This window comes from Phascolarctos cinereus, unplaced genomic scaffold, assembly GCF_003287225.1.
Source record: "Phascolarctos cinereus isolate Bilbo 61053 unplaced genomic scaffold, phaCin_HiC Scaffold_726;HRSCAF=1367, whole genome shotgun sequence".
NCBI lineage: Eukaryota > Metazoa > Chordata > Mammalia > Diprotodontia > Phascolarctidae > Phascolarctos > Phascolarctos cinereus.
The window spans coordinates 74941027-75013115 of NW_027556098.1; the positions used below are offsets into that span (position 1 = coordinate 74941027).

A 72089-nucleotide genomic window follows, 5' to 3' on the forward strand; every position below is an offset into this window, starting at 1 on the left:
TCTAATGCAGGTTTTCATCACCTCCTGCCTGGATTATCTCGATAGCATGCTGGTGAGTCTACCTGCCTTACATCTCTCCCCTGTCTAATCCATTTTCCATTAAGCCTCTAAAATGATTTTCCTAAAATGTCTGATCATGTCACCCATCCATACTTAATAAATCGAAATAGCTTCCTATTGCCTCCAGGAACAAATATAAAATGCTATTTGGCATTCAAAGTGCTTCATAACTTAGCCCATACCTAACTTTCCAGTTCTCTAATACCGCATTTCCTGATATGCCCTCCTCCATCCAGTGACACTGGGCTTGTGGCTGTTCCACAAAAAAGCACTTTATATCTCAGCTTTGAGCATTTTCTCTGACTGACCCCCATTCCATGAATGTTCTCCCCACTCCCCTCCAATAACTGACCTCCCTGTCTTCCTTTAAGTCCCAATTGAAATTTCACAAAAGGCTTTCCTAGGCCTTTTTAATTCCAGTGCTTTCTCTCTTCTAATTATTTCTGGTTTACCCTACATATAGCTTGCTTTTTATATATTTGCTTGCAAGTTGTCTCCTCCATTAGATTTAAGGTCCTTAAGGGCAGGGACTGTCTTTTGCCTCTTTTTGTCCCCTAGCACTCAGCATAGTGGTTAGAACATAGTAGATACTTAATAAATATTAATTGAATTGAATTGAATCTACCTTTGCAGCTTACTTCTTATTGTTCCCTGTTACACATACTTTTTTCCAACTGTTTCCTGAACCTCACATTACATCTTTCATCTCCATATTTTGCAGGGCTATATACCATAAAAGGAATGTATAGATTTTTTTTCTACCTTTTTAGCTTCTTTAAGCCTTAACTCCAATGCTCCCTCCTGCATGAATGCATCTCTAATCCTACTAGGTACTTAGGCTCAAATTCTAGCTCTTTTATTTACTGCCTCTATGACCTTTGGTAAATTATATGGCCTCTCTGGACCTGAGTTATCTGTAAAATGGAGGACTTGGGACAGATGACCTCTCATCTCCCTTTCAGTTCTAAGTCTGTGATACTATGATGATACAATTGATTAAATGTAAATTTAGCTTTTGCTCTGAGATTACTACTAATATGATAGTAAAATGTTGGACTAGCCAAGAATAAATACAAACAACTTAATCATCACAATAGCTTTATTGAATGTTAATAATGACTATTTACCCTACTGTGCTTATCTTGAAGCAGTGGCTACACATTTTTTTTTTAAATTTAGTGTTACACTATCAATCAAGATCATGTTTATTTAAAACACATGAATCATTACAGTAAAAAATGTATTAAGTACGAAAATATGTGTAGTTCAGTTCATAATTAAGAAAATAAGCACTTTTCACACAGCCAAATGTATTTTAAACACATTATAACAGTAATGGTAATAGCAGGAGAGTGCAGTATTAAAAGCTTGACATCTTTGAAACTAAACAGACTGCCAATTTTAGATTTCTGCTGACTTCGTATCTATGTGTTGCAGAATATGATGTTAGCATACTAGAGTTTGTGGAAATGAACAAAAAAAGTCTGAATTTTATCACAGTGACTATAATACAGCCACAGAATGCTATGAATGGGATGGAGTAAAGGTAGAAGATGATATAAGGCATGGAAGATCAGGACATCCATGTTTTTAATTTTTATCAATAATTTGCTTGAAGACATGTTTGTCCAATGAGAAAATGTCTGTAAATGGGTCAAATGAGATAATGTCTGTAAAAGTATTTGGCACAGGGTATGGCTCATAGTAGGCACTTAATCAGTGCTTGTTCCCTTCTCTCCCAACACCATAACCAACTCAGTCTCTCTCTTTAATATTCAATGGGTTGCTCTCTACTGGCTTACTGGCACCTTCCCCATAACCAAGTTGGCCCTTATGCACAAATAAAACAAACAAAATCTCTCTTACTAGACCCTACCATCCCATTCCCCCCCTCCTTTTTGTTATATTCCTAGGGGAAAGAAAATCTAACTTAGTTATTTCTACTTCCTTTTCTCTTACTCATTTCTGAGTACCTTCCAATCTAGCATTTGACCTCATAATGCAACTGAAACTTCTCTCTCCAAAATGACCAATGATTTCTTTAAAAATGATAGCTTTTTTTTTGTTCATTACCTTCCCTTTTAAATATATTTGTATCCCTCCCCTACTTGGTAAGGCATCTCTTACAACAGAGAATATTTTTAAAAGTTCAGTAAAACCCACACACATTTTGAGTCTGAGAGTATTTATGAAGTCCTATACCCATAATCCTCCATTAACTTTTACAAAAGAAAAGGAGGGTGCATTTACTCAAATTTTCTCTAGAGCCAAGCATAATTACACAACCTGAAACTTCATGTTTGCAATCAATAACTGATCTTTCAGTTGCCAAATCCAATGACTTTTTCCTCAGCCCCTATGCTTCTTGACCATTCTCCTCTCCTGGTCCTCTATCCTATCAGAGTTTGTAACACAGTTCTCTCTCTCTTCTTCTTCTTTTTTTTTTTTTAACATATCTGCTTAGTTATTATTTTCCAATCTCCTTTTTTTTTAAATAATTTTTTTTAGGCAATTGGGGTTAAGTGACTTGCCCAGGGTCACACAACTAGTAAGTGTCAAGTGTTCCATCTGAAGCAAGATTTGAACTCAGGTCCTCCTGACTTCAGGGCCTGTGTTCTATCCACTGTACCACCTAGCAGCCTCCCTCCAATCTCCTTTACTGGATCATCATGAATTCCTTGCCCTCTAATTGTAGGAACACTTACTCATAAGGTTTTATTCTAGGACTTCTTCTTTTAAACATTCTCTTATAATATCTCATAGTTTCAAATATCATATCTGTGAACATAATTCTCATATCTCTATATCCAGCTCTATTCTTTTTTTCTTGAGTAAACTATAGCAGTCTATATGACCAGCTGCCTAATGGATGTTTCTAACTTGATATTCTGTAGGCATCTCAAATTGAACATACCTACGTAAGAACTCTACCTCCCTCTTTAGAGGTGTCTCAGTGGACAGAGCACTGGGCCAGGAGTCAAGAAGTCTTGAGGTCAAATCCATCCTTAGCCACTTAATAGCTCTACGACCCAAGACAAATCACATAACCTCTGTCTGCTTACTTCCTCAATTGTAAAATGAGGATCAAATGAGCTACTGTATTTAAAAGTGCTTAGTCTTCCCAAACCATCTAAAGGAACCATTTGCAATTAAATATTGCTTGGAATAAATCTTTGTAGGTCTTGGGACTATATCTTCTACTGAAGGATCATGACATCTGGTTGCACAGAGAAGGGATTGGTGGAATATTAAAAAATCTTACCTAGGTTCCTTTTTCGCATTACTGCCTATACTTTGGTCCATGGTAAATGGCTATGTTTAAGTCCTAGGAATACACTAGAAATAATAAAAGAATGGTCACTAGTACACATTTATTCCCATAATGCCATCTGGTATTTGTGAAAGGGAATTTTCTGCTGCTGTGGTGATTGTGGTGGATGGGATGATATAAAACTAATCTTACAGTCATACGCTTTAGTGATTCTCATAAATGACATTTTTTTTTGTTAAACACTCACTTCTGTCCTATCTATAAGCACAGAACCAAAAATAGAGGTCATTCCTGAAAAATACTTGCCTATGAATGCCTTCTTAAGACATGCCTATTTTTATTGATTGGCCTGAAGCCTGATGGTACCAAGATTTCTAAGAATCATAGCAAATACCAAAGAGGTAAAAGGTGTATTTGTTCATTGTTATAGCATTAAGCTGATGGAAATTTCTCTTGTTAGTTAAAGAATACACGAGGTATAGAAAGTGTGGAGCTGGCTATGGATTTAATATCTTAAGTGAATCCCTGACCCTCCTTCAAACACTCTATTTCCTCTTTTGCCAATCTTAATACTTGTATTTACTCTTTTGAATTTGTAGATGCCTGTATTTTAATTTTAGCACATAGCCATTCTATCTCAGAGAGCTGAAAATCTCTTAGAAAACTTGGTACAGGGTGTGGATAATAGGAGACAGGGAATTTGTAGAAAATTTTACATGGAAAGACAGATGAAAGGAAGACCATCTTAAACTGGTGAGTGCTATTTCCTTATTTTCCCTTATGTGCTATGTAACTAAACCATTGGGTAATTCATGTTGTGAAAAATTCAATTCAAGAAACATTTATTATGGACTAGTTACTTTGTTTCAGGCACTGTGCTAAAAATAAAATTGCTCAACTGTTCATCAAAAATCCTTGTGACTATCTAAGTTCCATCTTTAAGGGTGGTATGAACTGATTTTGTCTCATTCTTAGACAAAAGATTAAAATTAATTGAAAAAGGGGTTGCACTGATTTGGTTTGGTGACATAATCTTTTAACTCAGTAGAACCCGTTATGCAGGTAGTTCCTCAAAGAGTAAAGCTGCTCCAAAGGGAAATTGACTGGGCTGCACTCTGCCATTAGAGTCACAAGATACCTCATTTATTATTTTCTGTGACAAAGTAAAGTTCATTTTATTCCCCTGTTGTGACTTTTGACATTTCAATATTACCACCAGCCACAAGCCGTCATTGTCCATGTCAATATATGTGTAAATATATATACCTTGATGGAATGTAAGTTTCTTGAGGCAAAGGACTATTGGCTTTTTTGTCTATGCATCTCCAGCTCCTCACAGTGACTATCACATAAGTATGTGATAATTGCTCATTAATTATTTTAATATATGTGCTGGTATTACCTCTTTTTTTTACAAATGAGGAAATTATAACCAGTGTTATGCTACTAATCACAACCTGAATAGGATTTGATTGAAGATCTTCAATTTCAAAATTCTGTTGACATCAAATGCTCTATTACACCATGTTGCTTCACTCAAGATATATAAAAGAGGAAGCATTGTGTAGTAGATAGAGGGTTGGCCTCGGGCTCAGTAAAAGTTCAAGTACTGCTTGTGACATTTACAAGCTATGTGATCAGGTCTAATAAAGTCACTTTAGGTCTCAGTACTTCAAGCAACTTTCCCTTCTACTGTAAGTTACCAGTTAGTTGTTGAGCCTCGGTAGGGCTATAATTTCTATATTATGAGTTTCCTAGACTAATAAAATCACAGATCAAGGCCAAAAAGAATACACACACACACACACACACACACACACACACACACACACACACATACATCTATATTATATATATGTATACATATATTACATATATACATATATATGTAATTATTGTTAATAAAAGTTTAAAAACAATATCTCATGACTACTGAGGTGTATGTTTATTCCTTCACATATGGATATCCCAAATGTTTCCATTACTGTAGATCTTAAGAAACTAACAGAGTATCTTTCAAGTATGTATACCTTATAATAGCCAACTCTTCTTTCTGTTTTGTCTTCCCCTATTAGGAACTAAACACCTTCACAGTAGGAATTGTCTTGTTTTCTTTCTCCCTGGTTTTTAGCACAGTTCTAGGCACATAGTAACTACTTAATAAAAGCTGTGTGTACAGAGTGCATACATACACACATGTATGTCTGTTTATCTGTCTATCTATCTATCTATCTAGCTATCTTTGTATCTATGACATCACCCTAAATGCTTTTATGAGTGTGGTATTCTTTTAAGTCTGTAAGTACTGGCTAGTTTTTACTGATTTGGTAGAAGGAATATTTGAGCATTCTATTCAGGAGGTTAGAACTGTAAGGAACCTTTAGGATCATCTAGTTCAATCCCCTGAATTTACTTATGAGGAGGTTGAGGAGCAGACAGATGAAGTTGACTAATCAAAGATGATATTAGTAAATGGTGGAGCAACAGCTTAAATCCCAGTCTTCTCACTCCAAAGTCTGTTCTCTTCTCTAAACCATTATTTTTCTTTTTATATTATCTGATACAAAAATTGATACAGAACATTACCTAGAGATTTCAATAATCCTAGAGCCCCCTGTTTTGATTCTTTCAGTCAAGAATCTAATGTTAATTACTTGCCCCTCTTTGCCTGTGCTTGTAGCAAGAGTATGGACTCCCAGATTGGCTTACCATTTTCCTGTCTGGATAAAGAAGATTTTGCTCTTTGGTACTGAACTCTAGCAAAGCCTAAGGATATTGTGCTGCTACTGCCACCCTTTGCTGATAGCAGATAACCTGGATAGAAGTTGATTTTGCTCTTGACTTTGCTGTTCTGAGGTCATGGGGCATTCATCCAGCTTCTCTAAAATATGTGATTAAAAAAAAAAAGAAATTCTTAGAGTAGTATTTTAAATCTGAGATTTTCTGAAAAAAAGTTTATTTTTAAAGAACACAGCATCAAGTTTGAATTATAATGAATTCATCCTGTATATTATCCAACATTTCACTTGAAATAATTCATATTCTAGCCATTAATTATATAATGGCTAGAATATGAATTGTGTCAATTGAACTGAAACAAGGAGCAGTACTATAAAGAGGGGGTAATGATAAACAACACGTCATCATATAAGTAGGAGTTATCAACAGCAAAGCTGTAAAACATAGGTCAGTATTCAGACCTATTGTTGGAATCTTCATGAAAAAGACATAGGTAAGAAAAAGAATATTAATTTAATCAGCAAATAAGAAAATGTTAAGATAAGATCCAAACACTGGCAAAGGAAAAGAGATTATACTTAGGAACCTAAAAGCTTTTTGAACAGGGTTTTCTTTTCTATAATTGAACTGCAAATTCATAGCAACATAAATGGTACTATATTGTTTAAATGCATTCATTCCACCATTGACTGCTTATTATGTTTAGCACTGTATTGGGTGCCAATCTAAATAACAAGCTAAAATGAAATAAAAATATAGTACACATATGATGGGGTATCACAGCTTCCTTTCCTAGTTCATCAGAACCTTGGTCAATATTAGTAGGGAAAGTCCCAGCCATATATTTTTTTTAACAATGTAGATCAGTGAGATAACAACAACAAACAATAAAACAATGATACAACAACAATAAGAATTGATATGATATTCACATAACATTAAAATTTGCTAAGCAGTTTATGTTTGTTATCTCTTTTGATTTTTGTAACACTTTTATGATGTAAGCAATAGAGACGTAGGAGTGTGTGGAGTCTGGGAGCAGTGATTCTGCCCAGACTCTAGGCATCCTGTGACTACAAGTACCATAGCTCAGATACTTGATCATTGTAACACAAGTATTAAATTTTGGATGCCATATTTTAATATAGATCTTCCTTAATCTAATCTAATGGCACTATACTATTTAGTATACCACACTGTCTACTATGGTATTTTCCTGTCTTAGGGCAATTGCCTCTGTAATATGAGAAGAGTGGGCCAATCCTTGGCTTATCCTCTGTAATTTGACAAATTAAAGGAGACAATTTTTCAAATTGCCAAACTGGTAACTCAATTGCTAACAAATTTTAAAAATCTCTTCTGCTTGATTTTTGAAAAATTTAAATCCAGTGCTGGCCTGACTTGAACACCTCTAAAGGTAGATACCGCGAGCACATGTGACACAATAAGTCCCTGTTTTGACATTCCTGTTTTACCCAACACAAATACAGAATAAAGCCTCTGGACTCTAAGTTCTACATAGAGATATATCAAGGGGTCAGAACTACTAACACCAGGAATGAAGATGAAGGAAACCCAAGACCACTGTTGACATAGGAGCTTCTAGGAGCCGTGAGTCTGCTCTAATCTTCTAAAGACCATTTATTCCATTTATATTTACGCTATACAATTTCTTTGGTTTATCCATAACTAGCTGAGTTAGTCTAAATAATGGTCACCAAGATTTATTGTGGTTCTGTGGTTACTTACAGAGCTCTGTTCCAAATGAGTAGTTAGCAACAGCTGTCCTCTATTTCCTGGCTGTTCAATTCTACAGTCACCTACAGATTCCTTTGCTAGCAGGTAAGTCAGCCAGCTTTCTACACTTCAGTAGGGGAAGGGCATTGCTCTCTTATGTTTCTAAGGAAAGAAATATGTTTCCTAGGTGTAAGTTTTCCTTTGTCCTATATCCCTAGTCCTAGGGTTTACGGAGTGTTTGAGAAGAACTAGCACCTATGGTGTGAGGGCTGCCAAGCCCTTTTCAGGGCTGCTTATTCACCTTTGTTATCCACCTGCCACCCAACTGTCACTTGTAGCTTCAAGAAGCTGTAGCATGTGCAGTGGCTGCACCCTTGTAAACCATTTCAGCAGATGGGTTAACCAAGTTGAAGGAAACCAAAGGGCCTCAAACCTGTCAGTAAGTTGGGGGGGTATCTACCCAAGCACATGAAGACTTTCCCCAGCAGAATGAATGGATGAGAACAATTTGTTTCAATGACCATGAAAGCAACTGAAGCAGATATGGTGGAATGCTTAGAGCTCGGTCATCTGCTGCATTCTGGGCCATCACCAGTCATCTTGACTTTGGTCTCGTCACTGAATTCTGATAACTCTGGAAGAGAGAGTGAGGCAGATGACTTCGTGTAACTCTGTCTCCCTTAAATCCAATTTATGGGTGAGATGAAAGACTTCACCCATACCATTTTACCATTTTTACCTACCTTGAAGTCCTGTGATGATGGGCATGTGACAAAACAGCAGAGATAGAGATGTAGTCACAACCTTGCACACAGATAGCACAGGCAGTAGGGTTGTCTTCTCACTAGATTTAGGCAGCAGTGGGATTCAGCAGTCCCCTGGTTGTGTGATAAACCTTTTTAAAGGACTGCACTGCTTACCTCCTGACATGAGGAAGGGGCTAGAAAAAGTGCCTGGGAAATTGTCTGCTTCAACTAACCTAACCCTAGCCTGCTTATTGTAGCATTTGGGGATCTCACTCTGTGGCAGAAATACAAAAAAGTACGAAAACTGTTGAAAAGATGATTCCACTTACCACTGGTACATGGAATGTGTGCACACTTATGGGCAACATGAAATCCAGTAGACTTGAAAGGCAAACAGCTCTTAGTGTAAGAGCACTCAGCAGGTATTAACATCCAAATAGCAGTCCTGAGAGCAACAAGGCTAGCAAATGAAGGCCAGCTTAGCAAAGTTGGAGCTGACTACCTATTTTTCTGGAATGGCTGCAGTGATGAGGAGTGCTGTGAAACTGGCATAGGTTTGCAATCAAAACTAACTTAGTCAACGAGCTAGTATGCCTCCCAAAAGGAGTGAATAACAGGCTCATAGTAATGCAATTGCCACTTTCAGGAAAGCCCCACACCATTGTCATCAGAACATATACTCCTACCATGACAAACCCTGATGAGGTCAAAGAAAAATTTTATGAAGGCTGGAGATCTTCATCATCAATGTACAGAAAGAGGATAGGTTTATAATTCCGAGTGACTTTAATGTTAGAGTAGTCACAGACTATCAGACATGTTAGGAAGTCCAAGAATGGGAAGAATGGAGTCAGCAACAGCAACAGCAATAGTCCTTATTGCTGAAAATTTGTGCGTCTCATAATTTTCTCATCAACAACACTGTCTTCTAGTTACCCAAATGCAATAAAACATTGTGGATGCACTCTGGCAAACATTGGCATTTAACAAACTATATCAATTGTAAGAAGAAGATAGAGACACAATGTGAGAATGATGAAGGTGATGTGGGGCACATAGCGCTGGACTGATCATTGACTTATCCTCTACAAGCTAAACATTTGCATTAAAAAAGTGGTGGTACCAAGACAAGGCAATTATCAGAAGACTTAAGTCAGCAAATTAGAGAGCTTCTCCATGCGTGAACAGTTTCTTGCTAACTTGGAGGGAAAGCTGAGCCAACACACTACTGGCAACAATGGAGCAGAAAAGGAGTGGGCAGCTTTTAGAGATTTGGTGTACAATGTTGCATTTACTCATCTAGGCCAGAACACTCACTGATAGCAAAACTGTTTTAAGGGGGAAAAAATGGGGGAATTCAGAATGTGTCTAAATGAAAAAAAAAGTGAGAACTCTCTAACATTTATTAGCAGGACAATTCTTCTGTCTCTAAAAGGCATCACTTAACTCCATCAAAAGTAAAATACAAGAAAGCTTAGAGAGATGCAGGATTTTTGGCTCAGTAAGAAGACAGATGAAATTCAGTTTTATGCTGTTAGTAACAATCTAAAGTCTTTTTATGTTGCCCTGAAGGCCATTTATGAGCCAAATACTTATGGTCCATCTCAACTACTCTGTGCTGTTGGAGCCACACTGATTAGTGATAAGGCCATAATCCTGGATAGATGGGCTGAACAATTCCATAGTGTTCTTAACGCATTGTCATCAACAATGCTGAAGATACCAACCTCGGGTTGAAATCAATCCCTCTCTAGTCAAACTTCCAACTGAAGAAGAGGTTTTGAATGCCATTAGGCTCCTCTCATATGGCAAAGTACCTGTTGCTGGTTCTATTCCTGAGTAAGGGGTCCACTGCTCATATAAAAGTTGACTGAAATTTTCAGGGTTATATGGCAAGAGGAGGATATTCCCCAGGATTTCAAGGATGCCTCCATTGTCCATCTCTGTAAAAGTAAAGGAAACAGACTTTCCTGTGACAATCACAGGGTGGGCCTCTCAGTATTTGCTGGCAAGATTCTTGCCAGAGTCCTCCTTAATTGGCATATTCTTCACCTAGAAAATGGCTATCTGACCAAAAGCCAGTGTGGTTTCAGAAAAAGTTGAGGAATGGTCACTATGGTGTTTGCTGCCCAACAACTCCAGTAGAAATGTCAGGAGCAGAATGGAGGTCTGTACATAATGCTCATTGATCTGTCCAAGGCTATAACTATTATCAGTCATGAGGATTTGTGGAAGGTTGTGGCAAATTTTGGTTGCCCAGAGAAGTTCATCAGCATTGTATGTCAGTATCATCTTGGCAAACTTGCACGCATTCTGGATAATGGATGTTGTTCTTATGCTTTCTCAGTCACCAATGGAATGAAGCAGGATTGTATGTTTGCTCTTGTGCTTTTTACTAGGATGTTTTCGGAGATGTCAGATGACTTCAATGAGGACAAAAATGGCATCAAGGTCAGCTACTGCATTGATGGTAAATTATTTAACTTGAAAAGGCTCGTACATGACTTTTTGTTAGCAGATGATTGTGTACTCAGTGCAGCCTCTGAGACTGAGATGCAATGAAGTTTGTATTGATTCTCTGCTGCTTGCGCTAATTTTGGCCTGATAATTAATACCAAAAAAACAGAGGTTCTCCACTAGCCACTACCACATCATCTATATGTAGAACCATTGGTTACAGCAAATGGAGAAGGATGTAGAGAAGGTCACTTACCTGGGCAGAATACTTTCCAGGTATGTACACATTTTGCCAATTGCTCAACACAGAGAGCGTGTTTGCCATCTCATTGTCCTGTCAGACTGGAGTGCTACATACACATTGTAGATGTCATAACCACAAAGAGAAGCCAGTTTCTGAGTCAGCATTTACAAGGAGATAGGGTTGGGCTGGATCGTTTTTAATCACAACTTTCTAAATTAAATCTAATGCCTAATTTACTACTACCAGCCTACATTTTTTCTTTGACTTCTTCTCTTTCTGTGTTTGCCTAATGTCTGAAGTTTAAACTGCCAGGAACCACTTTCCCTCAAATTGCTGAGAATGTACTTGAGGAAGAGTTTGGCATAGTGGCACAGCCTGGATAATGAGCTGGAGCCATAATGACCTTTGTTGGAATCTCGCTTGTGATGCTCTCTGTGAGCCTCAGTCTCCTCATCTCTAAAATGGAGATGATAGTTCCCTTACAATCTACCTCATAGGGTTGTTGTGAGGCTCAAATAAACTAATATATGTAAAGCACTTTGTAAAAAAATAACAATGGCAACAAGAAAAAATGCATACATTGACAGAGCTACTTCAGTGTTTGGGAGGCTCTGAAAGAAAACATGGGAGAGAAGAGGTATTAGGCTGCCTACCAAACTGAAGGTCTGCAGAGCTGTTGTGCTTACCTCACGGTTGCATGTCTGTCAGACCTGGGCACTATACCAGCCACATGCCAGGAAACCAAATTGCTTCCATTTTTATTGTCTTAGGAAGATTAAGAAGATCACATGGCAAGATAAGGTACTGGACACGGAGGTGCTTTCTTGAGCTGAACTGCCAAGCATTTAAACTGTACTGCAGAAAGCACAATATGATGGATTGGCAATGTTGTTTGAATGCCAAACTTACATTTGCCTAAAAGACTATTTTACAGAGAACTAACACAAGGTAAGAGCTCACATGGAGGTCAGAAGAAGTGATACAAGGAAACTGTCAAGGTCTTTCTGAAGAACTTTGGAACTGATTGTGAGACATGGAAAACAATGGTACAGGACCACCCACCATAGTGTACCCTGATCAAAGAAGGTGTGATGCTCTATAAGCAAAGCAGAATTGTAGTCACTCAAAAGAAATGTGAGATGCACAAATTTAGAGACATCTTCCTTCAACAAATGTTCATATGGACTATTTGTGCCTGACTTGTGGTAAAGCCTTTTGAGCTCTTGTTGATCTGATCAGCTACAGTTGGACACGTTGTACCTTGACCCTGACATAGTGATGTCATTTTGGACCTCTTTGAACACACACACACACACACACCCCAACCATTTTCTTTGTGGCTGCTAAGATTCCCTTCACATTCTTGAAGAATGTTGCACCTGTTCTCTCCATTTTCTTTTTCTAATTCTAATAAAGCCTCCTTCTTGTTACAATGTTTCCTGGTACCTGTTGCCAGCTTTGTTTTGCTTTGTTTTTGTTTTGTTAATTCCTGACATGTGAAACATAGGAATCATTGGTTTGAATGAATCTGGAAAGGGTGAATATATATAAATATGTGTGTGTGTGTATACACACACATGTATGTATGTATGTATGCATGTATGTATACATACATATATGTGTATATATGTATGTATACATACATACTTACATATGTATGTGTGTGTCTATAAAATTAACAATTTGAACCTTTTTTTGTTAGTGTAAGATTCAAAAAAAACCCCACCAACCTCAGTCACCATGATTGACTCAGGAATATGTTAGCTACATTATTAGTTGGTGTAAATAATTTATGTATGGATTTTGCCAGACCAAAACAAAATGAAACCAAAAACGAAACCTATTCTATATTCAACAGCACATTATTGAAATAATGATGTGACACTGTTTGAATTTTTTGTTCATTCAACCAATACGAAGTTGCTCAATGAAATTTTGAGGAACCCATGGGTATATTTGGAAAATGGTGAGCACACTCTCCTATCTTTTACAACATTTTAGTATCACAGGCTTCACTACAAGAGTGATTCCTGTGGTAAATCAATGGTCACAATAGGAAAGGAAAGAGACTAAGTACAAAACTGACATAAACCTAATCAGATTTATTCAAAGATATTTCTTGAAGCTGATTGAGGCTACAGGGTTGGAGACTGAGTTATATAGATCTTAAGTTTCACATACAGTGGTGTCGGCTTTTACTAACTGTCTGTGTAACTGACTAAAGGGTCAGATTAGTTTGTGAGGATGAAGCAACAAATGCAGTCCTTTAGTTTTCCTTTTTTACACAACAAGCTCCTTTTCTGATGTTAATAATCTTCTTTCAGTTTTTTAGTTCCTAGAATAGGAATGTCTCATTAATGGAAATTCACAAAACTTTTGTTCCTAAAGTCATGAATGTAAAACTTTTTGAGGGGACTTTTTTATTTTTATCATCTAAAAACCCTTTCATCTCTAGAATGTCCACCTTCGTGCACCTCTGTCCTGATTAACTAGTTTTTCACGTGGCCTACTTCTTCAGGCTGGGCTAACTCCAGTTATGTCCATTGATTATGAGCTATTTCCCTGTCAGTTCATTTCAGTCTTCTTGGAGTGATGCTATCTTGATAGATGAGATCCTCAAATAGCCCATTATTTCAGGGCCTTCTGACTCCAGACATGTATCATCTTTCTCCTTGACTTCCTTGCCCATGTCCTCCTCAGATATCAAGCCCCTTGCATATTCTCTGTGATGCCTTCTTCTTATACTTTCCAGATCTGAAAACTTAATAAAATAAATATATGTGAATCTATTCACCTATAGTTCTACTCTACATCGCCATAAATTTCCAAAGCAGAGTACTCCACCATAGCCAGCACTTCTCTCTCTCTCTTTATATATATACATATATGTGTGTGTGTGTGTATGTATATATGTATAAATATGTATATATGTATGTGTGTGTGTATATATGTGTGTGTATATGTATGTATATATATGTATGTGTGTGTATATATATATATATATATATATATATATATATATATATATACACGCAAATTTTTTTCCTCTACCTCTATTAGAATGTAAGTTTCTTGTGGGCAAGGACTATCTTCCCTTTTGTATTTATATACACAGATAAAGAGTGCTTAGCATTTTAAAATCATTTAATAAACTGTTCATTGACTCATTGATTCATTCATGTTCCGATACTTGACACCTAGCACAGTGTCTAGCACATAGTAGTTACTTAATAAACGGTTGCTTAATTGCATTGAATTATTGCTTCAGCAAATAAATGAATATATAAATAGGTGAATAAAAAAAAGAAAGAATGAAAAAAAGATCCCTTAAGCAGATCTATTGATTGCAGACCTAATATTTGATTGACTGTACTTTTTACTCTTCAATGGATTGTTTTGATATCCTGTAGCTATAATTGCTATTTCCTCAGAAACAGTTTTTAGTGGCATTAGAGAATCTGCTTAAGGTTTCACCTTCCACAGAAGTAGCCTTGCTTCCAGAGAAACTCCTCTGGTACCAGCTCCAACTGAGTCTGCTTCAGAGATTTACATTACAAATTCTTGGCCTGAACCCATCTCCATGGGATGACTATTAGTGTTTCAGCAAATTCACTAGTTAATTGAGAGATCCACCAAGTAAGACCACTAACACAGCTGTGACTTCACTTTTTATTCACTTAACTTAGAGCTACAACATTAAGTAAATGAAGACTTTGTATCTAGAACTGTTTGAATTCGTAAGCAGTATCTTCTTATTACTTACTCAGTGTTTTATGGCATATTTTAGAAAACTAATGAAAGAATCAGGTGTACCTTTGCTTTAAGCTACTGCCAAGTTTTATGGGAGATTAAGTTAGAATTCCAGACCCTCAAACCAAAATTTGACCATATCTTTGTGTCACATATGGGTATATCTGCTGCATATTATCATATCACAGTGATCACTTTTATTCCTTTTATTTGTCAATTTTAGTAATTACCACTGGACAATTATAGCTGCAATGATCTCTGGCTTTCCTGTTTGCGAAGTTGGTCTAAGTTAGGGTTAGCAAATTGACAACCACAGAAAGAAACTCAAAATCTGTTATGATTTGAGATGCATTGGAATACCAGTACTCCTTTCCAATTTTTCCAGTGTTCCCATCCTTTCTCTAACAGTGGCTAGAGCTTAAAATTCCACCTTTAAAAGATATGTATATAGGAGTATGTATGAATGTGGATATATACCTGTATATGGATACGGATAAAATGCTGATAGTCATCAAAATACAAATATTTCACATTCAGATGGTAATATATCACACATATGTGTGTATATATCTTCCTTCCTTCCTTCCTTCCTTCCTTCTTTCCTTCCTTCCTTCCTTCCTTTTTTCTTTCTCTTTCTTTCTTTCTTTCTTTCTTTCTTTCTTTCTTTCTTTCTTTCTTTCTTTCTTTCTTTCTTTCTTTCTTTCTTTCTTTCTTTCTTTCTTTCTTTCTTTCTTTCTTTCTTTTTTCTTCCTTTCCTAAACCTGCCACCAATATAATTAGCCTTGGGGAATAAGGGACAGCCTGACTGCATATGAAAATATGAAAGAGAACTTGACTGATGCACCTCCAGCTTGGGCAAGATAGAGAGACTCAGCCTCAAAAAAACAAAACAAAAAAGTGAATCAGAGAATAAGTAAATAAATTAGGAAAGAAAATAAGATTATCCATTATTCCATCTTCCTCAAATTGATAATTCAAATATGAATTACTTCTTAGATTTATGATAATAGGCTCTTTTTCAGTAAATATTCATAATTATGCCTACAGGACAGTATAGCAATGCCATTAGAATTTCACCCACTCATCAATTCCAAGCTGATCTCTCCAGGTATATTGGGTCCTTCCCCTAGGCCTTCCATTCTTCTTGGAGAAAGTATATGTCCTGCAGGGGACCACATTGAAACTTGAGCACCCGGGCAGGTAGGTGGCACAGTGGATAGAGCACTGGCCCTGAAGTCAGAAGGACCTGAATTCAAATCTGGCCTCTGGACACTTACTAGCTGTGTGACCCTGGGCAAGTTACTTAACCCCAACTGCCTAAAAATTAAAAAAAAAAAAGAAAGAAACTTGAGCACCAACAGGTATTCTGTATCTACTTCTGGTTCTCTATGACTCATCATTCTATTGATCTCCTCATTGTTGAACCCAAATTCTATGGACATACTAAACAGGCCTCTTGGAACTTCTCTTCCTGTTTTGAAAATATAGAAGGCTCTTTTAGCTCTCTGGCAGGATACATGGGAATGTAATCCTCTAGGAAACATAAGCTATGAACACATGGCCTGCCTACATTAGCTTGCACCTGGGATGAGAACACTACACTTTTTATGTCTTATGTCCTGGGGTACAGTACTTTCTGAGAACTCAAGAATCTGGTAGCCATGTGGTAGAAGCAGCACAAACTACTGTCTGGAAGGGGGTAGCAGTAGTTTCACCTGCAGTAGAAGTGCCTGATTATAGGGAGCAGGTGTGCCTCTGTGGAACAGTTTGCTTACTTCCAGGAGAGAAGTTCTTAGCAGCAGGAATAGTACCAAAAGTGGAACTAGAGAAAAAGAGAAAGGCCAGGGAATAGGGAAAAAGAGACACAGAAAGACAAAGACAGACAGAGAGACAGAGATAGTATTAAGATCTTAGGCTTGTCCAAAAATGTGGCTTCATTTTCTTCTTAGGGACTGATTCTTACCAATGCCACAAGTCAGTAAGCATTTTTTAAGCACAGGCTGCATAAATCAAAATTTGTAATTAAGGTTGCCAGAAGAAATATCAACAATCTCAGATATACAGATGATACAACTCTGATGGCAAAAATGAAGACGAATTAAGAAGCTTTGTGATGAGGGTGAAAGTAAGAGATTGTAAAAGCTGGCTTGAAGCTTTAAAAAAAAAAAGACCATGGCAACTGGTCCCATCACTTCTGGCAAATAGAGGGAGAAGAAATAGAAGCAGTGTCAGATTTCATGTTCTTGGGCTCAAAGATCACTGTATATGGTGACTGCAGCTATGAAATTAAAAAGACTCTTGCTCATTGGAAGGAAAGCTATGGCAAATCTGGACAGCATACTAAAAAATAGAGACGTCACCTTGCCGACAAAACTCGAAATAGTCAAAGCTATGGTTTTTCCAGTAGCAATGCATGGCTGTGAGAGTTATGCTATAAGGAAAACTGAGCATTGCAGAATCGATGCTTTCAAATTGTGGTGTTGGAGAAGATTTTTGAGAGTTTCTTGTACAGTAAGGAAATCAAATGAAGAAATTAAGTGAGGCGGGGCAGCTAGGTGGCCCAGTGGATAGAGCGCTGGCCCTGGAGTTATGAGGAACTGAGTTGAAATGTGACCTCAGACACATAACACTTACTAGTTGTGTGACTCTGGGTAAGTCACTTAACCCCAATTGCCTAACCCCCCCCCAAAAAAAAAAAAGTGAGGCTATTCACAGGAAAATTGAATACTGAAGTTGGAGCTTAAATACTTTGGTCACATAATAAGAAGGTGGGACCTACTGGTCCTATTGAGAAAGACTGAAGGCAAAAGGAGAAAGGGATAGCAGAGGGTGAGATGAATAGATAATACCATAGAAGCAATGAACGTGAACTTGGACAGTCTTTGAGAGATAGGGGATGATAGAAGGGCCTGGAGTACTATGGTCCATGAAGAGTCAGACATAACTGAATGACTGAACAGTAGCCAAAACTATGTGCCAGGCACTGTGCTAAGGCCTGAGGATACAAAGAAAGGCCAAAGACAGTCCCTAACATTGAGGAGCTTGCTATTTAATATGGGAAAGAAAATGCAAATAACTGTGGTCAAACAAGCTATATATAGGATGAATAATCAATAGAAGGAAAATACTAGAATTTAGAGGAGTTGGGAAACAGTTCTTGTAGATTGTAAATCTTTAGCTGTGACTTGAAGGAACCCAGGGTGCTGAAGGTAGAACATTCAAGACACGAGTAATAGCCAGTGAAAATGCCCAGAACTGAAAGATGAAGTATCTTGTTCAAGGAACAGCAAGGAGGCCAGTGTCACTGGATAGAAGAATTTGTATAGGGGCTTGTAAGGTATAAGAAGACTGGAAAGAGAGAATAAGTTAGGTTATAAAGTATTTTTAAGTGTAAAATCCTCTTCTTAGGGAATTTTAAATATCCTGGGAGTCACTGGAGTTTATTGAGTAGAGGGGTGACATGGTTGTACCTGCATTTGAGGAAAATAATTTTGGTGGCTTAATGGAGGATGAATTGGAGTGAGGAGAGACTTAAGGGAGGCAGACCAACCTGCAGGCTATTTAATTAGTTCTTATGTGAGGGACGGCTGTACTAGAGGGTTTTTATAAGAATTGTTTGGATACATAGTTTAGGATCAAACTGACTTTAGAGCTAAAAAGTTTAGAAACTCAAGGGAAGAATCACAGTTATTTACTTAGCACATATGTATTTCTATCATAAGCAGATGAAATTAACTTAGAGATGAAGTAAACATGAATTAAAGTCTAAAGACAGGAATAAGTCTGAACTTTTTAAAGGATGGTAAGGAGACTGATCATATAAAGAGTGAAAAATCTGAGAAGAAAATATTGGATCAATAGTTTGGTCTTCAAAATTAAACTGAAGATTAGGGTTGTGACTGAATAGGTAATTGAGAACCATGGTGGCTTGACATAAAGTAATAATAATAATATTTATATAGTTACATAGCATTTTACAAATATTATTTTATTTTATTTTCACAACAATCCTGGGAAATAGGTGTCATTATTTTCCCCGTTTTACAAATGAGTAAACTGAGATGGATGGAGGTTAAGTGACTTGCCCAAAGTCGCACAGCTATTAATGTCTCAGGCAGAGTTATAACTCAGGTCTCCCTGACTTGAGGCCCAGTGTTCTATTCACTGCACAACTTAGCTGCTTCTTGCCTATAGTTGCATGTTTAAAATTTCAGTGGTGGCCTGAAGCAGATTAAAATGTAGTTCCTATCTGATTTTAATGCATTGATGTATTAATAAAAAACAGAAATACATAAATATGTATAGTTTTCTAAGTTGGTATGCAGCCTGAAAGGCTCCCTATCTACAACTTAGTAGTCTCCAGTCATATTTCAGTTTGATGCCAACGATGTAGAGAAAAGAGGAGGATGTGATGGAGACAGGTTATGTATCTTTCTATTACTAATGGAGGCCTAATGTCTGAGGCTGACTTTATATTCAGGTCTTCCTTACTCAAGGCCTAGTGTTCTATCCACTATACCACCCAGCTGTCTCTTGCCTAGTAGTAGCATTCATTTTTAAAGCCTCATCTTCTACCTTTTCTATTTTTCAGCTGTAAATAGATTGGAATTACAGAGCATTATAAATTTGCTGTTGAGAGGGGGAAGAAAATATAATGTGGTAGGTTTGGGTCTTCATAAGTTCTTTAGATCATATACCAATTCTCAAGTCTTGTCTTCCTAGCCCTCCTATGATTCCTCAGAGCAGAGGATAAAGATTATGCCTAGCCAGGGGTGGGGAAGCTGTGGCCCAGACACCACATGTGGCTTTCTAGGTCTTCAAGTGTGGCCCGTTGACTGAATCCAAACTTCACAGAAGAAATCCCCTTAATAAAAGGATTTATTCTGTAAAATGTGGGCCCAGACAAAAGGCCACACCCAAGGACCTAGAAGGCCACATGTGGGTTCCTTCCCCACCCCTGCCCTAGACTGATTTGCATCTCAAAACTAATTTCCTGAAAGGCCTAACCAGAAAATTTTAACCAGGAGAATGTCTGTAAGGAATATTGATTTAGAACTGGAAAAGAACTCAGAGATCCTATTGTCCCACTGCCTTATAGTACAGATTGGGAAACTAAGATCTAGAGAAGTAAAGTGTCTTGCCCAAGGATACCTAGCTATTAAGTTGGAGAGTTGAGATTTAAATTCAAGTATTCTAATTGCAGAGCCAATGCTCTTTCCTCTGTACCCTTGGCCCCTTGAGGATGATGACAAGGATGGTTAGAGGACGTAGTCTTGGATATAATGTGATGTATTTATTGCATCATATAAGTTTTGCTTTGTTAAGAATAACACATTGCTAGTTTCATCTAATAATATGATCATCTTCCAGAAAGTGGGTATTAATTATTACAAAGGCTAGGAGAAAAACAAAACAAAAACCAACTAGCATTATGTTCTCCCAGTTAGCCTTTCATAAAGATGCTTGTCTTTTTTTCTTCTCTTAAAATTAGGAACTATATTTAACAATACATCACACTGAACGAATTTAGAATAAAATCTTGAAAAAAGCCTCCAGTCTGTAAATACTTATTTCTTTTTCTTCCTGTATCACGGTGCTAGTGTAGTCATAACATTTGTTTTTTTCTCTTCCATTTTGATTTCCTAAACAATAGAGGATACATGACAATGAGATGACACAGATTCATTACTCGATGAGGATGTGCGCTTTCAAGGCATTGTCAAGTGGCGTGAGATTGATGACGCTGAAGTGCTTTGGTAGCTGATCATCTGGCAGTGGATGCTCTTCTTCAGTAATGAAAGACGGTGCTACCCATGGATCATACTTATCATGCCCTATCTGTTACTGTCAGTGATGAAGAAAAGATCGGTTCTGCTTCCAATACTTACATATTGTGTATTACTGCTGGAGATTAAGTAATGGCAAAACATTCTTGCTACTGGATGAGTGCCTTGATAATTAGCTAAGATATTTCTAAGATGCTATGATAGGAAACAGGGTTCTTGGCACCATCTAAAGCAATAATGTTCTTGGCACTGCACACGACTTGCATATTTCTACCCTGGTAAATGTTTTCCTGTTTCATAAATGTCTCTTTAGAGGAAAAGGCATCACGCATGTAACAAACTGATATTAAGTATAGTAGAAGATGTAACCAAGCCAATATAATTACATTTCATACTCTATAATCCTTGAAAATTAGGCATAATCATATTGATAGATTATTGACATGTACAATTAGATTTAATTCTCCAGGAAAAAAAAACAGAATATTAATGACAGGTTGCATAATTTTAAAATAGTACTATATATTTGTATTAGTGATTAAAATACTCTCAACTTAAAAAATGCTAACTAGAATTAATATTCAAAAGAAAATAGAAAAAGAGGATTGCTGATGAAGTTGTGAATCTCCATTTTTCATTTAAAGCAACAGTTCTCAAAAATTTTGGTCTCACACTCTTAAAAGTATTGAGAACCCCTGAAAGATCTTTGCTTATGTGATATTTACCATATTATAAATTAAAACATATTAGTATTATCATAAAATTTTGTTTTGGATTAATTGACCCACTAAAAGGTGCTCAGAGACCCTTGATGTCCATTAGGTAGGGAAGGAAAACAATGTTCAAAGCAAAAACATTTCCCCTAGAGGAAAAAAAGCTCTTGGATTGTGTCACTATAAAATCATTTATCTTTTTGGAGTAATGTTTCTGTTGATAGGGGTTCCACTGAAAGGAGTAGAGGAATTGGATATAGATAATTTCTTCAAGAGATTAGGCAAAGAAGTGGAGAACAGAAACGGAAGGATAGCTGAATATTTAGAATGATCACAAGAAGCTATTTCTTTTTAAATCACAGTAGTGATACCAGCATGTCCTCAAGCAGATAGGAATGGAAGAGTATTAATGGAGAGATCAAAGATGCACTCAAGAAAGGGGAACCAAGAAAGAAAGAAAGAGAGAGAAAGGAAGGAAGGAAGGAAGGAAGGAAGGAAGGAAGGAAGGAAGGAAGGAAGGAAGGAAGGAAGGAAGGAAGGAAGAAGAGGAACTACTGGAATAGTCATTGTAGGAGGTTACTAGGAGTGATGGTATTAACGACTCAAGTAGAGGAATTAGCCTTAAAAAAGGACAAGGGGTATTTCTTCTGTGACAAGAATGAAGGAATAAAAAGTGTATGTGATATTACCAGGAATTTGTAAGGCTTAAAAGATGACAATTTAAGGAACTTTATCAGACAGTATCAATCTGATCAATATAATAGCCAATTATTACTTGCAAAGACAGATATGAGGCATGCATCCCACCTCCTGGCAGAGAAACAATGCACTAGATATGCAGAAAGAAAAACACATTTACAGACATAACCAATATGTTTCTTCATTTTGCTTGATGATACTTATTGGTTACAAAGGAGAACTTAATATATTTATTTATTCATTATTTATTTATTTTGTTCAGTCAACAAGACATTCCTCCTCCATTTAAAATGAAAGAAAAACAAAACCCTTGTTACAAATATATTTAATTAAGCAAAACAAAGCAGCACATTGGCCATGTTCAAAAGCACACACACACAAAAAGATATGTGATAGACAATATTGTACACACACACACACATGCACACACACACAAAGGCAACTTTGAAATACTTAGTGCCCCTAATGATGTCATAAGAAATGACCAACTGTTATGATGAAATATGTTACCCATTTCCAGTTAGGGAGATGGAAGTTTCAGAGTGCAGAATATGACATAGATATGTGTGTATCTATAGATACAGAAATATGTAGATGTATCATATATTTTGTTACAAAATATCAATATAAGATACAACAAAATATGGTGTATTATATAATCAATTGTACTATACTTAATATATTAAAAGTATACTAGATTATATATTATGTTTTAGTTAATATATTCTTATGATTCCATAATATCAATATTATATTTATATATCATATTGTGTTTAATGTAGCATTTTATATTAATTATAAGACATATGGATAGATACAGATTATATATCACCTGCAATAGATATATCATTATATATCATTTAATAAATATAGATTATATAAGAGATATATCTGTTCTGAAACCTGATCCTTTCTAGTGATTCTGAACCTTCATAAGATGTCATGTAAACCCCATTATCAATTGTTCACCACCTGATTACTTATTACTATCCCCCTCATCTCTCCCACTCAAAGCTGCAACAAAATGCCACCCACTCCTTCTACTTTATCTTGTGGAATTTCTGTTCCAAAGGCAATAAACTTTCCTTCACTCTAAATCTTTTTCTCTCTCATTCCTTCCATCTTCTAGCTGTTACTGAAACTTCACTCCTTCGTGATGATACAGCCTCCCTGGTTACCCTTACCAGTACTGTCTACATTTTCACTCATTGCCCTCAGCTCACTGTTCAAATTACCAAAGTTAGAATGTTCCCACCCCTGCCATTGTCACCTTTAGGCTGATTCTTCTCCTACTTCCGGCATACAATAACTTTTCCTCCTGTAAAGTTCATGCTATTCATATCTACCATCCAATCAAAATCCAGGTAGCTGTTTCTGTTCATCCTTAGTTTTTGAAGACTACTATTGATATCACAGGGTGATGTCTTGACTTGCATGTGAATTGGATCTAAATAAGGCCTTGTTTGCTCATTCCTTTAAACTGTGTCAGACATTTAATAATCCCGTTTGATGTTTCCTTGACAAAGATACTGGAATGGGTTGACATTTCCTTCTCTAGATCATTTTACAGTTGAGGAAACTGAGGCAAACAGGTTTAAGTGACTTGCCCAGGGTCACATAGCTAGTAAGTTTCTGAGGCCAGATCTGAACTCATGAAGATGAGTCTTCCTGATTCCAGGTTTGATGCTTTATTCACTATATCACCTAACTGTTCATAATTGAGGCAGTGTTGTATAAAGTCAGCCTCACTCTCTTGTCTAGAGTCACTGAAGTCCAGTGGCAAGACTGGCAGTGGCCTGGGTTGCAGTGGATGACCTTGGTGTTTTTAATGTCTGACCAAGCTCTAATCTTTTCACAGCACCTACTTTAATTGATTAAATGGCTATTGGAAAAATGCTCTCAACCACCTATTTTGCTGGGGGAAGTCTTCACATGCTGGGGGTAGACATTGTCTTAACTCACTGATGGGTGTAAGGCCTGTCAGCCTCAGCTTGGTTTAGCTTGTCTGCCAAGACAATACTAGGGTGTGGCCATTGTGCATGCTACAGCTTCTTGGAAGCACAGATGAGAGTTGGGTGACAGCTGAACACCAAAGGTGGATGACTGACCCTGAAAAGGGCTTGTCAGGCCCTTATACCAGAGGTGCTAAATCTTCCTAAACACCCCATAGACCCAGTGAGTGACTAGGTCACTCACCTTTCTTTCACAGTGAGTTTGGCTTCTGGCTCACAATTTATTTTTTCTCCTTCCAAATCCATGTCCTCATTCTTGGGAACTTCAACAAACATGCTGACTCTCCCTCAACTCTCTAACTGCTTAGTTCCTCAACCTTCTTACTTTCATGAGCTACGCCTCCACCCACCTCTGTTATATACAAAGATGATCATTACCTTGATCTTGCCCACCCACAAATGGACCACCTCCATATTGAAGAATTTTGAAATCCTCGAATCTGACCATAATCTTTTGTTTGTTGGTTGGTCTTTTTCTTTCTTTTCTTTTCTTTTCTTTTTTTTTGTTACCATTCCCTTTGCCTTCCCTTAGCAAATTGTTCTTTGTCCATACAAGGACCTCTCAGTTTTCTCTCAAGTCATCAACCCTACATTAGTCACTCTCTCCTTTTGTCTCTATCTTGATCTCTTGGTGAATCATTTCAACTCTACATTATCCTTTTCTTTTGAGTCCCTAGCCCCCTTTTAATATTGTTGATTGTATCCTATCAAAGCCTTGTATCACTCCCAATAGCTATTACCTTTGTTCCTACACAACATACTGCTGAACAAATATTAAAAAAATTCATGTAATCATTTTGATTGGGTCCACTGCAAATTTATGTTACAGAACCTCAAATTGTCCCTCACTGTTACTACACAATGCTGCCATACCTCCCTTATCAATTCACTATACCCTTCTCCATAGTTTTTTCTGCACCTTATCATTCCTCTTCAAACTTGCCATCGCTCTCTCTCCTCCTACTCCTTTATCTGAGAAACTTTCCTCATATTTTGCAGAAAAAATGAGGCTGTTATCTATAATCTCCATTTTCTCTCCTCTTTCTCATCTTATATAATTCACATACCTTCTGCCACTATCTTCTACTTCACCTTTGTCTCACATAAAGAGGTGTATTTACTCCTTCCCAAGGATAACTTTTCTACCTGTACATGCAATCTCATTTCATACCATCTACTCCAACAAATTGTCCTCTCTGTCATCCTCACTCTCATTTATTTGCAATCTGTCCCTGTCTTCTGGCTTCTTCCTTGTTGCATAAAAACATGCCTATCTCTCTCTCATCCTCAAAAAACATCTCCTTTGATTGTTCCATTCCCACTAACTCTCATTCTGTATTTCTTCTGCCTTTTCTGGCTAAACTCCTTGAAAAGGCTTCCTCTTTTACCCTTATTTCATCTTAACTCCATACATATATAGTCTGGCTTCCAAACTCCTCATTCCATTGAAACTGCTCTCTCCAAAGTTCCCAATGATCTCTTAATTGCCGAATCCAATGTCCTTTTTTTTTTTCTTTTGACTTGTGTTTACAGTGTAAAGTTATACTCGGCTCTAGCCTTTTTATCAAGAATGCTTGAAATTCTCTATTAAAGGTTATTTCCACCTATAGGATTATACTTACTCTTGCAGAGTAAATTATTCTTAGGTAAAACTTTTATTGTTTGCTTTTTGGATTATAGTATTTCAAAATTTTCTCTCCTTTATATTAATTCCAACAGAGCCTGTGATCTTGAATGTGGTTTCTTGTTACTTGGACTCTTTCTTCCATCTGCTTGAAGTATTCTTTTTTGACCTGAAAGCTCTGAATTTTAGCTGTTGTATTATATTGTTTTCAATTTGGATTTGTTTTAAGGAGGTCACTGATAGTTGCTTTCTATCTTCAATTTGTTCTTTGGTTCTAATTAAGCTGGGGATTTATACATGTATATATTTATATATATATATATATATATATACATATCAGTGTATATTTGTACTTATATATAATTTTAATTATGTAATACATGTTACAATATATCCTGTATATTATAATATTATATAAACATATTTGCTTTGTGATATTCAAGTATTGTTTTTGATCATAATTTCCAGGGAATCCAGTGATTGTTAAATTATATCCTTTCTTATTTTTGTTTAGTCTTTCAGTTGGGTTTCAACTTTTCAAGATCTCATGGACCATACTCTCCATGGCAAAATACTGGAGTGGTTTTCCATTTCCTTCTCCAATGGATTAAGGCAAACAGAGGTTATGTGACTTGCCCAGGGTCACATAGTTAGTGTCTGAGGTGAGATTTGAACTCAGGTCTTCCTGACTCTAGACCCAGTGTTCTATCCACCGAACCATCTAGCTGACTCTCTTTCCTGTTTTACAGATTATTTTTTTTTACATTAAATACCTTCTATTTTCTTCTATTTTCAATACTATTGCTTTGTTCTAATATTTTTATTGTATCATGGAGTCATTAAGATGTATTTACTACATTTTCTTCTTCAAGGATTCCATGAATTAGGTAAAGGTTTCCACATATTTTAATATATTATTTCTCCTACCAATTTATTTTTGTAGAGCTCTTATTTCATTTATAATTTCAGTTTTATCTCTTGCTTCATTTGTTCTTAATAATCTTGTAGTCCCTTTGGCAAAGATATTTTTTTTCTCCTCTGAAGCTCAGTTTATATACATTATGAAATTATACTCTTTTTCTGAGTTTCCCTCTTGGGTACCTCATAAATCATAGCATATCTTTATTATACATTCAGAGTTTTCTTCTATTTATTCATAGGTCTTGCTTCAGTTTATAGTTTTGAGCTTTGTGGCAAGACAAGAGTCTTTCTCTTCTCATTCTTTGCTGAAATAGGTCTTCTTTGGTGCTATCCCCAATAGCCAGAGCTCCTGATGTTAACTTCTACCTTGCCTCATGTGTTTGATTGAGTGCACTGAGGACCTTTTTCCCTCCTGTTTTCTGGATCACTTTCATTCAGATTACTCCAGGCTTCAGGCCTGTTTGCTTTCCTGCCTTTCTCCTAATCTCATTGCAGGGGAAGGTCCCTCTCTAAATTACTTCAGATTCTTGGCTATCTTTTGGAGCACTCCTGACCTAGATCAAGGAGACTGCTATTGTTAATTAGATTTCTTGTACCTTATTCAATCTGGTACCTCTTTGTTTTTAACCTTTCTTAGAATATATGTGGGAAATCTTAGCTCCTAACTTTCTTGTCTCCATAAATAATTTATGAAGCAAGGGGATGGAGAAAATCAGTAAAGAAATGTGTTTATAAAGGAACAACATGAACAAAATCACAGAGTTTGTCATTAGCAAGAAGACTTACAAAGAAATGTAAGAAATTCAGTGTGATTCAATTGTCAAAAATGAATATATGTCATGACCTCATTTTTCCTATCTAGCTGGAACTTAGTTCACAGATGCTCCCTTAATTTATCATGCTACCACAATTTTCCTAAGTTTTCCAAATACTATAAACCCTCTAAAATCTGTGAAAGAAGACATCAAGGATTTCCCTGCCCTCTACTTCACCTAACAAACTCATAACAACATATCAACCTGCTTGTTTTTTAAAAGGAGTTTATTGTAGTATAATTGAGAGAGTGTAACAGAAATATGCAATGTTTTACACACACATACACACACACACACACACACATATATATATATGTGTGCATATATATATATATATATATGTGTATGTATATATATATATATATATATATAAAATCCCTTACCTTGGTGGGGCAGAGGCAAGATAGTGGAGTGAAAGCAGTGACTTGCTTGAGCTCTCCCCCAAACCCTTCCAAATAACTGTAAAAAATGGCTCCAAACAAATTCTAGAGCAACAAAACCCACAAAAAGACAGAGTGAAACAAATTTCCAGCCCAAGACAACCTGGATGGTTGATTGGAAAGGTCTATTGTGCCAGGCTGGGAAAGGAACACAGTTCAGCATGGGTGCACAAGCAAAGACTAGGCCTCAGCAAACCTGGGGCAGGCCTCAGCGTACTGAATCATGGACAGCTGTGGCAGTTCCCAGACTTCTCAACCCACAAAAGCCAAAGACTACTTAGAAGGTCAGTAGGTAAGGTCTGTGACCACAGTGAGAGAGAAGCATTGTCCCTGCCCCAGTCCCAGACAGCCCTGGGGCAGGGGCTGCTTCCAGAGCTTTGGGCCCACAGACTGAGGGGGAATCCAGTGGCTGATCAGAGGGAGATTGAAGGGATCTCTTTGCTGGTGCTGAGGCAGGATTCTCTTGCTTTGCCCATGCTTGGATCTGGGTCACATTACTGGGTGGTGATCCTGGGGTGAGGAAGAATGCTGGCATCGTAGACTTGTGATGGTGGTAATCAGAAGCAAACGCTTCTAAGGAAGGACAGGGTCACAAGACAGAACAGAATAAATGGGGGACAGGTTAGGATGAAGTGGAATATAGTTAGTTTTCTATAACATGACTACTATGGAAGTGTTTTGCATGACTACACATGTATAACCTGTATCCAGTTGCTTGCCTTCTCAATGAGGGTGGGTGGGGAGGGAGGGAGGGAGAGAATTTGAAACCCAAAGTTTTAAAAACAAATGTTAAAAATTGTTTTTACATGCAGTTGGGAAATAAGATATATAGGCAATGGGGTATAAAAATCTATCCTGTCGTACAGGAAAATAGAAGGGAAAGGGGATAAGAGAAAAGGGGAAGATAGAAGGGAGCTCAGATTAGGGGAAGGGGTATTCAGAATGCACACCATCTTGGGGTGGGGAGAGGCACAAGATGGAGAAAATTTGGAATTCAAAATCTGGTGGAAGTGAATGTTGAAAACTAAATATAAATAAATAAATATAATCCCTCACCTCTGCAAAGAAGGGAGGATGGTACATTTTTACATCTCTTCTCTAGGCCCAAGTTTCAACATTCAAATTATATAATGTTCAGTTTCCTTTCTGTAGCAGCTGCCACTGCTGTCTCTCTTCTTTTAATGTATGTTATTGCAGTATTTGTAAATAACCCCGTTGTTCTTAGTTTATTTTGCTTCAGTTCATATGTCTTTCCATGTTTCTCTGTATTCTTCATGTTTATTGTTCCTTTTCACATAACATTCTATTACACTCATGCACCTCAATTAGATCATCAATTCTAAATTAATATTTTAAGTACTTTGCTACTTCATAAAATGTAGCTGTAAATTTATGGTCCTATAAATTAATCAACAATATTTATTAAGAGTCTACTATGAGACAAGCATTGTACTTGTTACTGTACTTAGTATATAAAGACAAATAGGAATCTTCCCTGTTCTCAAAGATCTTCCATTATATGAGATATACACAAAGTAATTTGTGTTTAATTAACACAAATTAATAGCAAGGGGATCAAGAAAAGTCTCACATAAGAAGTGATACTTGAGGTAAACTTTTTGGTAAGGCATTACAGGCCTATATTCCACTGCCTAGAACAGCCCTTCTTAAACTGTGGGTCGTGACCCCATATGGGGTGGTGAAAAATTTGGCAACAATAAAATGTTTCTGAATGCTTCAATGACCAAAATTTAATTAAAGATGAAATGCCTAATGAATCCAAGGTGCTTCTGGCAGTGCTTGCCCTTAGGCCATGCAAAACCATTGAATGCTGCTGAAATAAGAAAAGGGGTCTGGAAAAAGTTTAAGAAGCCCTGGCCTAGAACCTCCTAAGGACTACTTCCTATCCTGATAACTTATCCCCAAATGGATGACCTCTTTTCTTTTGCCTCATTGCTTCTACTTGAGTTAGCCTAGGAAAAGTCTCCAAGATCAAATTTAAATATCGATCATATAGGTGAACCCAAGATGTCTCCAAATGCTACACCAGCATTAGACAAACAATATGGTTAATGGGTATGGAATAGATCTTTTATTTTACTCCTCAAGGGGCTAAAATCTCACAAGATCCTACAATCACATACGGAATAAAAAGCAATTTGTGCAGATACACAGATGCAAGATGACATAGTGATCTGAGGAACCAGTAAGGAAATCTGGATAGTCCATAGAGTGTATGAAGGATAATAACAGACTATCCAAGCAAATTATTCACGGGCTCAGGCCTGTACTTCCTCATTCCTTGATTGTTTTACCCAACTAACTCACTCTGTCATCATTAATTTAATTTTTTTAGTCAGACATGCATGGCAACACTGCTCAATCTAAATTGACAGATGTGAAAAAGGATAATAAAGACAGGCTGCTTTCCTTGGTTTTCAGTTAATGATCTAACCACTTCCTCGTCTTAGGATTATGGGTGATTGTTCCTGTTTGGGCTGCAGCATGTTAGCATCATTATAATAATACAAAAAAAATTGTTTATAATAAAACTTTTCAAGCATTTCTTTCTATCTATACCCCCAATAATCTCTGAAGAACCATTTTTACCATAAAGTGTTTTGTACAACAAAGATATAGGACTTTATTGGTACACGGAAACAGTCTGTGGAAAGTTCCAGTTGTGTGGCTCCATTCATTTATAAAAACAACAACAAAAAAACCCCCCTAAGAAATAGTCAATGAAGGCTCTTCCATAGCAGGAGTACAAGACGATAAGTATGTGGTGTGGAGAGAACAACCTGAGATGTAACAGGAGTTGAGAGTAATAAGGTGAGTCAGAACCATTTGGAAAAGAGCTTCAATCCTTAACAAAAGTTTCCACAAAAACTCGCATGTGTAAAACTGCTTAGGATTGCTAGACAACTTTAGCACAAAAAACAGCTGGGGTTCAGAAAACTATAACCCTTTTCTAGAATCACTTCCGCGGTAATTTTCCTCAGGATGAGTTGCTATGGTGATGCAGCTTTGAGAAGTCCTAGAGCAAACCTAGATAATGTATGATTACCTGGAATTGGTACAGTAGGTTAAACAAATGTTATTACTGAAAGAAAATGAAGGATTATATTTTTGAAAATAACTGACCACCAGGAATACATCTTTCTGTACTTTACTCTGCTTTTCAGTACCATCAATAAACTCCTACTCTTTTCTTCAATGACCTCACAGATTTTAGACACAAATTCTTCAGAAAGCATAGCAGCAAAGGATCAGCTCCTTCATATTCTCCATTGTTCTGTGCCAGGAATCATTGAGGCCTAGGGACTGTGAGGAACTTTCTTACAGAATGCATGGAATGCCCTTTTGCTTGACATGAATTCCAAAGGGAAACATGACTGCCGTCATCTAATTTTTCTGTCTATCTCTGTCTCTCTGTTTTTGTCTACGTCTTTTGTCTCTGCCTTTCTAATTTGGTTCTTTACATTTCTGTGTCTTTGTCTCTCTAGCTCAGTTCTTTATATTTCTGTGTCTCTGTCTCTGTCTATTTCTCTCTTTTTTTTTTTGTATCTTACCTTCTGAGTCAATCAAATGTATAAACTTAAATGGAATAGAATTGGTTGACTGTTATTTGTATGACAACTATCTAAATCTGTGTGTTTGTTTGTAAATGTGTGTATATTCATAGTTTCATCCTTTGTAGGTAAGAAGAGAGGATGACAGTAGGATATTGAAGCAGATGTTGGACAGTGAACTGGAGAGGCATGATCAAGCAGGGAGGGCAGAAAAATCACTTTTAAGATTCACTGAAGCATGGCCTCAAGCAATGTGACAATAATGATCGAGATGGCTAAGAAGCCAGTCAAGCTTAAAAACAGGCTTGGTGAGCAGTTTTAAGGCAGGAAGTTGCTCTTTTTGAGCCAAGACTTAGGGCAAATAAAGAGTCTAAGAAGTATAGTCAACACAATAGGTACCTTAGCTGGACACTGTAAATACTAATCAAAAACTAATCTTCACATGTGTGAAGTATGAAAAGTGCTGGCCTTCCTTTTCCCCTTTAATCACACGAACTCATTAGGGTCATAATCATTGTTAGTGACCTTACCTTTGGAGTGCCAGTATATTTGTTATATTCTGCCCTTCCAGCCATTGCTGAAGTTGATCTAAGAATAGGACCCAAAGATAAAAAAGTGAGATACCTCTGCCAAAGACCACATCCTGGTTCATGACCATTACCTGTTTCTACTTCTCCCTTAGTAGACTCTTATTCTTCATTCTCTACTGTTATCTAGTAAACACAAGCAGTACTAGTTTACAGGTTTACAATGCTATAAGGGAATTTCAGACTACAAATGTCAAGTATGGTTCCTTTTTTTTTTTTCTTTTCCCTTTGCTTATCCTGCAAATTGTTAGTGCTTTGATTCTGCAAAGTTATTTTGTTTTTAGGGCCACTGGATCATAGATTTTGAGCTGGGAGAGAATTCAGAGATGATCTAACCCAACAACTTAATTTTACAAATGAGGAAGGTGATCCCTACCTACCTAGGGAGGTTAAGCAAAGTGCCAAAGGTTACCTAGGTAGTAAGTAGAAAGATGAGAATTCAGGTCCTCTGATTCCAAGTTCAATATTGTTACCATTGCACCATTCCTGCCTGTGTAGATGTTATTTGATTCCAAAAGAATGTAATAGAGAAAGAAACCATACTTAACTTTCTTTGTATTATGGCACCTATCCAAGTATCTTCACAAAGTGATCTTTTCAAGGAAAGTTTGTGACATCAGTCAAGTTTATCTTTGGGCCCCCCCCCCAGTTGTTTCTTTCTGCATAAAAAGTCAAATTTTAAAAAATCACTCTTCCCTCTCTCACTAGCAGCCTTTCATCATTCTTTTCCCTCTCTCCACGCAGGCAATCAGCAACCTCACTGACTCTCTCTATTCCTTTTACAACTCCCTAACTTGGAAGTTTCTTCTTGTTTTCAAGGATCACCTTAGACCTTTCTCAGTGACTCAAATAGCTACTCACATAGTTATTTGAATCAGACCAGGAATTAGGAGCGGGTTAAAATGAACATGGTAAATAACAATTAGTAGGTTAAAATATTCTCTTTTGGGCTCAAAGAAGTTTTCCTTGTTTTACATCAAAATATTTAAAATAGTACATGAGAACCCATATGTATAGTATATTTTATCACTTAAACTTCAAAGCCTGAGTGATTGGTCCTCAATCCATAATCCCGTTTGGAGGAGGGAGAATATCTTTTGTGGGGAATATACTGCTATAGTTCACAATTCAATACATGGTAGAATTCAATTAAATTAAATTTTTGAAAAATGGCTTTAGGGAGAGATATAATTAACCCTCTGGTGCTGAACACATTCAACCTCAATCTACTGTTGAGTTATGCTGGTTTTCTTTTGATCAGTACTAAAACCAGAGTGTCTGCAAAGCCATCAGTAATTTATTCAGCAAGAGTTTACAGATTACCTCCTGAGTGCACAGAGCTGAATAGACATAATTTGGTAGACAGGAGAAGTGTTATAAGGTAGTTGTATCTGAAATTACAGTACCTGATCCCAAAAAATAAAGAACTTGTAAAGACATATTAAAGCAAATCTTAAAAGTTAACTATTTTAATAATGCCATATGCAGTATGAACATATTCACTAAGTATATTAGAAAGGAAGCAACTCTGAGGACCAATAAATAATTAATTATGACCTTAGGTGCCTCTTAAAATACAATGAAACATTTCGAGAAAGAGATCAGTTAGAATCATTCCAGATAACAGCCCAATTTCACAAAGAAGCCATCTCCCTGAGGGAGGAGAAGGAGAGGTATGTCGATGCTGAAGCCAAAAGAGGCCTGACTTCAAATCCCATCTCTGACATTTACTGGCTTAGTTACCATAACTGTAGTACCTAACACATGGGGTTACTGGGAGGATCAAATTAGATAACATTTATAGAATGCTTTATATACTGTAAAGTACAACGTATATACCAGGTATTATTATTATTATTATTATTATCAACATCATCATTGTTATTATTATTATTATAATTATTATTATTCAGGATATGGTTAAGATGCTGGCTTATTTCAAGTGATAGAGGCATATTAGGGAAAAGGAGAAGGAATTAGATTAAGTGGGGAAGGGGTGGGTAAAATTTTAGGAAAACTTTGAAGGCTAGATTTGATATGAAAAGCAATTTATAGGATTATGTATGGAAGTAATGTGATGGAAACCACTTGAAAAAGATCATCTTGAATCTATTGGAACAGAGAATGACTGAAACTTGAGTTTAAACCAGATAAGATGAATTATTCTGCTTTCTATCTCCTTCTTCCTTAAATTCAGTCATTTCTACCACTTGCCTCATGGATGTTAATTATGCTCAGGCTCACTTGGGGGTCTGAAGCTAATTCTTTCCCTGTATAAGAAGTAAAGAGACCCTGGCTGAAATGACCTTGGGCGAGGTTTCAGAGTCTGTTCTTATTGGCATTTCATCATACCATTGGCTAGATTTATTTCCTAGATTCTCATTCCTGACCCAATGTGGTCTGGTATCTTTGTATGGGTCTTTGATCACCATTGTAAATTACTGCCTCACTCGATTCCAGACCTATTTCCTACATTGAAGAAGAACTACACACTGTACAGGCCTGTCTCAGCACTACCAGGCTCACCTTTTTGTCCTGTGCTCATAACTCACTGCTACCAAGGCCCTAGCTTGACAGTAGAAGGCTGCTTCAATGACCTGGCCATCAGTTCATGGGAGTAGTCTCTTCACAAAATATTTGTGTTCCCTGGAAAAGGTTTGGAAATTGCATTCTGTGTGCTAAGAACTATAGACTAACTGCTTGATATGTACCCAATATCAATCGGACATTTGATATCAGTTTGCTTTTATGAAAAGGTAATTACTAATCCTAATAGGATCACCAGTGACAGAAATAACAAAGCCTGACAGATTTTTAATATTTCATGACATTGTTCTGAGAATCTAATGAGATAATGTATATAACTCATTTTGCAAAATTTGAAGTGCTATACGAGTGTCAGTGACGTTATTATCACTACAATAAACACTGGCATCATCCTTACCAAGCATTCTCTTCACAAGAAATAATAATTATTCTTACAGAAAAAAAAAAACTTGCAAAGTGGGTGTTGATAGCTTGAGGAATGTCTGAAAAAACATGGCATACTTATGTAATGTAATGTTACTGCACTGTAAAAGATAACATGGATTAAGAGAACTCAATATCTGAGAAGAATTATATGAATTTCTACATGATGAATTGAGCAAAACCAAGAGAACAATTAATATACTGATCAAAATAATGTAAACAAAAATAACTTTGAAAGACTATATAACTATAATCAATGCAATGATCAGTTATCACTTTATAAGAGTGATGGTGAAATGAACTATCCACTACTTAATTGAGAATTGATGGGTTAGAGTTGTAAAATGGGGCATATTTTCAAATATAGTCAGCATATAGATTTTTTTCATTGCTTGACTGTATATATAACTTATATGGTGATTAGTTTGGTTTGCAGAGAAGAATTTTAAGTGGATAATGATAAATATTAAAAAAGAAAGAAAAGATCAATAAAAATATTTAAAATACACAAAAGAAAAAAAACATAGTTGAGAAGAGAATGCAACATGCCAGTTTTTGTTATTACTACATTAAATTTAACGTAAATTTAAAAAAATCCATAAACATTAACAAAAGTGCTTGGTTCCCTAAAATATTATTTATTATTGTTCTTTGTTTATTGAAATGTTCATATTTGTGGAGGATTTCTAAATTCACAATAAAAAAGAAAATATAAAACTGCTCTCTTAGGTTATCCTCTATTCTCAGGCATTATTATTTGGAATGGATTAAGTTTATTCTTGACTCCCGAGAGCATAGCCAGGAGCAGTGGGTAACATTTGATGCAATTATATTTTTTAAACCAATAACACCATACTTAGTTTCCTTTCTCCTTCTCCCTCCCAATTGAGAAATAAAGGGAAAAACAAGGACTTCTGTTACAAACACATGTAGTAAAACAAAACAAAATTCTATATTGATCACGTTCAGAAAAAAAAAAAGATGATAATATTACAAGTATTAAGGTTGGTCATTACAATGTAATTGTTATTTAAAAAATAACAATTCTTGATTTTGCTGATTTTGCTTTTTCACTGTGAATCAGTTCATGTAATTATGGATCAATCCTTTTTCTAAACTTTTTGTCCATTAAAATCCCTCCTGAATTATTCTATCCAAGCACACTGGCTTTCTCTTGGTGTCTTACATATGACACTCCATTTCCTCTCTTTGTCCTTCCTCATACCACCTATTCCTCATACCTGGAATCCCTTCTTATTTCTGCCTCAAAGAATTCCTATCTTCAAGATAAAACTGAAGTGTTTTCTTCTATTTCTGTATTCTTTCCACATCCCATGAATTTGTGTCCTACCTCTCAAACTACCTTTTATTAAACTACTCTATACTGTGCATGTGTGCAAATAATGTGTGTATATGTGTTATGTGTGTATGTATTCAGATTATCTATCAATTGATTTATATTTATCCAGTTGTTGGTTTCTTTAGTAGAATGTAAGCTTCAGAATAAGGATTATTTCATTCTTTATATTTGTATTCCAAGAACATAGAAGTATCTTAAACATAGAGGGTATTTTAAAAATGCTTGGTAATTTATTGGTGTATTGATTAGTTGAGCAGTTTATCCCTCTTTATCATTGGGTTGGACTAGATGATTTCTGAAACCCATTAAAACTCTGAAATTCTGAAATACTGTGATTCTATTTTGTAATGTGCCTCTAATTCTGCCTCTGAAATTCTCAAGTAACCATATCCTTTTCAAGTCATTTCCTTAGCACAAGAAAAATTCCTTGAAAGCAAAAAAAAATAATTTTTGAGTCTTTATACCTTGTGCTTAATATAATGTTTGGCACCTAGTATCCTCTTAATAAATACTTGATTAATTGAATTGAAAGTGATCATTTTTATCCTACCAAATCCAATTATAAGTCTGATATCCATGTCTGTCTCCAAAGATCAAATTAACTTGAAAAACTTTAAGTCTCCTAGAAAAGGTCTATGTCAAACTTTGTGAATTTCACTGTTCAGTTTCGGTTTCTACTAAGCAGATTTGGGTTCTATTCTAATTTTCACTTTCCTGTTGCCTATTACTTGATGATACTGTCTTGTGATCATTTCTTAAAGTTTTTCAGCTTTTTTTGATATGTTAGCAGTTTGTTCTAGGTTCCAGGTACCTTTTGGTAAAGAAACTTTTTCTGAATTGCTTGCAGAGTAATCCTCTTCTCAATTGCAGTCAATAAACCTCATTTTCTAATTAGTTACAGTGTCTCTCAAACACCTTACTGGCATCAATCCATTATTTTCTATTCCCAATTTCACATACCACTCAGAAATCTTCTAAATCTATTTTTTATCCATCTGAGTCAAATCTGTTTAATCTTATCTGTCTAATCTTTCTCTATAATTCATACTCACAATCTTGAACAATTCTTGTTGCCCTCATCCACCTTTTTGATCTTGGCCATGTCCTCCCTATTTTATGGAGATTAAACTTAAGCTTAACATTTCAAACATGGTCCTACCTTCACTTTAATAGGACAAATCAACTAATTCAGTTACAAAATAAATATTACATTTCTATTCCTTTTCCCCTTTCATAGTCTGAAAATGTTTGGTTAAATATCTAACCCCAGCAGGCAGTTTTAAAATCTGAAGGTATATATTTCATCAACTTTCCTGGCTAAAGTCCAACTAGTGGTTAATATAGTGTTTAACAAATCAATATATTTTATCTGTTTGAAAATTTCTCTTATCAATCAAAATGTTTAGTTAGATGCTGTCTTTAAAAGAATCTCGCAGGACATTAGGATGTTGGATAAAAACTGAATAATTAGCCTAATGGTCAACCAAAGCAAACATGAATCTTTTGCCAATCCCTTTAAGGACAATTTTTGAGGTATTTTCAACTCTACGTATACATATACATAATACACACATATGTATGTGGGTAATATTTGATCCATATACATGTGTGTGTATGTATATATATATGTATGCATTTATGTATGCACGTATATAATGGTATATGCATAAGAAAGCTGAGATGAAAGAACAAATAGCCCTGGAATTTTCAGTGCCAACTCTAACATTTTTATTCCTTTTCCTCACCTCCAAGTCCAAAAATTTTCAAAATCATGTCCAGTTCCCACTAAATTTCTCACTGAAATAAACAGGTCTACTTCATTTCACCCATATTGCCTTTTCCTAAGTTGATGCTTTTATCTATCCTCATTAGTGGAATTTTTAGTAACAATCATCAAATTGATCTTTCAGTTTATAGTCTCATTACTTTCCAATTTGTCAAAATGATGATTTTAAAGCACATATGTAACTTAAAACCAAGATGGCAGAGTGAGAAAAGAACATTCTGAAGACCTCCTGAATTCCCCTCTGAACAACTAGAAATCCACCTCAGAATTCATCTAGGAGCCAGGAAGCAGCTTACCAGCTTGGCAGGACAAGTCTGTTTCACTGAGGTGGGAAGACAGCAAGGTCCAAGAGCAGCAGCAGCAGCCAACTTCACAGCAGGGGGCTGGCAGCATGGGGCAGTCCATAGCTAGGCCCCACCATTCTGCAAACCAGAAGCCCCCTAGGCAAGTGAGCAGTCTGTGCAGTACAGCAAGGCCCTACCACCAGCAACATCACCACCAGCACAAGCCACCAGCAAGACCTTTAACCTATTGCTGACCAGTAGTGAAGCCCTGCCCTGGGGCAAGCCAACAGCTAGACTCCACCCCTGAGGCTTACTAACAGAGAGACCATGTTCTCATAGCAACCCAGCAACAGCAGCACGCTGCCCCTGGGGCAGACCAACAACAAGATTATACCTCTAGGACCAGCCACCGGAAAGACTTTGTTACCATAGTAACCCATCACCAAGGCAACATCCCTGAGGCAGACCAGCAACTAAACCCCACATCCAGAGGAGGCCAAAAGGGAGGCTCTACCTTCAGTAGAAGCCAAAAGGGAAGCCTACTCTATAGTGAAAGCAAGCAGCTAATCCTGAAGCCCAGTGAAAGCCAGTAGTAATATCCTGAGCTTGTGCTGGAGTACAAGAAGTTTAGGACAGTGCAGGACCAGAGCCCAACTCTCACATAAAAACACCAAGCCACAAAAAAGGCAGAAAAAAATAAGCATAAAACAAACAAAAAATGCTTGGCTATAGAAAGTTACTATAGTGCCAGGGAGGATCAAGGCATAAACTTATAAGATAATAGTGTCAAATGGCCCCCTGTGAAGCCTCAAAGAAAAATATAGTTTGTCTCAGGGCCAAAAAGAATTCCAGGAAGAGCCTGAAAAAGGATTTTAAAAAGAAAATTAAAGAAGAAGAAAAGTTGGGAAAAGAAATGATAGTAATGCAAGAGAATCATGGAAAAAGAATCAATAGAAGAGAAAAGGTATGCAAAATTTACTGAGAAAAATAACTCCCTAAAATTGGACAAATGGAAAAGGAAGTACAAGAGCTCAATGAAGAAAATAATTTCCTTCTTTCTTTTAATTTTGCTTTTTTTTTTGGCTTTTTGGTAAGGAAATCAGGGTTAAGTGACTTGCCCAGGGTCACAGAGCTATTAGTGTCAGTTGTCTGAAGCCTGATTTGAACTTAACTCCTCCTGACTCCAAGGCTGGAGCTCTATCCACTGCACCACCCAGCTGCCCCAAAAACAATTCCTTAAAAATTAGAATTGAGCAAGTGGAAATTAATGACTTTATGAGACATCAAGATACAATAAAACAACATCAAAAAAATTTTTTTAAAAAGTAAATGTAAAATTTCTCATTGGAAAAACAACTCTCCTAGAAAATAGATCCAGGAAAGATAGTATAAGAATTACTGGATTACCTGAAAGCCATGCTAAAATGAAAAAAAAAAAGCCTGAACAATATCTTTCAAGAAATTATCAAAGAAACCATATTAGAACTAGAGGGTAAAATAGAAATTGAAAGAATCCATAGATCACTGCCTGAAAGACATCCCAAAATGAAAATTCCCAGGAACATCACAGCCTAATTCCAAAGCTCACAGATTAAGGAGGAAAGTATTACAAGAAACCAAAAAGAAACAATTGAAACATCATGGAGCTACAGCCAAGATTACATAGTATTTGGCAACATCCACACAAAAGAACCGGAATATACCAGAAGGCAAAGAAGTTAGGATTACAACCAAGAATTACCTACGCCACAAAACTGAATATAAATCTTTCAGGGGGAAATGGATATTTAATGAAATAGAGGACTTTCAAGCATTACTAATTCAAAGAGAAGAGCTGAATAAAAAATTTGGCCTCCAAATACAAGACTGAATGGAAACATAAAAAAGGTAAAAAAAAAGAAACAGGAAAGTAAAAACAAAAGGATTAACTTTATATTTCTATATGATGAGATAATATTTATAACTGAAGAACTTTATTAGTATAGGAGCAATTAGAAGGAGTACATGTAAACAGAAGGTGTAGATATAAAGTGACTTTGATGGGATGATAACTCCCTTCCCCAAAGAAAACAAAATAAAGGGGTGAGAAAGCAAATTGCACTGGAAAGAGAAGGGAGATTGAAGGAGAGTAAATATGCCACATAAAAAAGGCATGAAAGAGCTATTATAATGGAAGGAAAGATGTGGGAGTGGGATGGCAGGCAAAGCTTGAACCTCACTCTCATCAAAACTGGCTCAGAGAGGAAATAACATACACTAACTTGGATACAGAAATATATCTTATTCTTTCTTTAAGCAAGTAAAAAAGGCTACAGATAACTGAAAGGGGAAGGGAGACAGATAAAAAAGAGGGTATATTGGGGAAGGTGAGGGTCAGAACTAAAACACTTGTGAGAGGGGAAAGGGTGAGGGATAAGAGGCAGAGAGTCAAAAACAAGTGAAAAATAGCACGGAGGGAAATACAGTTAGTAATCAAAACTATAAATATGAATGGGATTAAAACACCCCTAAAAAAGAAGTGGAGAACAATGGATTAAAAAACAGAATCCTACAATTTATTATTTATGAGAAACAATTTGAAACAGAGAGATAGACACAGAGTAAAGATAAGGGGCTGGAAAAGAATCTATTATATTTCAGCAGAAGCAAAGAAAACAGGGGTAGCAATCAAGATCTCAGACAAAGCAAAAGCAAAAATCTATCCAAGTAAAAGATAAGGAAAGAAACTATAATCTTGCTGAAAGGTATCATAGATAATGAAATCATATCTATACTAAATATATATGCACCAAATGGCATAGTTTCTAAATTTCTAAAGAAGAAATTGAATGAGTTACTGGAAGAAATAGATGATAAAACTATACTAGCGGGAGACCTCAACTTTTTCCTCTCAGAACTAGATAAATCTAACCAAAAAAATAAATAAGAAGTTAAGGAGGTGGATGAAACTGTGGAAAAGTTAGATATGATGGATAGAGAAAATTGAATGGGGAAAGAAAGTAATATACCTTTTTCTCAGCAGTACACGGTACCTACCCAAAAAATGATATGTATTAAGGCATAAAACCCTCACAACCAAATGTAGATGAGCAGAAATAGTAAATGCAACTTTTTTTTTATCAGAATGCAATGAAATTACATTCAGTCATGGACAATGGAAAAATATTAAAATTAATTGGAAATTAAATAATCTAATCCTAAAAAAGTGGGTCAAAAAACAGTCATAGAAACAACCAACAATTTCATTAAAGAAAATGACAATGAGACAACATACCAAAATTTATGTGATGCAGCCAAAACAGTACTTAGGGGAAAATACACACACACACACACACACACACACACACACACAATTGCTTACATTAATAAAATAGAGAAAAACAAATCAATGAATTGGTCATGCAACTAAAAAAAACCTAGCAAAATAACAAATTAAAAATCCCCAATTAAACACCAAATTGGAAATCCTGAAAATCAAATGAACTAATAAATTAACCTAAAAGCTGCTTTTACAGGGTGGGGGGGGAAGCAATGAAATAGTCAAATCATTGGTTAATTTGATTTTTAAAAAGGAAAGGAGAAAACCAAATTATTAGTATCAAAAAGGGGTGAATTCATTTGCAATAAAGAGGAAATTAAGACACTTGTTAGTAGCTATTTTCCCCAATTATATGCCAATAAATTTGACAACACAAATGAAAAGGATGAATATCTACAAAAATATACATTAACTAGATTAACAGAAGAAGAAATAAAATACTTAAATAACACAATATTAGAAAATGAAACTGAATAAGGCATCAATGAACTTCCTAAGAAAAAATCCCCAAGACTAGAAGGATTCACATGTGAATTCTACAAAACATTAAAAAAAAACAAACATTAATCCCAAAAGTATATAATCTATTTGGAAAAAATAGTCAAGGAAGGAGTCCTACAAAATTTCTTTTATGACACAAATGTGGTGCTGATACCCAAACCAAGAAGAGCCAAAACAGAGAAAGAAAATTACAGGTCAATTTCCTAATGACTATTGTTATAAAAAAATTAAGTAAAATACTAGCAAAGAGATTACCACAATATATTACAAGGATCATACATTATGACCAGGTGGGATTTATACCAGGAATGCAGGACTGGTTAAATGTTAGGAAAACTATCAGCATATTTAATCATATCAGTAACAAAACCACTAGAAATCATATGATCTTCTCAACAGATGCTGAAAAATCTTTTGGAAAAATACAGCACCCATGCCTATTAAAAACACTAGAGAGCAAAGGAATAAATGGAGCTCACTTTAAAATGATAAATAATATTTGTCTAAAATCATCAGCAAGCAATTCCTATGGGTTTAAGGATTTTTTCATCTTTTAATTACTTAATTACATGCTCCAGAGCAAAAATGAAAATCCTTGTTTTTGTGTATACATACATACATACATACATACATACATACATATATGTATATATATATATGTATATATATATATATGTATACACACACACACACTATATTATGCTATATATTACTACTAGCTCTAGAGGAAGGACAAATTAGTAATATCTTCTTCATTTTTTATTTTGACATTGTCCTCAGCAGTACACTGTTTGCCAAATATTTAATAGAAACATTCTCATGGACTCTCAGCATTATAGTGCTCTGTACTCATGTAACTTAATGGACTGCTTGTCTGCCTTACGCTTCTTATGAAACAACTTGTTATTTATTGCAAAGTGTGTTTTAGCATGGATAGGCACTTGTGAAGCAGGTCGTGTTTTTTTTAGTCATATTCTACTTTGCTTTTAGACAGATTTCACATCAGAACTGAGTGGAGCACAAAGGTGTCAGTGACTCCCCATCATGAGGTAGTTCAGTATAAATTAGAAGGCACAATCCTCTTGGCTACCAGTTCTTTGATCAAACTGCCATCCACTTTCTCTTTTTGTTTACTTATACAATAACAATCTTGCTTATTTTTGTGTGTGCGTGTATGCTTCTTTTAAGTTAGCAAATGCTTTTTGATGCTATAAATGCATATTCCAACAATTTTTCATGATAATTTCTTTATTTTTCTGTTTTCCAGCTATAACTGAAGATCATTAGAAAAAGCATAACTTAGAATAATTGTTAGCATACATATTACATGTTATTTTAATTTTTTTTTTTACATTTAAAGCATGGCACATATATTATCTCATTTGATTCTTGTGGCACGAAAAATTGTCTCCATTTTACAGATTAGGAAACAGACATTCTTTTTTTTAAATATAAATTTATTTATTTTTAGTTTTCAACATTTACTTCCACAAGTTTTTGAGTTCCAAATTTTCACCCCATCTCCCCTCCTCACCCCAAGATGTCATGCATTCTGAATATCCCTTCCCCTACTCTGTCCTCTCTTCTATCTCTTTCCCCTTCTCTTATCTCCTTCCCCTTCTATTTTCCTGTAGGGCAGGATAGACTTCTGTACCCCATTTCCTATATTTATTTCCCAGTAGCATGTGAAAACATTTTTTTTAAACATATATTTTTAAACCTTTAGGGGAGACAGACATTCTAAAATGATATGGGAATATACACACTTTTTTAGACATGCATAATAGAATGTTTAGAATTAGAAGAAATCTTAGAGATCTGATGTTTTTTTACTCTCATTTTTAAGGATTAAGAAACAGAGACAAAGAAAGGTTAAATGACTTCCCCAGGTTAAAAAAAAAAGCTGAGTAATGGGCAATAATTACATGTGTTCAATCTTAATAAAAGCCTATTAATAATGCCACATTTCCTCCTTTACAAGTCATCAAAATAAATTTCAAATAAAAAGGAGCACTATTTTATAAAGAAATAACAATACTATAATATGTTGTATTTATACAGTGTTTTAGAATTTACACATCACTTTCAGAGTACTGTCATGATGATCCTAAGCAAAATCTTATTAGGTTCCTCCTTACACTTTATGCTCTGTGAAATACTGAAATCGATTTAATAATAGGTACTCAATGCCTACTATGTGTGATGCAGTAGGTTTCCAACTAAATTAATAACATGATTAACCCAGGGTCTCATTGCTGGTAAATAATAGAGCTAGATTTGAGGACGGGACCCAATGTTTGACCACATGTTCTTTCCTTTAGTATCCATTCTATAACACTGTATTGTCTCTTCATCTGATGCAAAAAAAGAATGAATTTTTAATTGAAATTATTTCTTTTGGTGTTTTGCAATGTGAGTTAGTAAAGACATGCATATGGCTTACAGACAAGTATCACTGTAAAATAATATGGTAGGGTTAGCTATAACTGTGTAGAAAAACATCTGATTTTCCATTTCTATTCAAACAATGGACAGAGAAAACGGATAAATAGATTTGATCTAAACATATGATTTCATGATATAAAATGGTGCTTGTGAAAAAATTTCTTCTACCAATTTCTTTTACCATCCTAAAATTTATATTTTTAGAGAATTTCTAGGTGTCTTTGGTAAGCTATGACTTGCCCAAGGTCCATTAACAGTATATGTCAAAGACTGGGATTTAACCTTGCTCTTCATAACTCCTAAACTGACTAAGACCAAGAGATCCGCTATGTCACACTGCCTGTAACAGTTGCAGGTGTGAATCAAAAATACTGTAGATGTATGTTGTATGTACAGGCTTAAAGTGCATTCCAGATATGTGAGACCACTATTAAAGGAGTAGGTGTAAGCACAGGTGAATATATCTTTCTACATGTTTATGCACAGAATCACAAAGCACTTCATGTGTGATTTAAATTAATTTATTTCAGTTCCCATATGTCCATCATAAATATGGTTTCTACTAATTTGAGTAATTATTAATTTTAAAATTATTTCCTTCTTTTTCTATATTTATTTTGAGTTTCTTCTTTATATGAAAGGTCCAGATGAAGTCATTGATGTTGTGAACTTTGGGAGGTGTTATAAAATTTTACTCTCTCTACCTCTTGATTTTTACTATTAATGAAAAATTAAATAAAATCGAATCACCTAAGAAAATTTCCCTCCCAAATAGGTAGAGTAAGAGTCTTTCTGTCAAATGCATCATATTCCTCTTATCTAGAATATATGGTTCTACATGAGGTTTTGAATTACTTGTAAAATGAACAATTTCAGAATATAATGTTAGTAAATTAATTTGTAGTATTTTGGCCAAGAATCTTCCTCAATCGACTCTAAAACTTTGCATGGCAGCCAATTTTTGTATAGAATGGGCAAGTACATTGGTACATTTTGAAGAGTACAGAAGACATCATAAAAAAGGGAAAAGGACTTACATGTACAAAAATATTCATAGCAGCTCTTTTTATGGTGTTAAAGAATTGGAAATTGAGGGAACATCCATCAGTTGGAGAATGGCTGAACAAGTTGCGGTATGTGAATATAGTGGAATACTATTGCTTCACAAGAACTGATGAGCAGGCAGATTTTAGAAAAACCTGGATTTACATGAACTGATGTTGAGAGTGAAGTGAGCAGAACCAGGACAATGTTGTACACAGTAACAAAAACATTGTACAATGATCAACTATGATAGACTTAGCACTTTCCATCAATACAATGTTCCAAGACACTCATAAGAGACTCATGATGGAAAATGCTATCCATATCCAGAGAAAGAACCGATGGAATCTGAATGCATATTGAAGCATACTATTTTCAATTTTTTGGTTTTTGTGTTTTTTTTAACTTTGTTCTGTTTCTTCTTTCACAACATGATTAATGTGGAAATGGGTTTAACATGATTGTACATATAAAACCTTTATCAGATTAGTTGCCATCTTGGGGAGGAGGAAGAGAAGAGAAGTAGGGAGAAAAATTCGGAACTCAAAATCTTATAAAAAATGAACATTGAAAATTATTTTTACATGTAATTGGAATAAATAAAATACTATTTACATAAAAAAGAGTACAGAAGACAACTGCTGACTAAGTCTCAATGACTGGGGCAATTTCAAGATGAATTAATTGGCTAGTACTCTTGAAAGACCATAGTTTTGTCAGAGGAACCATCTTTCTTGTGATGGTCCCACCTCAGGCCCCATGACCTACTCCATTACATCTATCCATAGATCACAACAGGACCCAACCAGTGATGGTATCTTGCCAATGCCTAATCATTGTATGCGTAACCACTTTTGCCTACCTTCCATCTCTTTCTCAGAAAATAATTACCAAGTCGATATTATCAGTTATATCAGAAAATACGTGACAACCTTTTGCCCTGTGATTCTACTTACAATTTCTGTAACAGCCTAACCTTAGACTTAAGTACCCTTTCCTGGCTCCTATTTGCCAAAATGTGTCATATTCCTCTGGTAGAATTTAAATTGATGGAAGCCAGGTTTTGTCTCACTTTTTTGTTTCTTCTGCATGCAGTACAACATTATGTGGCACATAATTGGTGCTTAATAAATGCTTACTGATTGGCTGTTTGATTGTTTTATAAAAGGAGTTGCCTAAGGTGGGGGTGTTCCTACCTGCTGGTATTTTTCAAGAAGAGTTGGGATGATTACTTTTTGGGAATGTTATAGAAGGAATTCCTGTTCAAATATGCATTGGACTTGATGAACTTTCAGGTATGATCTCACACTGAGACTTTTACCTGGAATACTTAGGAATGGATGCTTATAAAAATTCACAAGGAATGAAGTGATAACAGAACTTAAGAGTTGGAAGAGACAGCAGTAACTGTGTGGTACCATACCTTCCTGATGAAGAATCCCCTGAACAATGTCATGTAAGTATACACCTGAAGACCCTGCATATGCTTGTAGACCCTGGTAAGGAATAACCCACTAACTCTTGAGTCCATTGCATTACCACGTTGGCCATAAAAGGAAGTTTTCTTTTTTTTTTTCCCTTATATTTGGCCTATATCAGCCACCTGCAACTCTCACTCATTGTTCTGTCTTCTGAGGACAATCAATAAAATTTAATATTACTATGTGGCATTTCTTCAGTTTTAAGAGACCTATCATGTGCACCCTAAGTGCTCTGTTTTCCAGGCTATAAATCTGTAATTCCTTCAAATTATTCTTTCTTCATGCTCTCTGGAAATCATGCTATACCATTTTATTTTTCTCATTTGTTGACTTGAAAAATGGCACCAAGGGCTAAATATAGAACTCTAGCTATAGTTTGGGTAAGGTATGATACAGTATAATTATGCCTCCCTTCTTCTAGAATACATGCATAATTTATTTATTTATGTGTATATATAGATATATACATATATCTATATATACACGTATAGTTAATATGTAGGAATATGTACCCTAATCCCATCTAAAAGAGCTTTAGCTCTTTTTGCTGCCATGCTACATTAAATCCTATTTATCTTGTAGAGTACCAAAATCCATAGGTATTATTTAAATGAATAATCATCTAGCCAAACTTCTTGCCTAATGTATTTACAAAGTTGATTTTTGGATCCATATAGTACTTTACAATTATCCTTATTAGATTCACTATCACTTTTACCTGTTGATGTCACTTTTTTACATGCTGATTCTATCATTTAATATATCCACTAAGCATTTCAGCTTCATATGATCTTTAAATTTTTCAAGAAAACTTTCTATAGCTTCATATAAGTCACTGGTAGCATGTTTCACTATCTCAGAGTCAAGAATCTGTAACTTGGATGTTTCTCTAGAGCCCCTGCTTTCACTTGCACTCCCACCACCTATGCTTCTTGGATTCAACTCCACTAACATCATACTCCTAGAAAAAATTTCATCACCAAGAAACTCTTTATTTTCAAGATTGCATCAACTTTTGTATGCATGTCACATCAGTGCCTCAGACTCTTTGATTGGAGGGCTGGAGGGCAGAGTCACAAATTCCTCTCAAAGACTACATTTAAAGAGGGATCACAGTCCAGTCATTTTCCACTACTTATAGTGCTTAGATTCAACTACACTATCATCATTCCCACCCCCACATATAATTTTCAACTTCCTTTCATGCGTTTTCTTCCACCATTAGCTTGTAAGCTCTTTGAGGTCAAAGACTTTTCTTTTTTCTTATTTGTATCACCATTACTTAGCACAAGGCCAGACACAGGGTAGGCCTTAATGAATTTGGATTGTATTGCATTGAATTGTTTTGTATCCTATTATATCCTATATTGTATTTTATCGTACTTGCAATCAAATGATTTCATTACCATTCTTTGGGTTTTATCATTCAACTAGTTCCATACTACCTAAATTTACTATCATCCATGCCATATCTCTATTTTATCCCCAAAGATAACAGTAATTTTAAAAAAAATCCTTCCATGTTAGAACTTTCCCTCCCCAATGGAACTGTGATTTCATTGATATACGCTATTTAGTTGAGGAAATTCCTTCTACCAATTCAAATTGGTTCCTTTTCTGGGATTAATGGTTTTTGAGAATTGCCTGGGATATTGAAGAAAGAAGGAAATAATAATTTATTGACTAACTACTATATGTCAGACATTGAGGTAAGTGCTTTATGAATATTATCTAATTTAACCTGTACAACAACCCTGGGAGTTAGGTATACATGTTATTGGAAATGAAATAAAGAGATATGGTAGATGGTTGTAAAGTTATGCCATATAGAACTTGCTGAATGACCAGACCCAAAGTAAGGTTCTTATTCTCCTTTTATAGTTGAGGAAACTGAAACAAAGTTAAGTGATTTGTTCAGAGTCACACAGCCAGGAAGGGTAAGAGGTTAGACTTGAACTCACATCCCCCCTGATTCCAGGTCCAGAACTCTATTAATTGTGTTATATAGTTATTCCACTGAAAGCTTAAATAATTGACCATCATTATTTAGATGGTATTGTCAAAACCAAGACTTGAATCCATATCCGATAACTGCTTCTTATAAAGAACTTTTCTTTGCTGGTATCTTAAACTTAAAAAGGTCTTATGCAATAAGCTAAAAAAAGAAAAAAATCCATTAAAAATCTTTTTTTAATATTCACTCAATAAAAAGAAGTCTTCCCCACCCCCATGGCTATGTCAACTTTAAAAAACAGGACATGTAATGGAAAATGGTGGCCAATTCTTAAGTCTTATGGTGTTTCTTTTTCAGCTCTTTATTATAATTCCAATTAACTGATTATGGTGATGAAAAGAAAAATGGATTTCATCCATGAAACTCATTAAATATATCTTCTTTATTGATGTATCTTACTAAAGGAACATAGGAGGGATTATTTTTTTGCTTCAGGGCACATTTTACACATTATTAATATTAACATACTATATTAAATTACACATTATTTATATTAATACACTGTATTAATAATAGAGCTCAGTTAGCCTTAACATTTATTAGGATAGTGTATCATGAAGATAGCATCTTGTTTCTATGATGGGGAAGTGGGAATTAATAGAAGATATTGATGGACATTTATATTGACTTCCTGCCATGAACATTTTTAACATCTTCCAGAATACTTGTTAAGTCTCAGAAAAATTGATAGATGCATATTGGTCAGGTAACACTTTTGCTAGCAGTATGAGCTCTTCTAAGACACACATACATTTTCTCTCCCAACCCCATCCCTGCCCTTGCACATAAGCAGCTAGGTCACACACCAGATAGAAATCTGAGTTGAAGTCTGGCCTCAGATACTTCCTAACTGAGACTCTGGGCAAGTCATTTTAACCTCTGTCTGCTTCAGTGTCTTCAACTGTAAAATTGAGATAATAATAGCACTTACTCCCAGTATTGTTATGAAGATCAAATGGGATAATATTTGTAAAGCTTTTAAAGAAGTGCTTGGCACATAGCATGTACTTAATGCTTGTTCCTAATTTCCATACCCCTCCCATAAATATCTTTACTTCTAACTTCCATACTTGTATCAAGAGTCAAAAAAAATTAGAGTAGGAAGGACGTTATTATTATTCTCACTATTATTCTTAATAGGGAGAATATTAATAACTAGCATTTATATAACACTTAAGATTTTCAAAGCTCTTTCCACAATCTCCTCTGGACTCACTCTCCTCACTTCCACTTGCACTTATGGGATACATCTCTTAGAGGCTGTTTGACCTCTTCTTTCCTCTGAGTTCAGTCTTGAGATAACCCTGATAGTATTGATTTTCTAACACTATCACTCATGAACTCTTGTCTAGTATGCTTCCCAATATAAATTAACAATCCAATATCTTGCTAATCTCACTCAACCTGTAGGCATCACTTAGGCTTTTGTATAAGATTATATACTGAAAAGGTATAGCAAGGACAGAAGTTGCTAGAGAATCAGCCCAAACTGATGGCACATTCTCCACTCTTGCACAAACCTGGTTCTTGTGGAGACTGGGCTCAAACTTAAATTGATGCATATATGATATTTCCTTCACAGATTGACTGTCCCTTTTCCACATATATAAGGTCACAAGAGTTGACCCAAACTTGAAACTGAAATATACACGTAGGAGACATATGTGTCTAACGGATATTGCCTGGAATTTGAATTCCCTTTCTTCCTTCACAGAGTTGCTAGTAATTTCAACCTCTAAATGGCATACCTGATGGACAAGTTGCTCTCTAGCTTACTGGACATCATTTCTCAACTTGCAGGTAGATTCACCATTGAGCTGGGTGAAGCAAGCTGTTCTTCCTGGCTACCTCCTCAACAGATTGATCTGAAATAGCTACCAGCAGATTCTTTTGTGAATTCTATGACATCTGATGTTTTTTACAAAATTTTGAAGCTCACAAGGTCATAACCTGCTCTGTTCTTTCTCCAGTGACTCATTCACTTATGATCAAGAAAGACTAAACACAAGAGCCAAAAGAAACAGAAGCATCTCACATTCCCCCCAAAATGGCAACTGACTGGGAGATAAGGCCTAAGGCCCTGCATTCAGTCACTGGACCACAACAGTTCTTCCACCTCACTCCAAAGTTAACAGGGAAGAGAGAGTGATCACCTACTTGAAATTTTTAGTATTCACAATTATTCTGGCTAAGCAGCCAGTTACATTTTTTTTTAAAATCACAATGGAACAAGCTGACAGGAAAGAGTCAGCAAGTCACCTGCCTGTTCTCTGAAGAAGGAGAGAAGGGAAAGGGCCTTTCCTTTACAGATGCCTGAAATCAGTTTCTAGGGAGGTTGGGACAAATAGTTCATATTGTGAATTCTCTAAGGACTAAACTATCATTGACCAGTGAACCAATATTACCTCATTTGATTCTCACCACAAACTTGGGAGTTATGTATTGTTGTCATTCCCATTTTTATAAATGTATTTTTAATCACTTATCTCAGTTTTCTCTTCTCACTCTTTATTCCTCCCTACTTTTACTGGCTAAAAATTTCCCCAAGGCAGGCTCCTTGCATTGGAGATGTGTCAGGATCATCCTGACTCAGATTGCTGCACATAATAAACTACAGGGAGTGAAGACTGGCCTTGGATTAGTTTTCATTGCCCTTCACTCCAGACCCTAATACCCTTTTCCCTTCTAACTAATTCTGTGAACTACCCAAATTTTCCATTTCCTCCAGTGGCTATCCATGTCTGTCACATACCCAAGAAGAAATAATAATTCAAGATGAGTACCTGCCTTAGGAGGAGTTGCAGGTGTACCTGCATTTGCACACTTCAGTGAAATGAGTTCATAAAGAGATTGTGCCTGCACAGAAGCTAATTAGCAAAGTCCAATTTATTTCTTACTCTTCATTGGTCAGTCAAGTACATGTTTTGGTTTGTTTTGTTTTTAATATGAGAAAGGATGACATCCCATGTGTATTGTTGTAGTTGTTGCTTTTCATCAGTAATTATTGAAAAGTTGATTTAAATAATTTTCTAAGATAAATGGATGTCTATTGTTCCATTTAATTCTCTCTCCAGCTGAAATGGTTAATCGTTTTCTTTTTTTCAGTTTTCTTATCTAAAAATTGCATTGCTTAGGATGGATCAGAATTGCTACGCACAGCCCAGTCATGCTGTTCACATAGAACCATTGTTGGCCTTCTTTCAGCATAAGATGATGTGATACTTGGGAGAGATTAAACCAAGAAAGAAGTGTTTAGATGGCAAATATTGATCTTTATATAAATTTTTCAAGATCCTTATACTCATGATTGAAGTAAGTGATGCATAGGATCAAATCATCGATATTTTTGTTGTATGCCAACAGTTTTAGATAAAATGCTTAATCTTCCTTGACACCTACTCAGCAGAGCTTCTCTTCTACAAGGGAAAACAAAATGCCAAGATAGCCTAATGTGCTCATTATTACAGAAAGGGAACTTAAAAATAAAATTTTAAAAGAATCAACTTTTGATTGACAAGCAAAAATAATGTTTCAGTAGGTTGATTGTCATGGTGAGTATAGCGATTACTGGTCCTTTCTGTTTTCCTATAGAACATGCAACAGTATTTTGAATATTTGTACAGTGAATGCATATTACTGAACATTGACTAAGGAAGGAATATTAATGAACTAAACTAATATGCAGAAAGAGCATTGAAGTAGACTGAATAAATTCCTGACACCCTTTTCCTCTCCCTAGACTTCTCCTATAATCCATCTAAGATTCAATTTTGGCTCTATATGGAAGAAAATAGCAAGAAAATAAAAATGAGAAAATTCAGATGGGTAAACTGATGACATCACAAAAAAATTATCTATACCTGTCCAAAAGCTGCTGGTTTTATTGTTAAACAAATTTCTCCCCCCCCCATATTCTCTCCTCTCTCTCTTTTTTCCCTCACCTCTCCTCAAATATATATATATATATATATATATATATATATATGCATGCCTTGCTTGGATTTAAATTCCTGTCACTCATGGTCTTTGCCTGAATAATTGAGTTGGCACACTTAAAAAACATAAGATACAATTAATTAAAAATAATTTTACCATTGGAATTTTGCACTATAGTTTAAAAATAATACCAATTATATACTGAAAAGGGGAAAAAAATGAAATGAAATTCTAACTCACCCACAAATCAGTTAGATACTGAAGTCAGGGCTTGCACACCAACAAAATAATTCATTTTCTCTTAACACTTGGTAGCAGGAAATCCTTCTTTGAGTACTTACAGGCTACTATTTAAATAACATCTTTTAACAGTTCTATGGGTGACCTCATTCTGAAAATCAACTGGGGATACTAAGCTGTTGAAACTGCCAATAGCCAGATGTATCCTAATGTATCTACTCAGGTCAGGGAGAGGGAAAGTACATTTAGTGCTGATTGAGTTACAAGTATAGTATATTCACTCCTGATTATGTCAATTATTTTTTATAACAGTATTACTTTTGACCACCAGTGGTTAACAGAAACATAAGAATAAAATATGTCACCCACATTATTTTAAAACACATTAAAGTTTAAAATAATAAAAGCAGCAATGATTTTTCACTATATGATACTATGAATTTTTTAAAATATCCTTGTTTACTTGTGATTTTGCCATCACACAGTACCAAGGATAGGAAGATAGAGCTAATCTGACCAATAAAAGAATGTGGACCTAGGACAAATTATTGCAAATCCTGAATACCCTAAAACCATCATAAAACAAAAAATGAAAGGGGGATGGAGCTGCATTCCCTAGCACTTTAGGAAGTCTGGGAACATCCCAAGACATTAACTATAGGGTTTAAATTTCATCAGAAAATCTACATTTTCCCACGATAAACTGTAGCTAGTTACCTGTGAAGGTGAGGATGAATTGAAAGCAAGATTAATAATCTCATATATTTCAGTGAACTTAAGGCTTTGTTCAAGTTCTCTTCAGAATTTCCTATCTAGAACTTCTGGTCACGTGAGCAAGTAGATGGCAGACTACACATTTTCTCTTATACCTACAATCTCTGAGACATACAAAAAACCAGAAATTATGTCTTAATGATAACTTCATCTCACTGACCACCCCTCCTCCAGCTCCCATGTTATTGGCAGTGAGTTTGCACTACCAGACTCAAGAAAAATGACACAAGGTTAGATCAAAACCAAGCCCTATGCCCCAATTGCCCTACCCTGCAACTCCATAGAGCTGTAACCCATCTCCAGGTTTGGAAGTTTGTTTGGGCCTTGACAACCAGCTTGGCCACAGTCCCTTCAGGAGCAAAAGCCTATAGGTACTTTTATCCCAGAAGCACCATGTAAATGTAAATGGGAGTGTAAATACACAAAAGTAAAGGAAAATCTAGAAGAAAAGAAGCAAAAAAACTCCAAAAAACCTATAAGACAAACAAATAAACAAACAAAAACTACAATAACATTAACAAAAACTATGCTCAGTAGGCAAGCAAAACATGTGGATAATGATGAAAGGATACATAGAGACAACCGAGGGATGATAGGTCTATCAGAACACTACTAAACGAAAAATCCTTAATATCATGATGAGGAAAATAATAGAAGAGAATTGTTCAGAACTTCTGAACATACAAAATGAAATTCCAATTGAAATAATCTGCTGATCACCTCCAGGAAAAAAAAAAACCTCCCAAAGCTTCAAATTCTATGTCACAGGGTATATATTGGATTAGTGGTTCAATTTCAATTCAGAAACAATTTAGTTCAGAACCAAGTTTTACTGAGTCACCAATCTTCATATCAAATTTATTTGATAAGTTTGGTATCTAAGATTAATAAATAACATCTAACATATACAAACATAAAGATAAATATATGTATATATTATATGTGTATATGTAGATGTACACATGAAACTGTATGTATGTATGTGTGTGTGTGTGTGTGTGTGTGTGTGTGTGTGTGTAAAACTAAGAATCATTCCCCAGTAGATAAATGTTCAATGGACACAAACAATTCTCAAAAGAAAAACCGCCAAATATTCCCATCCAATTTTTTTAAAAAATGCTACAAATCACTATGATTAAGAGAAATGTAAATCAAAATAACTCTGAGGTTTCACTTCACCTTAACATTGGCAAAAAAAAAAAATGACCAAAAATTGCAACAGGATATTTTGGAGGAACTGTGGAAAGATAGACAGAACTATATTGCTGGTGAAATTGGAAACTGGTACAACCATTTTGGGAATCAATTTAGAATTATGCAAATAAAATAACTAAGATGTTCATATCCTTTGAACTAGAGACTCGATTACTAGTTTTATTCTTCAAAGAAGCCACTGTTAAGAAAAAAAGTTTCCATATGTTGCACAATATTTATAGCAACACTTTTTATTATAGCTAATAATTGGAAACAAATTAAGTGCTTATCAATTGAGGAATAACTAAACAAATAGGAATGTAATGAAATACTACTGTGTTTATGAAATTATGTGTTGTCACTCCCACCAGATCAGCAAATTTGACAAAATAGTGGAAATAAATGCTGGAGGTTCTGTGGGAAAACTGGCACATTAATACACTGATGGTAGAGTGTGAACTGGTCCAATAATATTGGGAACCATGTTGAAACTATGCCCTACGAGCATTTTAAAATTGTTCATTTTAATATAATGATTCAAAACAATACTAAAAGACTCATGATGGAAAATGCTATCCACATCCAGAGAAAGTGCTACGGAATCTGAATTCAGAGTGAAGTATACTATTTCCACTTTTCTTTTTCCCCCCTTTTTTGTAATTTTTCCCTTTTGTTCTGATTTTTCTTATTTTTTAAATTAATTTATTTTGATTTATCAACAGTCACTTCCATAATTTTTTGAATTTTAAATTTTTCTCCACCTCCTTCCCTACCTCCATCCTCAAGATGGAGTGCAATCTGACATAGGCTATACATATATGTTCCTAGTAAACATATTTTCACATTAGTGATATTGTAAGAATTAGAACTAATAGGAGGAATCACCAGAGAGAGGAAACAAAACATAACAGAAGAAAAAAAAAAACAGCAAATAGTATGCTTCGATCTGCATTCAAACTGCATAGTTCTTTCTTTGGATGTGGATAGCATTTTCTATCGAGGCTTTTGGAGATGTCTTAGATCCTTGTATTGCTGTGAAGGGTTAAGTCTATCAATATTAATCATTGCACAACGTGGCTGTTATTGTGTACAATGTTCTCCTGGTTCTGCTAACTTCCCTCAGCATCAAACCATACAAGTCTTTCCAGGTTTTTCTGAAGTATGCCTGTTCATCATTTCTTATAGCAAAATAGTATTCCATTGTATTCATAGATCACATTCACAGTTATGATTACTATCTGTGTCTTTCTTTCTATCCTTTCCCCCCCAGTTTATGCTTTTTTTCCCTTTCTCCTTTTCCCTCCTCATAAATGTTTTGCTTTGACCACTACCTCCCTCAGTGCCACTTCCTTTCTATTAGCCCTCTCTCTTTTTTTCCCCTTTACCCTGACTACTTCTTCCCTCCCTTAAATCCCTTCTCCCTTTTCTTTCCCCTTTTCCCTCCTACTGCCTTTAAGGCATGTTAGATTTCTATACCTAACTGATTATGTTATTCCCTTCTTGAGCCAAATCTGATAAGAGTAAGGTTCAAACAATGCTCATCTCCCTCCCTTCTTTCCCTCTGCTTTAATGGGATTTTGTGCCTTTTCCTGTGATTTTACCCTTGTCTGCCTCCTCCTTTCCTTTTCTCTCAATATATTTTCTTAGTTAGATCAGATTAATCCACTTACTTGGATTCATTTAATCCACTTGATTAGATTTTTTTCATCATTACATCAAAGTCAATTTATACAGAACCCCTTTAGGTATACCCCTTTAACACGGTGTAATAACAATCCAGTTCTCAAGAGTTACAAGTATCATCTTCCCTTACAGGGATGTAAACAGTTTGCCCTTATTTATAACATGTTGTTTCTTTCTGTCCTGTTTACATTTTTATATCTCTCTTGAGTGTTCCATTTGAAGATCATATTTTCTCTTGTGCACTGGTCGTTTTATCAGGAAGGTATGGAAGCTCCCTATTTCATTGAATATCCATCGCCTCCCCTGAAAGATCATGCACATTTTCTTTGGGTAGTTGGCCTTTGGTTGTAATCCAAGCTCCTTTGCCTTATGGAATATCATATTCCATGCTCTATGGTCTTTTAATATAGAAGCTGCAAGGTCTTGTGTAATCCTGACTGCAGGTCCATGATATTTAAATCATTTCTTTCTGGCTGCTTACAGCATTTTCTCTTTGACTCGGTAATTTTGAAATTTGGCTACTATATTCCTTGGTGTTTTCAATTTGGGATCTCTTTCAGGAGATGATTAGTGGATTCTGTGTAGTGATATTTTACCCTCTGAATCGAGGACCTCAGGGCAGTTTTCCTTTATGATTTCCTGAAAGATACTGTCCAGGCTCTTTTTTTCATCATGATTTTCAGGTAGACCAATCATTTTTAAATTGCCTCTCCTGGATTGATTTTCCAGGTCAGTTGTTTTACCAAATGAGGTATTTTACATTTTCATCTACTTTTTCATTCTTTTATTTTTGTTTGAATGATTCTTGCTCTCTCATAGAGTCATTAGCTTCCATTTGCCAATTCTTTTTTAACAAATTGTTTTCTTCTATCAGATTTTGTATCTCCTTCCCCATTTGGCCATTTGTATTTTTTAGGGACTTGTTTTCTTTAGGGTACTTTTTTTTTCCAGTTGTCCAATTGTAATTTTAAGGACCTGTTTTCCACAGTTAATTTTTGCCCTTCCTTTTCCAAGCTATTGACTCTCTCTTGCATACCTCTCATTTCTTTTCACATTGTTTTTTCTTCTACCTCTCTTACTTGACTTTTAAAAGTCTTCTTGAGCTCTTCCAAGAAGGCTCTTTGGGCTTCAGACCAGCTCATATTCCCTTTTGAGGTTGCAGATGTGGCTTTGTTGACAATGTTGTCCTCTTCAGAATTTCTGCCTTGATCTTTATTGTACCCATAATAAGAATCTATGGTACGTTTCTTTTTGCTCATGCTATTTGCTTATTTCCTGGCTTTTAAAGAGATTGTGCTCTCTTGCTGGGGATCAGAGGGCACTGACCCAAGTTTTTGTGTTGGGAGCCTAGGGCCTGGTAACTGGCTTTGTGTGCTGGGGCCTCCAATGTTGGCAGTTGGAGGCTGTAGGGTCTGGCAGCTTACCTGGTGTTGGGCTGGAATCAGCAACACTGCAACTCTAGGTGTAGGATTGGGTGGTGTGGCTCCTAGAGATTTCCTGCTCACCCTGGCCTTTCCTTTCTTTCACTTTCTTCAGTTCCTTTCAGATGGATGTTGTAGGGTGTTTATCTGCCTAGGGCCCCTTGAAGTGCGGCTTTCCTTAGTTTTGCTGAGGCACTGGGAGAGCTGGTTGCTGTACAATGCCCAGGCTCCTAGTGGTTTCCACTGGTTCACCTGCCTTCAGTTAGGCACTTGGGGGTCCAGGTATTAGTGTTTTCCTGCTCCACCAGCTGGGCTTCAGGATCTCCTCCTGATATGCTGAGGTGGGGCTTTCCACCTGTTTAGTACTGCTGACCTTCCCCCAGGGTAAGAGGGGCCTTTCCTGTTAATCCCTCAAGCTACCTGGGTTACTGGACTGCTATACCCCATCTTTCTTCCGGTTCAGCTGTTCCAGGGTTTTTCCTGGGGTGATATTTTCTGGGCTTTCAGAGGTTAATAAGGGAGGGTAAGAGCAACTCACCTCTTAGTCTGCCATCTTCTGTTCTGATTTTTCTTTCACAACCTGACTAATGTGGAAATATGTTTAACATGACTGTACATTTATAACCTATATCAGAATACTTGCTGTCATGGGGAGGAGTTGGGGGGGGGATTTGTAATTCAAAATCTTATAAAATGAATGTTGAAAACTACATTTACATGAACTTGGAAAAAATAAAATACTATTAAGTATGTATGTGTGTGTGTGTGTGTGTGTGAAAATGTGCACATTTTTTGACTCAACAGTGCTGCTACTAGATTTATCTCCAAAAGAGATCAAAGGAAAAGGACCCATAAATGCAAAAATATTTATAGAACGTCTTTTTGTCATGGCAAAGATTTGAAAACTGAGGGAATGCCCATCCATTGGGGAATGGCTGAACAAGTTATGGTATGTGAATATAATGGGATTCTATTGTGATATAAGAAATGATGAGCAGAGGGATTTCAGAAAAACCTGTAAAGACTTATATGAACTGATTCTGAGTGAAGTGAGCAGAACCAGGAGAACAATTTATATATTATTAATAATAATAAGAGTATTTTAAATATAAATAATTTTTAAAAAACTTAGAAATTTTAATCAACACAATGATGAATCATAATTCTAAAAAAAAAGCATGATGAAATATACTATCTATTGCCACCTAGAGAGCTAATGGACTCAGTCCAGATTGAAGCCTCTTGTGTTATCTTTTTTTAATCTTTTCTCAGATATGGCTACTGAGAAAATTTGTTTTTCTTGACTATACATATTTGTAATAGATTTGGTTTTCTTTGTCTTCTAAAAAGGGTTGAGAAGGGAGAGCTAGAAGGGAGAGAATTCAGAACTAAAACTAGAATTGAATTAAAAAAAGAAATGATATGTGTGATGAATACAGAGAAGCAGGGAAAGACCTTTATGAACTGAAACAGAGTCAAGAAAACAACATTTACAGTAACTGCAACTGAAATCTCAACTAAATGGAAAGACCAATGACAAACCTAAATATCAAAAGTAAGTATAACAAAATATAAAGATCAAGGGGGAACTGAATGAAAAAAGATGAAAAGACCCTCTCAACCTACCACTTTATGGAGTAAGGAGGTCCACAGATGTTACACGTTGTACATATTTTTGGCCCTTTTCACTGTATTGATCAGCTGTGCTATTTTTTTTATCTAAAAAACATCTGTCATATGAGATGGCTTTCAGAGAGAGGAATGGAGGGGAAAATGAGATACTATAGTGATGTAAGAAACAGAAAATATCAATAAGAACTTATTTTAGGGGCAGCTAAATGGTGCAGTGGATAGAGTACTGGTCCTGGAGTCAGGAGGACCTGAGTTCAAATCTGACCTCATATACATGACATTTACTAGCTGTGTGACCCTGGGCAAGTCACTTAACCCCACTGTCTAGTAACAAACAAACAGAGCCAAGAATATAAGAACTTATTTAAAAATCCCCCATTTGTTTTTACACTCAATTCAACAACTCAAATACATTTATTACTTGGTTATTATGTATAAGTCACTATATTAGGCACTGGACAGACAAAGTAGGAGATATTACAGACTTTCTTCTTAAGGATCTTAAAAATTTCTGGAGGTACATGCCACATTAAATCAAAGTTTAAAGAACAGTTACAAATGAGAGCTTTATGCAACATGCTTTCAGAAGCTTATGAAAGAGGCAGATATGATTTACTATTGGGAGGATCAATGAAGACTTCATGAATGATATGGCCAACAGGGTATCCAAGAAAGAGCCATGCCCCACTGCCCACCATGTAGTGCTTTAAAGAATAGTGCAATATAGGGGTCAAATAGATGGTAAGTTTCAGAGGCAGGAAACACATACAGGCCTTCTTGACTTAGAAGCTACCTCTCAATCCACTAGATTGGCTGTGTTAAACTCAATAGAAACTGAGGCACTGATTAGTACATAACTCTCTCAATTACTTTTGGTTATGGTACTACTTTTGACCAACGTTTGTTGACAGAAATATAAGGACAGAGTATATCACCCACATTATTTAAAATAAATTAAAATTTAAATTAAAATAACAATGATTTTTGACTATATGATACAATATATTGTTTCAAAACACACAGATATATACATGTATGTATGTATATATATACATATATATGTGTGTATACATATAAATATCTATGTGTGTCTATATCTCTATCTCTATCTATTTATTTATTTGTTTGATTGTGATTTTGCCATCAGGCAGTGCCAAGGATAGGAAGATAGAGCTACTCTGACACACACACATTTATATGTATATACATATACATATATACACACACATATATACATACACATATACACACATACATATGCATCTATGTATGTATATAATGCATATAATGGTTGCTCCTCAAAAGATTGTGGACTTTGAACAAATTATTGCAAGTTCTGAATACTCTAAAACACTCATAGAGAAAAAAAATGAAAAGGGAATGGAGCTACATTCCCTAGCACTTTAGGAAGTCTGGTAACATCGCAAGGCATTTACCATAGGGTCTCAAATTCATCAGAAAATCTAAATTCGCCGATGATAAACCCTAGGTAGCTCCCTGTGAATGTGAGGATGGATTCAAAGCAAGATTGATAATCTTACATATTTCAGGGGACCTCAGGCTTTGTTCAAGTTCCTTCAAATCTCCTACCTAAGACTTCTGGTCATGTGAGCAACTAGATGGCAGACTACACATTTTCTCTTATACCTACCATATAGAAGAAACATACAGAAAACAGAAATTATATTTTAATGATAACTTCATTTCACTGAGCACCCCTTCTCTGGGTCCCATGCTACTGGAAGTATCTGCCTTCCTTCACAATTTTTTTTTCATTGACCTCCTTGATATCCTTAAACTTTTGTTTTCTCAGATGAATTTTGTTATTTTTCTACCTCTTTAAAATAATTATTTGTAAGTTTGATTGTTATGCCACTTAATAAGTAAATCAACTTAGTTAAAATTATCATTTTAATTATATTGTCTTGGCCTACCTACAAGCAATTGTTATTTCTCCAATTGCTTAGATATGTCTTTATGTGAAAAGTGATTAGTAATTATGTTTGCATATAGTTCCTCAATTTGTCTTGATATGCAGACCCCAAATTATTTTATATTGTCTTCATTGATCCTCTCAACATAAGGTAATATCTCCCTCTTCCATAAGCTTCTCAAAGGATTCAGAAGGGAGAGCTAGAAGGGTGAAAATTCATTAATTTTTGTCAAATGGTGATTCCTTACCCCAAAAGTTTGATCTTTGTACTTATCAAATGCTGGATTACTATGATTATTTACTACTGTGTATTATGTACCTAATCTATTCCACTGATTCACTCCCTATTTTTTAACCAATGCCAGATTGATTTGATGATTACTACTTTGTAACATATTTTGAGGTTTCTTCTCTCATTGCTAAAAAAAACATTTCTAGTACAGTCTTGAACAGCAGTGGTGATAATGGACATCATTCTTTCACCCCAATGTTGTTGGACATACTTATAGCTTATCCCCATTACAAATAATGCTTGCTGATGATTTTAGATAGACGCTATTTACAATTTTATGGAAGATTCCATGTATTCCTATGCTCTGTAGTCTTTTTAATAAGAATGGGTATTGTATTTTGTCAAAAGCTTTTTATGCATCTATTGAGATTATCATATAATTTATGTTATTTTATTGTTGATATGGTCAATTATGCTAATAGTTTTCCTAAAACTGAACCAGCCATGCTCTCCTGGTATCAATTCTACCTGGTCAAAGTGCATTATCATTGTGATATGTTGCAATAATATCTTTGCTAGTATTTCATATAAAATTTTTGCATCTATATTTCTTATAGAAAATGGTCAATAATTTTCTTTCTCTGTTTTGGCTTTTCTGGTTTAGGTATCAGCACCATATTTTATCATGCAAAGAATTTAGTAGTCCTCCTTCTTCACCTATTTTCTCAAATTATTTATATGGTATTAGAATTAATTTTTCTTTAAATGTTTGATAGAATTCACTTGTAAATCCATCTGGCCCTGGAGATTTTTTTCTTATGGAGCTCATTGATGGCTTGGGGTTATTAAAGTATTTTATTTCCTCTTCTTTTAACCTGGGCAATCTACATTTTTGCCCATGTTCACCATTTTCACTTAGACTGTAAGATCTATTCACATTCAGTTGGGTAAAATAGCTTCTAATTATTATTTTAATTTCCTCTATTGGTGGTAAATTCACCCTTTTCATTTTTGATACTGGTAATTTAGTTTCCTTCCTTTTAAAATCTATTTTATTGATTTTTTTTATAAAAACCACCTCATAGTTTTATTTATTAGTTCAATTTTTTTAATTTCAATTTTATTGATCTGTCCTTTGGTTTTCAGAATTTCTAATTTGGCATTTAATTAGGGATTTTAATTTATTCTTTTTCTGGCCTTTTTAGTTGCATGCACAATTCATTGATCTCCTCTTCTCTATTTTATTCATATAAGCATTGAGAGATAGAATACTTCCCCTAAGAACTGCTCTTGCTGTATCCCATAAGTGTTGGTATGTTGTCTCATTATTGCCATTCTCTTGGATGAAGTTAATAATTGATTTGTTGTTTACCCACTCATTCTTTAGGGTTAGATTATTTTTCCAAATAATTTTTAGTCTATCTTTCCATGACTTTTTATTACACGCAATTTTTTATTGAATAATGATCTGAAAAGGATGCATTTAACATTTCTGTGTTGGATTGTGAGGTTTTTATGCCTTAATATATAGCCAATTTTTGTGTCGGTGCCATGTACCACTGAGAAAAAGGTATATTCCTTTCTACATCCATTCAATTATCTCCAAAGGTCTACCATATTTAACTTGTTTTATTTTTGCCATTTTGGTGAAGCAATTGGGGTTAAGTGACTTGCCCAAGGTCACACAGCTAGTAAGTGTCAAATGTCTGAGACCAGATTTGAACTCAGGTCCTCCTGACTCCCAGGCCAGAGCTCTATCCACTGCACCACCTAGATGCCCCCATATTTGACTTTCCTAAAATTCTACTCAACTCCTTAACTTTCTTCTTGTTTATTTTTTGAGGAACAGAGAGGAAAGGAGGGAGGTTGAGGTCCCCCATTAGGTATAGTTTTGCTATCCATTTCTTCCTGTAACTCCCTTGACTTCTCTAAGAATTTGGATGCCATACCACTGGTACATATATATTTAGTAATGATATTGCTTTCTTGTCTATGGTACTTTTAGCAGCATGTAGTTTCCTTCCTTATCTTGTTTAATTAGATCTATGTTTGCTTTTGCTTTTTCTGAGATCAAGATTAGTACCTCTCTTTTTTTTTTTTTACTTCAGCTGAAGCATTAAATATTCTAATCCAGGCTTTTACTTTTACTCTGTGTATATCCTTCTGCTTCGAAAGTGCTTCTTGTAAACAACATATTGTAGGATTATGGTTTTTAATCCACTCAGCTATCTGCTTCCATTTTATGGGAGAGTTCATCCCATTCACATTCACAGTTATGATAATTAAATGTATCTTCCTCTCCATCCTATTTTCCCCCATTTATGCTTTTCTCTCTCCTTTCTCCCTTTTTCTCCTCATTATTTGCTTCTGACCACTGCCTCCTTCAATATGCCCTCCTTCCTATCAGCCCCCTCCAGGTAAGTTAAATTTCTATACCTGAGTGTGATAGTCCCTCTTTGAACCAAATCCAATGACAGTAAGGTTCAAACAGTGCTCATCTCCCTTCTTTCTTTCCCTGTACTGTAATAGGTCTTTGTGCCTCTTCATGTGATGTAATTTACCCTTTTCTGCCTCCTTCTTTCCTCTTCTCCCAGTACAATCTCTATTCACCTCTTAATTAGGTTTTTTTTTATCATTACATCAAAGTCAATTTATACCCACACTCTCAGTCTATGTACACCTCTTCTAAATGTATAATAAAGATACATTTTACGTAAAGATGTAAACAGTTTGCCCTTATTAAATAAAATTTTTTTTTCCTTTCCTGTTTACCTTTTTATGCTTCTCTTGAGTCTTGTATTTTAAAATCAAATTTTCTGTTGATCTCTGATCTTTTCATCAGAAAGTTTTGGAAGTCCCCTATTGCATTGAATATCCATCTACTCCCTTGAAAAATTATGCTTAATTTTGCTGGGTACTTAGTCCTTCGTTGTAATCCAATCTCCTTTGTTTTATGGAATATCATATGCCAAGCCTTCCAATCTTTTAATGTAGAAGCTGCAAGGTCCTGCATAATACTGACTGTGGTGGTTCCACATTATTTAAGTTGCTTCTTTTTTATATGAAGATATTGTATTTTTTATTAATAAATAAGTTTTATGGATAATTTTTTTCCTTTGAAACTTTTCAATGATTTGTGGAAATTCTACATCTATTCATACAAATATTGACTTCCCCATCCCCACCAATTCCTTGTATTTGTCATTTCCTTCCAAATAATATTTTATTACATTCAAATGCAGCATTTTATTTAGCCATCCCACAATCAATGGGCAAATACTCTGTTTCAATTTTTTCAACCATAAAAAGTAAATGCACTTTAATGGGTTTTTTTTGCCTTTTATACTTCACTTATTATTAATTAAATTTTAGTTTTCAATACTCACTTCCACAAGATTTTGAGTTCAAAATTTTCTCTCCTTTTCTGAATAACCCTTTCTCCAATCTGCCCCATCTTCTATTAGCCTGCCTTCTTTTATCCCCTTACTCTTCTATTTTCCTATGGGGAAGGATAGATTTCTATACTCCCTTGCCTATATATCTTATTTCCCAATTGCATATTAAAAACAATGTTTAATATTCTGTTTTTTTTAAACTTTGAGTTCCAAATCCTCTCTCTTCCTCCCTCCCCACCCACCCTCTTTGAGAAAACAAACAATTCAATATAGGTTATACATGTGTAGTCATGCCAAACACTTCCATAACAGTCATGTTGTGAAAGACTATGTTTCTTTCCATCCTATACTTCTCCCTGTTTTTGCCATTCTCTCCTTTGATCCTGTCTTGCTTAAAAGTGTTTGCTTCTGATTAGCCCCTCCCCCAATCTGTCCTCCCTTCTGTCAATCGCCCCTCTCTTATCCTCTGGCCCCTATTTTCCCATAGGTATAGATAGATTTCCATACCCATTTGAGTGTGTATGTTATCTCTTCCTTAAGCCATATCCAAAGAAAGTAAGACTCACTCATTCCCTCTTGCCTCCCCGCTCTTCCCCTCCACTGTAAAAGCTTTTTCTTGCCTCTTTTATGTGGGATAATTTACCCCATTCTATCTCTCCCTCCTGGAGGACATCTGCCTGGAGCTGCATGCTTTCTCCACCATCTTGGCTCCCAGAAGCCAAGAATTATTATTTTCTATGAGCTTTTATACCTCTTCTTCCATTTGGCCAATTCTGTTTCTAAGGGGTTATTTCCTTCAGTAATTTTTGTGCCTCTTTTGCTAAGCTTTCAAATATGTATTCATGATTTTCTTTCCTCGCTCTCATTTTTTTACCTAATTTTTTCTTTATCATTCTTACTCAATTTTGAAAATTAAATTTCTTTTTAGTTTTTCTAGAAATTCTTCTTAGCCTTGTGTCAATTCATTTTTTTTCTTTGAGGCGTTGCTTATAGCTGTTTTGATTGCATTGTCATCTTCTGAGTTTGTGTGTTGATATTCCCTGTCACCATAGTAGCTTTTTATAGTCAGTTTTTCTTTTGTTTGTTTATTTTCTAGTATATTTCTTGACTTTGAATTTATGTTGAGGTTGTGCTCTATTCTTGACATTGGGGTGGAGGGAGGAGCACTGTCCCAAGCTTCAGGCTTTTTCACACTTCTGTTTTCAGAGCTACTTCTAGTGCTTTGGAAGTTTTTGGTTTTTCCAAGGTGATGTGATCTGGGATATGTCTATTCACTGCTTTCTGTGCCTGGCCTCTGGCCCTTACCCAGGAAGGGCCCCTGAACTTGTGGGATTGCAATCAATACTGTCTCTCAATATTCCTGATCCCTTGTTACTGAAACAATATTGTTTCTCAGAGACCTTGCTTCCTCTTTCCTAAAAATGCTCCTAAACACCTTGGAACATTGATCCAGAAGTGGCTACAGCCAATGGAATTGCTGAACATCTTCCAGTCCTGAATCGACTGCTAGCACAAGGATCTCTTGTAACTTCATTCTGAACAATTGCCAGGTCTCTTCACCATCTCTGGGTTGAGAGCTGATGAAGATGCTGCTCCCTCTGTCATCACTTTCTGGTCTAATGTTGCATCCACATGGACTCTAGACCAGCTTCCAACCTCATGCCACAAATCTCTCATTACAACCTCCTAAGTTTTCTTGGACTCTAAGAATGTCTCTCCCTGAACTTTTGTTGTCTCTTCCACTCCAGAATTTGCTTTGAAGTGTAAATTTAAGGTTGTTTGGAGGGGAATGGTGAGTTTGGCTGATTGTTTTCTCTATTCTGCTATCTTGGCTCCAACCCTGGAAGTCCCATATATTTTCTTAATTACATTTTTATTCCTGTTCTTCTGTGAAAGTCTTCATTGTTTATCTAATGTAGCTTACTTTTACCATGATCTTCTCCATTTTCCTCAGCGTGAGATTTATTTTTAATTCATCAGAGACTGTTGTTTTCTATGTCACATTTCCATAAGGCAAAACTGCAAAATTATGATATTAGCAAGATAGGCCTTTGTTTTTATGGACATAATGACATTATTAAAGCAGTTTTTTTTAAATTTCCCACAGTCAATACAGTGCATTGTTTTCATTTTTTTAACTGTTGATACAACTCACTTATTTGTACTTCCTTTCCCACATAATCTATCTATCTATCTATCTATCTATCTATCTATCTATCTATCTATCTATCTATCTATCTATCTATCTATTATCTATCCATCCATCCTTTATGACAAAATTTAGGTTAACCTTCTAAAAGCATGTCATAATCTGGGCAATAAACATTCTTCATCTATTTGACCTTTCCAAACCAAAATTTTTTAATCCTTTTGTTGCACCCTTTGCAATATTCTAGGACTTAATGCAACCATAGCAATGTTATCTGTTAATAGGAAAATCTTGAGGACATTACTATCTATAAAAAAAACCCCTTTCAACTTGGTCTCTGAATCCCCTACATCACAGTGCTCAACATCTTTGACAATCATAAATCTTCCTGCTGTATGCCTTGCCTAATGTTTATGATCAGAGAGAGTATTTTTGAACAGGATTATTTATGTCATGTCATTCATGAATGAGGTATATATATGAATAGGATACCTTGTTGGAAAAGGGTCTTTAGGCTAGCAAAAATTATGAAGAGATGGCCCCTTTCTAAAATCACTTGCAAAAGCTTGCTTGATTCATGCTCATATTCTCCATGCTCCTATTTTGTGCTCAAGTGAAGCAAATTAAACTCTCAGAAAATGTGAGAATTTAAATGCTATGCCAGTTATTAACTTTTTTTAGTCACTTTTTAAAGTCTTAATAAGTCACGATCTTTTTTTTATATGTATATCTTTGGTATCTCATGGGCCTTCAGTTACCTTGCATAGTCTTCTTGGTATTCTCAAAATTGTGTTTTATTCAAAGAGGAATATCATTTATATGTACTTAGTCCAAACAAGCTAAGCATCCTATCTTCATTCTCCTTAGTACCATTTCCATTTCTTTGATAAGGACATTTAGGATGATAATGTTAGGATTCAAGTATGGTGGTCTTTCAAACATTTATTTCAGAATAGAAAAGAGAAGCCTAATAATTTTCAAAACCTTAGAAGTCCAAACTTAGTTGACAGTTTTGGCTCACAAGTACATATAGTTGATTTACCATTACTGATGCTAACAAATATGACAGAACCATTAGTTAAACTTAATTTATTTTTTTAAAGTTTTTTTTTAATTTTTTACAACTAATTAATTTATTTTTAGTTTTCAGTATTCACTTCCATAATCTTTTGAGTTTTACATTTTCTCCCCCTCCTTTCCCAAGGTGGCATGCAATCTGATACAGGCTCTACATATACATTCCTACTAAAAATATTTTCTCATTAGTCATGTGGAACAAAACAAAAGAGAAGAAAAAAAGAGCAAACAGTATGCTTCAATCTACATTCACCCTCTATAGTTCTTTCTCTGGATGTGGATAGAATTTTCCATCATGAGTCTTTTGGAGAGGTCTTAGATCCTAGCATTGCTGAGAAGAGCCATGTCTATCAAAGTCAGTCATCACACAGTGTGGCTGTTACTGTGTACAATGTTCTCCTGGTTCTGCTCACTTCACTTAGCATCAGTTCATGTAAGTTTTTCCAGGTTTTTCTGAAGGCCACTTGCTAATCATTTCTTATAGCACAATAGTATTCCATTACATTCATATACTACAACTTGTTCAGCCATTCCCCAATCGATAGGCATCCCCTCAATTTCCAATTCTTTGACACCACAAAAAGAGCTGCTATAAATTTTTTGTACATGTGGGTCCTCCCATTTTTATGATTTTTTTCAGGATACAGCCCTAGAAGTGCTATTTCTGGGTCAATGGGTATGCACATTTTTATAGCCCTTTGGACATAGTTCCAAATTGTGGAGCCACCATTCTTGATGGTATACCCAGTTTACTGGAGTAGGTTTTACAGATTGTTTTGCCTTGCTTTTCTTCTACTTATTGTCCATTATTTATCCTTAAGTGGCTTTCAGATGACTTTGCTTAGTTGGATTTCTTGCTAAGCTTTATTGAAATTGTTTTAGTACACACTGCTTTTCCTCTGTTTTTTTAAATGATGCTTTCCATCACTTTCCGTCATTTTTATCCTTATTGTTCATCATTGTTACCCTAAGCATCTTACATAATGTCATAAAATTTTGTCAATAGGTTTAAACCTATTACCTGTGAGGGCAACCCCATCCTCTCAGTAACTCAAACTTACAATCTAGGTGTCATGCTTGACTTCTCACTCACTCTTTCATGCTCCACTTCATCCAACCTATTTCCAAATCCTGTCAACTTCATATTCATGATAACTCTCAAATAAACTACCTTGTCTCATCTGACACTGACACCACGCAATGCAGGGTATAAATCATCTTACACCTATACTTTTGCAACATAATTCTGGCGGATCTCCTTGCTTCAATTCTCACTCCAGTCCCTGTTCCACTTAGCTGTCAAAAGTGCAGATCTCTTCATGTTAGCTCTCTTCACCCGAACTATTCAACCTCTACTCAGTAAACCCTAATGATCCCCATTCACCTCCAGAATGCAATATAAAGTCATCTGTCTCCCAACTGCATGCACGTTCACACACTGTTCCCCACACCGTTCCCCACACACAGAATTCTGTCTCTTTTCTTCTCCATCTTCTGCCCTCAATGGCTTCTTAAATAAATTTGCAAATTAAAATTCCACCTTCTACAACAATTCTTTTTTGATCCCCTATAATACTAGTTACTTACCTTTGTTTATTATCTCTAGTTTATCTTGAATTATGAGTGTATAGCTGGTCACGTGTTGTTTCCCAAAGTTTTTGAGCTTAATGACAGCATGGTCTTTTTTGTTTGCTTTCTTTATTGTGTATGTATGTACATGTCTGTGTGTTTTAACTTTCTTTAGATCCATAGCAACTAATACAGTGACTGGTACATTACTATGTACTAAGTGCTTAATAATTGTTGATTGGCTGCATTCCATTTCTCTCTGCCTGGCAAGTAAGATAACTATCTTACCCAAAGTGCCTGAAAGGAACTTTCCAATGAGAGAAGACTTTCCCATATGGCAGAGAGATGTGTTAGTTTGAGAAGACACCAGGAAATTCTTGGCCAAGTATGACACATATCTTACTTGTTTCCTACAGAATTAAGTCATTAATGAGAGAAGGCATTACCACATGGCAGAGGGGGTATTTCAGAGAGAGAAATCATCTGCATCATTGTAGCAAAGTACAGAGTTAGCATCACAGTCAAAGCTAACATGTATACAGTATACAAAGTCAAAGAAAAAAACTAACTTAATTTTTTTAAATAAAAAATATATACATACACAATTACTATAATAACATAAATGGGATGAAGAACAATAGCAATATCAATGGAAATGTACTTACTTCTGCACCACTATAAAAAAACCAATAATTTTATTTCTGGAAAACACTTGAGAAAATAAATTCTTCCTTTTTTTTTTTTACTGATGTGGAGGACTTGAATGTGAAATTGGCATATGGTGTCAGAGTTGTTTGATAAGTTCTTTGGTTTCTGCTAAACTGTATTATTTCTCTTTCTCTTTTCATATTTTGGAATAAATTTTGGCTTTTTTGACATGTTACTTGAGAGGGATACATTGCTAAGGATTTCTTTTAGAATTCTTTTAGAATGCTTTATGGAATCTTCACCAATTTCACTTCAGTTTAAGGAACAAGGAATGGGAGACCCTCCTCCCTTTCTGGTCCCTGGTACAGTGTGATGATCTTGCATATTGATCAACCTACTTGTGAAGTGGATCAAGTAGATTGCATAGCTATGCAGGAATTCACTATTGTTTTAGTTCTTCACCTGTTCCTCATACTTCTGGTAACTCTGGATTCTAATGGATCTCCCAATCTCAATGTTCACTGGGGCATTACAAACTTGGTATATTTTTTTTTCCTTACAAATCACAAAATAGCAGTTGAAATATGTGTTCTTGGATAGATGGAGGAGAGATGGGAGATAAACTTGAAATTGACTCTGTTTAGCAATAGTTGCCATAGAGATATATTGGGAAAAACCCAAGGGAATGACACATCCTTTTGTATATATACTATTATCTGGCTCAGTGTCACTTGAACCATCAGCTCCTACAGATCTGCAGGTAAGGAGAAGATTCATCATCATCACATAGCATCAGTCCTAGTCAATTATGGCAAGAAGTAGCCTTATG

General features: G+C 35.6%; 1 long non-coding RNA gene across 1 annotated transcript; it reads right to left on the bottom strand.

The window, feature by feature from the left end:
* Positions 1-13336: 13336 nt before the first annotated feature.
* On the bottom strand, positions 13337-38857 carry LOC110210885 (uncharacterized). The gene is made up of 3 exons (XR_002325203.2): positions 38586-38857; positions 32117-32174; positions 13337-14015 (listed from the first exon to the last, which is right to left on the bottom strand). It is a non-coding gene; the product is annotated as an uncharacterized LOC110210885 (long non-coding RNA).
* Positions 38858-72089: the final 33232 nt, after the last annotated feature.